At 43.6% G+C, this 50,952-nt stretch overlaps 1 protein-coding gene across 1 annotated transcript; it reads left to right on the top strand.

Annotated features, from left to right (window-relative positions):
- Positions 1 to 18,454: 18,454 nt before the first annotated feature.
- SDR16C5 (short chain dehydrogenase/reductase family 16C member 5) lies at positions 18,455 to 37,272 on the top strand. The gene is made up of 7 exons (XM_039464943.2): positions 18,455 to 18,722; positions 22,419 to 22,765; positions 25,638 to 25,769; positions 27,824 to 27,923; positions 30,627 to 30,771; positions 31,747 to 31,872; positions 35,689 to 37,272. Exons 2-7 carry the CDS (start codon positions 22,433 to 22,435, stop codon positions 35,780 to 35,782), a joined length of 930 nt encoding a protein of 309 aa, XP_039320877.1. The 5' UTR covers positions 18,455 to 18,722; positions 22,419 to 22,432; the 3' UTR covers positions 35,783 to 37,272.
- The last annotated feature ends 13,680 nt before the right edge of the window (positions 37,273 to 50,952 follow it).

Raw genomic sequence — 50,952 nt, 5'->3', positions numbered from 1 at the left:
GGCAAAGCAAAGGAAATGATGAGGACAGTAAATCATGGACTATACATAATTTCTTCTCAAAATGAAGAAAAAAATGGCTCTAGCAAGCACCCCAGGGTCAGAAGCAGGAGATGTGTTTCTGGGCAAGGAGGGGGGCCCTCTGGTCACAGTCAGCTTCAAGGCATCCAGTGACAGAGGATCTAAGAGTTGAGAGAACAGCCGTGCAAAGCTGGAACAGGAAGAACAGGGCCATTGCAAAGTTAAAATGTGAAGCACTCAATTCAAAAAGTCAGAAAAGAGTGCCATAAAAGGTCCTAAAATATAAAACCTTTTTCTTTAAAAATATTAGATTACTAATACTAGTCATAATTCTCATATGTGGGTACCAACAGAAACTTACATATTACCCAAAAAAATTTTTTGCTTTTATAATTTTATATAATATAATCAATAATTTACCAATGTGATAACTTGATTAGTCATAAGATTTTTCTCACTTACTTTTTTGCAAATTCATTTCTTAGATCATCAAAATCTATATCTTTAGTAACTTCATTTTCTAACTTCATAGAAAGAAACGTTTGTCACTGTTAGATACAAATTTTCAATGCTGCAAAAGAAACAGCACTCAAACATAAATTTTCTCAGCAAGGCAAATGTACTTCAATAGAAGGGTGAATCTTGCAGATGGAGCAATGGGAAGAGAACCATGAACAAAGGAAAGCAAGGGTTTTTCATTCCTAAAACAGTTGGTTTTAGCTGCTGTGTTGTTCCCCTATTGGTTGGGGTCTGACTGCACCATCTAAGCTAAACACAATTAGCTAATTTGAAGAGCACAGGGAAGAACAGTTTCAGTGGGGAAAGCTGTTGACAGCTGGGAGAGACTGCTGTTACAGCAGAGGGGAGTGATTTCTTGGCAGGCATGCCTGAGCACAGCAGGGCAAGAGGGGCTGATAGATTGATGGGCAACATTACTTTAGACAAAGAACAAGGAAATAAGACTTCGAGACAGACAGTACAAGGAAGTACTTGGAAAAGAACACCTTGTTTGTCACAAAGTGAACTCTTTGAAGAGGAACTGTTAAACTGCTTGTTTTTTAACAATCACTCTAGGCAAGTAAAAGATTGCAGATAATTTTTAACAATTTTTAATCTTAAGAAAGAGCTTTCTGCCTATGCAACTGTCAAGAGTGTGTTATAGACTCTAATAACATTGAAATGCATTTCTGACAAATTATTTCAAAACATAAATTTTAGTCTGTCTACAGTTGATGAATCTTATGGAGTAATTTTTCTAAGATATAGCCCTTCATACATGCCAGTTACATGTAAGTATGATTTTAAACACAAATTCAAGCTGGGCACAGTGGCTCATGCCTGTAATCCCAGCATTTACATGCCTGTAATCCCTCATCCCAGGATGAGGTGGGCAGAACACTTGAGGTCAGGAGTTCAAGACCAGCCTGGCTGACATGGTGAAACTCCATCTCTACTAAAAATAAAAAAATTAGTCAGGTATGGTGGCAGGCACCTGTAATTCCAGCTACTCAGGAGGCTGAGGCAGGAGAATTGCTTGAACCCAGGAGGCAGAGGTTGCAGTGAGCCAAGTTCACGCCACTGCACTCCAGGCTGGGCAACAAAGTGAGACTCAGCTCAAAATAAATAAATAAATAAATAAATAAATAAATAAATAAACACAAATTCATATAATAATATCTTAATGCTTTCTTTGACTCATGAATGCCATACAAGAAACTCAAAATGGCTTTATGATTTGTACATAATTAAAAATACCTGTTTATGGATTCTATCACTGTACCTTCAATGACAAGGAAAAACCTATTTGTATAATTGTCTTCCTCACTATTGGTTCATGTGAAGCTTCAAATGAAAAATGTGTTTTTCCATCCAACACCATGATCTTTAGATATAATTTCTATTTCTAAGCCTATGAATGTTTGCTTTGTAATGTGGCAGTTCTCAAGAACAGAAATTCTAAATCTCCTAATAAGTCTTTGATATGCTGTACTGAAATGTCCATGCTTACAATCCTCTTTTGTAATGACTTACCACGAAGCTTACTGCCTAAACACTGGCTGTTTTTATTCTGGTACTTAGATGGGAGAGTTAATGCTTATGTAGATACCTCAGGGACAGACTGTGGAGATGACAGGCAAGCCAGCCTTTCACTGAGGGTCTTGCTGCTGCCCCTGTGTGGAACTGTTCTCTCCTCTGTGAGCACAGCCACTGCCAACTGCAGTTTAACACCATAGCAGCACCAATGTGGGCCCACTTCCAGGTTTAACCCTCTTCTTGGGGCCCTGAAGCAGTCCAGACCCTGCTAAGGCATACATCTGAATACAGAGCCAACTGCTATGTGTGCACTGCCTGCTCAGTGTGGAGCCTGAGCCCACTCATGCATGGGCTGCTTCTGGACCACCCCTGTGTCCACACTGCCACCAGGCACACCCTCTGTGTTCATGCCCAGGCTCTACTGTCCCATCAAACTTCACTTAAAAAACACAAGTTCGGCCGGGCGCGGTGGCTCAAGCCTGTAATCCCAGCACTTTGGGAGGCCGAGGCGGGTGGATCACGAGGTCGAGAGATCGAGACCAACCATGGTCAACATGGTGAAACCCCGTCTCTACTAAAAATACAAAAAATTAGCTGGGCATGGTGGTGCGTGCCTATAATCCCAGCTACTCAGGAGGCTGAGGCAGGAGAATTGCCTGAACCCAGGAGGCGGAGGTTGCGGTGAGCCGAGATCGCGCCATTGCACTCCAGCCTGGGTAACAAGAGCGAAACTCCGTCTCAAAAAAAAAAAAAAAAAAAAAAAAAAACCACAAGTTCAAAGATAAATTATGAGGAATGTTAATACAGTAAAGGCAAAACATTCAACTAAACACAGGGTCCTTCTGAGCATGACTGAGTGTGACCTCACAGGTCCTTGAAGTCAGCCCTATTCCCATGTGTCACACACTGTGCTGGAACTTCCATGAGAAAGGCCACATGCTGGAGTCAAACTCCCTGATTCAAATTCAGCCTCCCAACTTATCAACTAGGTGACCGTTACTGAGGTTGTAAGTAAGCCCCAGCTTTCTAACCTGTAAAAGGAGAATAATAACATGCCACAACTCAGTCATTATAGAAACAACTTTACAACAATCCATGTAAATCTCTTAGCACAGTGCCTAGAGCATAGTAAGTGCTCAATAAATTGTAGGGCTCAATGTGTTATTACCCACGACAAGAGGCAGGAGAGCCTCCTGGTTGAAATTGTGGCCTTGTTTAGAATACAAGTAAGTCTGGGCAAGTTAACCTCTCTGGGCTTCAGGTGCTTCATATGCAATAAAACTAAATGATTAATACGTGTAGAACTTAGAAATTTTCCTGATGCCTTACAAGTACTGAGTAAGTGTTAGCTAAGAATATTTTTCATTATCACAATTTATTCCTCCAACAACCAGGCAAATAAAAGATTGCAGAAAATTTTTTTGTAATTCTTAATTTTGAGAAGAAAATTTCAAAGTTTCTGGAACAACTGGAACATATATGTGTTGTCATGCCTACTCTACAGATGAGAAAACCGAAGCCCCAAGAGGTCAAGCCACAGCAGAGTTGAACTAGATTTCAAACGTAAGTCTTTGTGGTCTTTTCCATAGTAATTGGTTTGAGTGATATAATCTAAGGTCACGCTGCCAAAGAGGGGTAGAACTGGGTGTCAAACACAAGGCTACATGACTGCCATCCAGCTCGGGCAGATGCCGAAGGCCAAGCTCATAGTTCTGGGTACTCCCTGATACAGAGAACATTTCACCCAGGGCTCATCCACTTAACTTGGCAGCAAGAGTCCCACATCTCCCAAATTACTTCTGTAAAACCATACAGCTTCTAGATGTCCAAAATCCTTCCTAGCTCTAACATCAAGATTGTGTTGCATTACTTCCCTGTGACTTTCACTCACATGGAGTTTCGCCAGCACACAGAGGCAAAGCTTGTAATAACCGAGCAAGTTAGAAGGAAATGCACCACACTCTGAGTTCCAAATTAAGAATCCTTTATTAATTAGCCAGCGACCAAGAGTCAGCTCATGCTCAAAATCTCTTAGCCCCAAGAAAGGGGCCTGATTATCTTTTATACCTTGATTTAGGTAGGGGAGAGGAGTGCCTAGTTGAAGCAGAATTTTACAGAAGCAGAAAAGCAGGTTAGAGGAAGGGGCTGTGGCACAGGTGGCTTCCATGCGATTACCCAGAAGCGAGGCAGTCAGGCTCCTTCTACTCAATGATCAAAGATAAACTTTTTTCTTACAATAGCAGGCGTGAGGTGTGCCAAGCAGGACGTGGTTACACTGGTTACAAGTATTAAGAACAGTAGCTTCAATGCTTCTAAGTGCAGCAAGACCCAGCTATGCACCCAAAGGGGCTGTGATAAGGAAGGGGAAGCCAGGTTGGAGTTTACAGCTAAAATGGAGTCAGTGATGCTAGCCCACAGTAGGTTATTACAAATGGACTATCTGGACAGATTCACTGTATCTGTAGACAAAGGAGATCACATGATGGTGTTGCCTACCAGCCTTTGACCACAGCCAGCAGTTCAGCTTCCTCTTCAGTTCCCACTGAGCCATGGCTCAATGTAATTGATATCTTGTGGTCCTCTCCTCTTCTTCCTCATCCATCCTTGAAACCCCACTCCTATGGAACAGGCGTGTTTCAGAAGAAGCCAGGCTGGGCATCAAACTGACACAAGAATAGCTCCCAGGAAGGGGCAGACAGAGGGGAAAGGAAAGCCCCTAGCAGAGAAAGAGAGGTCAGGTACACTAGCTGCTGGTCCTGGTAGTGACCAGATGTGGTTGGCCTCACTCTGGAGAGGACAGCCTTTCCCACTGGCAAATCTAAAGATTCTCCAGAAGTTATGACTACTGTCATTTTTCAAGTAGTAAAGATAAGGTTGTGGCATGATATGTGGGAAAGCCATCATTATACACGTGATAGCATGGAGATTCTGTGAATGACTGTCTTGAGAACATGAGCCACCTGTTCAACTTTTGAGAAATCAACTCAGTTTAAAAGCGAAGTTTGCCTGTCTTGGTACCAGAGGCTCCCACTACATGTGGGGCACTCCCCTGGGGGTACAGCAGAGGTGAGTGGTGTGAGACAAAGTAACAGATGTCTGCCTTTGGCCAGCCACATAGCCAGTCCTTGTCATGAAGAGGCCGTGTTCGCTCATTCTGCTTGTCAGCATAGCCTCACAAACCCCTGGCTCTGGCTGAGCACAGCCCACAAAGAATGCCTCAAAGACAATAAGCTGGATGGAGCACAGGTTCCCACATCTTCCCTAAATCAATGCATTTTTTAAAAAAGATAAGTTTGGTAGATTTCGAGGATCATGGTGGATGGGGGGCAGAACTAGATTGCAGCTCAGGACACAGCAGCATGCAGAGGTTTGCATTGTGAATTTTAGCTCCTGATCAACTGCAAGAACAAACCAGCAATCCCAAGAGGACCCACAGACCCTCTGAAGGAAATGCTCTGCTCCTGCAGGACCCAGGAGACACCCCAAATACTGTGAGTGCCCCAACTGTGAAGGTGGGAAATGGAGACCCTCCTCTCCCAAACACACACCCCCACTGGAGAAGCTGAAAGTCTGTTTGTGGGAAAAGTTTCTGACTTTACCTGGAGCTGAGTCAAGTTAGACAGCCAAGCGAAATACAGGGGTAGAAAAAGCAGCAAAAAGGCCCTGGGAACTCACTGGGTCCCCAACCAGCCCATTTGTGCCTGGCACCACAGGATCCATTGGGAGGGTGGCCAGAGGAGTTGGAGGTAAAACTCCACAGGAAGAAGGACTTCTCTAGCTGAACTTTGTAATGATTTGAACAGGGTGGGAAGCCTCCTGGCCAGAGCTTGGGGGAACTCGGGGAAGGGCACAAATCCTGAGTGCAGACTTCACAGGAGGGAGGAAGAACTAAAGCTCTTTTCTTTTGCAGCTGGGAGGAGGATAGCCTGAGGCACGTTTTCAAGCTGGTCTCCCCCTCTGTCTGGAAACAGACTCAGGGATGTTGGGGTGGGGGTGGATGGGAAGGGCGGGGGCAAGGTGGGAGTAAGGCTGGTCCTTTGGCTTACGGTTTGCATGGGAACTGGGTGAGGTCTGTGACTGCCACCTTTCCCCCATGTCCCCGACAACCTGCTAACCCCAGGGGCAGCCATAATCTTCCTAGGTACACAAGTCCAATGACTTGGGAATCTCACCCCCATCTTCCACAGCAGACACAGCAAGACCAGCCCAAAGAGGGTCTGAGCTCAGACAGGCCTAGCCCTGCCCCCACCTGATGGTCCTTCCCCATCCACCCTGATTTCAGAAGACAAAGGGCATATATCTCTGTCCCTCGCCATACTACTGCAGCAGATGCTTTCTGGAAAATGCCGCCTCCTGGCAACAGGCCAACTAGCACAAAAATAGAACATTAAACCACCAAAGCTAAGGACCCTCACAGAGTCCACTGCACCTTCCACCACCGCCACCCGGAACAGTCACTGGTATCCACAGCTGAAAGACCCATAGATGGTTCACATTATAGGACTCTGGCAGACAAGCTCCAGTAAGAGCCCAGAGCTGGGTAGACTCACTGGGTGGCTAGACCCAGAAAAGAGTCAACAATGGCTGCAGTTCAGCTCCCAGGAAACCACATCCATAAAAAAGGGGAGAGTACTACATCAAGGGAACACCACATGGGACTAAAGAATTTGGGCAACGGCCTTCAGCCCTAGACCTTCCTTCTGACAGAGCCTACCCAAAAAAGAAGGAACCAGAAAACCGGCCCTATCCATATGACACAACGAGGCTGTTCAACACCCCCCAAAAAATCGCACTAGTTCACTGGCAGTGGATCCAAACCAAGAAGAAATCCCTGATTTATCTGAAAAAGAATTCAGGAGGTTAGTTATAAAGCTTGCCAAGAAGGACCCAGAGAAAGGCAAAGCCTAATGCAAGGAAATCCAAAAAATAATACAAGAAGTGAAGGGAGAAATAGTCAAGGAAAAGATAGCTTAAAGAAAAAACAGTCAGAAATTCAGGAAATTTTGGACACAGATTTAGAAGTGCAAAATGCTCTGGAAAGTCTCAGCAACAGAATTGAGCAAGTAGAAGAAATAAATTCAGAGCTCAAAGCCAAGGTCTTCAAATTAACCCAGTCCAACAAAGACAAAGAAAAAAGAACAAGAAAATGTGAACAAAGCCTCCAAGAAGGCTGCAATTCTGTTAAACGACCAAACCTAATCGGCGTTCTTGAGGAAGAAGAGAATTCTAAAAGCTTGGAAAACATATTTGGGGGAATAATCAAGGAAAACTTCCCCAGCCTTACTAGAGACCTAGACATGCAAATACAAGAAGCACAAAGAACACGTGGGAAATTTATGGCAAAAAGATCTTTACCTGGGCATATTATCATCAAGTTATCCAAAGTTAAGACAAAGGAAAGAATCTTAAGAGCTGTGAGACAGAAGCACCAGGTAGTTATAAAGAAAATCTATCAGATTAACAGCAGACTTCTTAGCAGAAATTCTACAAGCTAGATGGGATTAGAGACCTACCTTCAGCCTCTTCAGACAAAACAATTATCACCCAAGAATTTTGTAACCAGTGAAACTAAGCATCAAATACGAAGGAAAGATAAAGTTGTTTTCAGACAAGCCACTACTACAAGAACTATTAAAAGGAGCTCTAAATCTTGAAACAAATCTTGGAAACACATCAAAATAGAACCTCTTTAAAGCATAGATCACACAAGATCTATAAAACAAAAATACAAGTTAAAAAGCAAAAGCAAAAGAAAGTCAAAGTACGCAGGCAACAATAGCAAGAAGCAACAGTATCTCATGTTTCATTAGTATCATTGAATGTAAATGGTCTAAACGCTCCAGTTAAAAGATACAGAACCACAGAATGGATAAGAACTCACCAACCAACAATCTGTTGCCTTCAGGAGACTCACCTAACACATAAGGACTCACAGAAACTTAAAGTAAAGGGGTAGAAAAAGGCATTTCATGCAAATGGACACCAAAAGCAAGCAGGGGTAGCTATTCTTATATCAGACAAAACAAACTTCAATGCAACAGCAGTTTAAAAAGACAAACAGGCACATTATACAATGGTAAAAGGCTTTGTCCAACAGGAAAATATCACAGTCCTAAACATATATGCACTTAACTCTGGAGGTCCCAAATGTATAAAACAATTATGAATAGAGCTAAGAAATGAAATAGACAATAACACAGTAATAGTGGGGGACTCCAATACTCCACTGATAGCACTAGACAGGACATCAAGACAGAAAGTCAACAAAGAAACAAAGAATTTAAACTATATCCTGAAACAAATAAACTTAACAGATATATACAGAACATTTCATCCAACAATCACAGAATACACATTCTATTCAACAGCACATGGAACTTTCTCCAAAATAGACCATATGACAGGCCATTAAATGAGCTTCAATAAATTTAAGAAAACTGAAATTATATCAAGCACTCTCTCAGACCACAGTGGAATAAAACTGGAAATCAACTCTAAAAGGAACGTTCAAAGCTATGCAAATACATGGAAATTAAATAACCTTCTCCTGAATGAGCATTGGGTCAAAAACAAAATCAAGATGGAAATTTAAAAATTATTTGAACCGAATGATCATAATGACACAACTTATCAAAACCTCTGGGATACAGCAAAGGTGGTGCTAAGAAAAAAGTTCATCGCCTTAAACACCTATATCGAACAGTTTAAAAGGCCACAAACAAGCAATTTAAGGTCACACCTCAAGGAACTAGAGAAACAAGAACCAAACCTAAGCCCAGCAGAAGAAAGAAAATAACCAAGATCAGAGCAGAACTAAAGGAAATTGAAACAAACAAACAAACAAAAATACAAAAGATAAATGAAACAAAAATCTGATTCTTTGAAAAGATAAATAAAATTGATAGACCATTAGCAAGATTAACCAAGAAAAGAAGAGAGAAAAGCCAAATAACCTCACAAAAAAAAAAGGAGATAATACAACTGCCACAACTGAAATATGAAAGATCATTCAAGGCTACTATGAACACCTTTATGTACATAAATTAGAAAACCTAGTAGAGATTGATAAATTCTTGGAAAAATACAGCCCTCCTATCTTAAATCAGGAAGAACTGGAGACCTTGAACAGATCAATAACAAGCACTAAGATTGAAATGGTAATTAAGAAATCACCAACCAAAAAAAGTCCTGGACCAGATGGATTAACAGCAGAATTCTACCAGATACTCAAAGAAAAATTGATACCAACCCTTTTGACACAATTCCACAAGATAGAGAAAGAAGGAACCCTCCCTAATTCATTCTATGAAGCCAACATCACCCTAATGCCAAAATCAAGAAAGAACACACCAGAAAATAAAACTACAGACCAATATCCTTGAAGAACATAGATGCTAAAATCCTTAACAAAATGCTAGCTAACTGAATCCAACAACATATTGAAAAGATAATCCACCACGATCAAGTGGTTTCATACCAGGGATGCAGGGATGGTTTACCATAAGTAAGTCAATAAATGTGATAAACCACATAAACAGAACTGTTTACAACTTGATTGTTTACTTTGCAAACCCTAAGGACCCCTCCAGAAAGCTCCTAGAACTGATAAAATAATTCAGCAAAGTTTCTGGATACAAGATTAATATACACAAATCAGTAGCTCTTCTATACACCAATAGCAACAAAGTGGAGAATCAAATCAAGAACTCAACTCCTTCTACAATAACTGAAAAAAAAAAAAAAAAAAAAACTTAGGAATATACCTAACCAATGAGGCAAAAGACCTCTACAAGGAAAACTACAAAACACTGCTGAAAGAAATCATAGATGACACAAACAAATGGAAACACACCCCATGCTCATAAATGTGTAGAATCAATATTATGAAAATGACCATACTGCCAAAAGCAATCTACAAATTGAGTGCAATCCCCATCAAAATACCACCATCATTCTTTGCAGAATTAGAAAAAAACAAATCTAAAATTCATATGAAACCAAAAAAGAGCCTGCATAGCCAAAGCAAGACTAAGTGAAAAAAACAAATCTGGAGGCATCACATTACCTGATTTCAAACTATATTATAAAGCCATAGTCACCAAAACGGCATGGTACTGGTATAAAAATAGGTTCGTATACCAATAGAACAGAATAGAGAGCCCAGAAATAAACCCAAATACTTATAAGCAACTAGTCTTCAACAAGGCAAACAAAAACATAATGTGGGGAAAGGACACCCTTTTCAACAAATGGTGCTGAGATAATAGGCTAGCCACAGGTAGGAGAATGAAACTGGATCCTCATCTCTCAGCTTATACAAAAATCAACTCAAGACAGACTAAGGACTTAAATCTAAGACCTGAAACCATAAAAATTCGAGAAGATAACAGTGGAAAAACCCTCTAGACATTGGCTTAGGCAAGGATTTCATGACTAAGAACCCAAAAGCAAATGTGGTAAAAACAAAGATAAATTAAACTAAAGAGCTTTTGCATGGCAAAAGGAACAGTCAGCAGAGTAAACAGAAAACTCACAAAGTGGGAGAAAATCTTCACAATCTATACATGTGACAAACGACTAATATCCAGAATCTACAACAAACTCAAACAAATCAGTAAGAAAAAAACCCAATTCCATCAAAAAGTAGGCTAATGACATGAATAGACAATTCTCAAAAGAAGATATACAAATGGCCAACAAACATGAAAAAAAAACTCGACGTCACTAAAGATAAGGGAAGTGCAAATCAAAACAATGCCATACCACCTTACTCCTGCAAGAATCGCCATAATCAAAAAGTCAAAAAATGGTAAATGTTGGCACGGATGCAGTGAACACAGAACACTTCTACACTGCTGGTGGGAACGTAAACTAGTCCAGCCACTGTGAAAAAGAGTGTGAACATTCCTTGAAGAACTAAAAGTAGAACTAACATTTGATCCAGCAATCCCACTACTAAGTATCTACCCAAAGGAAAAGAAGTCATTATTCAAAAAAAGATACTTGCCCACACATGTTTATAGCAGCACAATTCACAGTTGCAAAATCATGGGACCAATCAACAAGTGAATAAAGAAACTGTAGCATACATAGATAGACAGATAGATAGATAGATAGATAGATAGATAGATAGATAGATAGATAGATAGATACATAATGGAATTCTACTCAGCCATAAAAAGGAATGAATTAACAGCATTTGCAGTGACCTCAGTGAGACTGGAGACTATTATTCTAAGTGAAGTAACTCAAGAATGGAAAACCAAGTATCGTATGTTCTCACTGATTTGTGGGAGCTAAACCATGAGAACGCAAAAGCACTAGAATGATACAATGAACTTTGGCGACTTGGGGGAAGAGTTGGTGGGGAGAAGGATAAAAGACTACAAATAGGGTGCAGGGTACACTGCTCAGGTGATGGATGCATCAGAATCTCACAAATCACCACTAAAGAACTTACTCATGCAACCAAATACCACCTGTACCCCGAGAATTTATGGGGAAAAAAGAAAGTGATGTAGAAACTCAAGGAAAAAAAAAAAAGATAACGCCAATGATCCTAAGCCCTTAACTCTTTGTGTGTGTAGTATCTGACAGGATTGATGATGACGCCTCTGTAATCTATAATCGGATGTATTCTTGCACCCAAACTTTGATAAAATTTTGCTATAATGTAACTTTGTAGCACATGCAGAATCTCCACCACCTGATATACAAGCTGTGAACTAAAACACTGCTTTGGAGCTGTGTAGAAACCCTCTGTAAAACACTGCTGGGTTGCAATCCTCAGTAAGACTGAACAAAATGAACTTTATTTGAAAGCCTGATTTTTTTCTTTGGTTCACAGTAGGGAGGGTGGAAGGACTTGGGATATGGGCATGGAGAAAAGAGGGTGAGGAGCAGTGCCCTTCCTCACCCACAGTGCCAGTGGGCATGGGGGAGAGGGTGCCACATCCACCAGGAGTCCCCTGCACCTCCGCATGGGAGTGCAGTCTGCTGTGGCTGGGGACATCTCGGGAAGCCAGCAGCTGGTGCCCAGAGGCTCAGTCCCCAAATCCACTAAGAAGGTTCACAGGGTCCTGGCCAAGCACAGCCCTTTGCAATTGGACACAAAAATCTTCCCATGGACCTAACGTGTCAGATCCTGCCTCCATCCTGCCAGAAATAAAAGACACTGTAAGACACAGGGCTCAAGTAAACGCTTGTTAGATAATGGTCCCACGCACAAGGACACCCACTCCAGTGGTTGCATCAGCCAGAGGAGCTGCCGAAAAACACGAATCCATAAGCAGGTAGAACCTGGCAGAGAAAGCTCAGCGGCCCAAAGACGCTGCATTGCCTGCACAGGCTAAGGCAAAATAATACTCTAAGCAACAAAGTGTTCACCTGAAGATCATCAGCATTATCAGTAACAATAAATAGATAAAAACAAGAATATTTAAAATCAAATAGTGGCCACACTTTGTTTTGGTAACAAGAAGCACAAAGTCTTTTCTTAAGTAAACTTTTTATTGAAATAGAACATACATTCAAAAGAAGAACACAGAAGGGAATACAGCCAGATATATTTTTAGACAGTGAATGTTAACTGTGTAACCACTGCCCAGATCAAGATGTAGAACATGGATGGCACCTCAGGAACTTCCCATTTACCCTCTCTTGCTCACGACTCCTCAAACGTAACCACTGTTCTGACTTTATCACATGGATTAGTATTATTGTTTTTGAACTTTATGTAAGTGCAATCACACAGTATGTACTTAGGTGTGTCTTTTTTCTTTTCTTTTTTTTTTTTTTTTTTTTTTTTTTTGCTCAGTATTATGTTTGTGAAAGTCATCTACAAATTGTATGTAGCCATAGTCCATTCCTTTTCATTGCTGTATGGTATTCCATTGTGGAAATATACCACAAGTTATCTGGGTATTCAGTCCAGTTTTGGGCCATTACAATTAATGCCAAAATCAGTACTTTGTATAAGTCATTCAAATGAGGTGGACGTTAAATTACTAAAGCCTCTTTCAACTCAGAACTAATTTCTAACCATAGCTTTATTGTATTTGGTAACTGGATAGGCCCTCTGCTTATTTTTTTTTTTTTTTCATAGTTTCCAGCTAGGTGAAAAAGTTTTTCAGAATAAGAACTATAAATTGAAAAATCTAGTAATAAAATTACCAAAATGATAAAATACTGAAATGGTCATTGTAAAAGCAACCAAAAAGAAGACAAGCTAAAACATGAAAAATAGTACTGTATATGTCAATGGCCTCAAACTTGTTTGCATAACCCCTACAGCAACTTTTAAAACTATGTCTCCTCGCATGCCTTTACTCCGACACCTATATTTTTTAAATCATACATGTAAGTCATTGAAATGATGCAATGTCCAGTGTATTGTGTATTGCATATACTGGAAGTATTTTTTTATCATTAATATAATATCTCATTCAACCAGCGGAGAGTATCTGCTATGTAACTGAAAGGACAAAGCCAGTCTTCACTGTCTAACTAATAAGCCAAAACAAACTTACAGTTAGTGTCCAAAAAAAGTCTGACTTTGACTTGAAAATGGGAGTGTGAATATGAATTCCCGTGAGAATAATCTCACTCCTAAATTCCGGCTCTAAGACAGAGAGTTGTTTTGAGTCTCCGACCTGGATGAAAAAGGCGCCGCCCTCTAGCATTTGTGCCACAGCTGGCTCTGCTCTTGTCCTTGTGGACATCTTTCTCAGCAGGTGTCCATTGCTTGAATTAGCCAAATGTCAGCCAGAAGACTTTTTGCAGCCTAGAGCAAAACAGGAGTAAGATTCAGAAAGGGGTCGGGTGCGGTGGCTCAAGCCTGTAATCCCAGCACTTTGGGAGGCCGAGGCGGGTGGATCACGAGGTCAAGAGATCGAGACCATCCCGGTCAACATAGTGAAACCCCGTCTCTACTAAAAATACAAAAAATTAGCTGGGCATGGTGGTGCGTGCCTGTAATCCCAGCTACTCAGGAGGCTGAGGCAGGAGAATTGCCTGAACCCGGGAGGCGGAGGTTGCGGTGAGCCGAGATCGCGCCATTGCACTCCAGCCTGGGTAACAAGAGCGAAACTCTGTCTCAAAAAAAAAAAAAAAAAAAAAAAAAAAAGATTCAGAAAGGGTGAGAAGTACTCCCACATTTTGTACACCAGGACAAAGTTAAACATAAGGAGAGGTGAGAAAGGAGAACCAGCAGACCACAGGCTGTTTTCAGGCAGTTTCATTTTAGGAAGGAGTACATATGGAATTTAAAGACCTGGAAATCAGTTCCCTTAGAATTATCCCAGTCCGCACACCTCCTTGAAAGCCTTCATGCACGCTTAGGTTGTGTATTCACGGTATGATGGTGCACGCAGCTACCTTTTATGTACACCCAGTGTTGAGACTCCTGGAATAGTCTAAGTATTATTTTAAACTTCGATGTGGCATGGTGGCTCATGCCTGTAATCCCAGAGCTTCAGGAGGCCAAGATAGGAGGACTGCTTGAGGTCAGGAGTTTGAGACCAGTGTGGGCTATATAGCGAGATCCTTATCTCTACAAATAAAAAAATAAAGTTAAATTTGCTGAGCATGGTGATGCACACCTGTGGTTGCAGCTGCCAGAGGGGCTGAGGCAGGAGGGTTACTTGATGCCCAGGAATTCAAGGCTGCAGTGAACTATGATTGCACCACTGGATGACAGAATGAGACCCTGTTTCTATAAAAAATAAAACAAAAACTCAAAGAAAATGTTTACAAAGATGACTATGATGACAGCCTTTTCTAGCTATAGGAATTACTAGATGTTCAAAGAATGTGTTTCAGTATGGGTCTAAAACTGTGCGTAAAAATTTTTGTTTAATCTCCCAAAGTAAATGAATGAACTGTTGGGAAGAGGAGTAGAGCTATGCCCTAGATAATAAAATAGGAAAAATCCTGAGCATTAATCCTGAAAGTTGAGGCATGATAGCTAATGCCAGATTGCCATCAATAAAGGACACACCTTCTCATTGTCAGGAGGCGGTGACAGGGGGTGTATTTGTTATCCCAGATGCTCATATGATGGAGAGAACCGAAAACCTGAAGCCAAGAGGATGGACTGGAAAACCACACAACGCCAGAATCCCAGAAAGGTTGCACTGTCAGAGGCTCGAACTGGGAAGTAGTAGGGAGAAGGCGGCAGGAAGGAGGGTTCTAGAGAAACAATGAAGAAACTTATTTACCGTCTTTAGATCTAAAAAAAAAAAAAAAAAAAAAACTAAAAATTGGGGGTGGGAATTTTTGGAGAATATCTAACCACAAGTTTGTTACCGCATGGGCTGGGGCCAAGGGGGGCCATGAGTGGGGTTATTTATTCTCCAATAAATCTAAGGTAAATATTTTGTTAAAAATATGCCCAGGTGTGATAGAAGCATTCTGAAACTGGAATGAAGTAATACACAACTGTGTACAACTCTGTAAATTTACTACAACACAGACTGTACACTTAAAATGGGAACATTATAGCATATAAATTACACTTCAGTAAAACAGAGAGTAAGGGAGCATGCCTGTTGGATTCCTCATCTTAATCACATATCCACCAAAAGTTTTTTTCTGTAACTGTATAAGCAAAAAATGCCCTTCACAAATAGTATTTCCACTGATCACAGAGAATGAAAAAGAGAAACCCCAGAAAAGAAAAGCAGAATGAAAAGAGGAGAAAATTTATCTGGGCCCATAAGTCTCCGGCTATATTTGAATTGTCTTTCAACGTGATCTAAATAACCTTGACACAACAAGCCAGGTCAAATCGACATAACTCCATTACCATCCCGCTCATGCTATGATTCTTCAGGGGGAAAAAAGTTTGTTAGAGGTGATAATGGCCTTGGGATAAATAGAAGAGCAAGAACAAACATAAAACAACACATCCTTTTGTCTTTTCAGCGAGAGATGGAATGAGTGTGTGCGGTACCTTCCATGTGTCGTAACTTAAGGTATGTTTTGCTCTGGTTTCTGGAAATAGGATCCATCTGCTTAACAAAGTCACCCCTCACTGGTAGCTCCTTTCTTTTTTATAGCACTAACATGTGTTTATTTGCACTTTTATATTTTCTCTTTCAATGGAATTTTGGAAGAAAATACGACATGAATGCATATGCTCAGTCTGCCATCTGGAATGGAGGCATCTGTGTGTGTATGGATTCAGAAACATTTTTATTATGAGATAAAGATACACACATAACGAGCCAGCCTCAGTGGCTCATGCCTCTTATCCTAGCACTTTCGGAGACAGAGGTTGGCAGATCACTTGAGGCCAAGAGTTCGAGACCAGCCTGGCCAACATGGCAAAACCTTGTCTCTACTAAAAATACAAAAATACAAAAAAAAAAAAAAAAAAAAAAAAAAATTAACCAGGCATGTTGGTGGGCACCTATAATCTCAGCTACTAGGGAGGCTAAGGCTGGAGAATCGCTTGAACCCAGGAAACGAAGTTTTCAATGAGCCTAGACCATGCAACTGTACTCCAGCCTGGGCGACAGTATGAAACTCTGTCTCAAAAAAAATAAAATAAAATAAAACAAACAAACAAAAAATATATATACACATAATGGCAAATACAAAGACATACAAAGAAATAAGTTCAACCCAAAATTCACTACTATATTATAAAAAATGTTAAGATGTTGGTGAACTCACTTCCAGTGCTTCTAATGCATGTACGTAAAATTTTCACAGAAAATTAGAATCATAGCATATATTTAGTCTTGTACTATGTTTTTAAAACTCATATTCTGTGAGGTGTACTTCATACCCTTGAAAAACATGATTTTATAAAGATGGCTACAGAGTACTCCATCTGCACATACTTCTTAGGAATTAATGATCAGTTTATTTTTATTAATGTATTTATTTCCTAAAAAGGTACTACACTCACATGATTCAGTGCAGTGAAAATTCTCTTTCCCATCTCTCACTCCCAGTGACCTAGTTTCTCTTCCTGAAAGTCCACAGACAATACCTGGGTATTTGGTAAAGATAAAGATGGAATTGGGTCAGAGGTTATATCCCTTTCTAACTCCTGATACATATTTCTTCTCCGGAAATGCATAATTTACACCCCCACCCTCATGTGAAGGCATTCCTTTAAAAAAAAAAAAAAAAAAAAAAGACTCAATTTGCAAGGCAAGAAGTGTTTTAATATGCATCTCTTTGGCCCTAAGATCAAAGAAATTGTCCACCCGTGGGCAGGCTGCACCATCAGGGGCCCATTACCTGACGTTTCTCCGCCTCAGTCCACTCTCAAGTGCCTCTCCTGCAGGCTGGCTATGGACCCTGGAGGCACCCGCACTGTCAGGAATGTGCCTGCCTTCTCCCTCAAAAGCCCTGCAGCTCCTTAGAGCCCCACAGATCGGTGTCGCTGGGTGGCGACAGCTGACCTGAAACCAATGCACACACACTTACCCACTTACCTTCCCACACGCCTCGCTTAGCTTGCCACTGCTCCCTCACTGCCTAAAGCACACAGGTAACTGCTGTCACTGAAAACACAGTCGAGGGTCTCCCCTGCACCTGCTTTTCCAAGCTTAAACGGCCTGTCTGTTTCTTCTGTCACCCAAATAAAGAATAAACGTGCAGTTCCTCTACCCAGGCCTGTCCCAGATACAGGCTGGCTAAAGCTGCTCTTCGCCCCTCACCACTTTCCCTGTCCCACCCAGCCCGGGGATGAATTCCAAAACTAATCGCATCCTGACTCCCTGTTTTTCTTTCAACATCCCATAATTTATTGACATTTCTGCTTCTCATTCCTCCCAGAAAAGTTCACCCTGTTATTACAAGCATCTCAGTGGTGACTTGTGCTTATGTGAAATCTTTTACTGATTTATTAATAAATGTTTATCCTTTTTGCTCTTGACAGATATGCCATCGCTGTATCTTCTGGATCTCTGTACACCCAGAGCTTAATATATCTTGATTAGGTCAGAGTGCCTGGTGACTATCTTCATGTCTCATCTCGTTAGAGCAAACTTCCTCGCCCTCTTCTCATAGGTCGCCTGACAGCGCCGCACCCTCTCCCGCCCTGCCTGCACCCCACACACTTCCCGGAGACTCCGGATCCCACGCCCACGTTCCTTACCTCCAAGGGGCAAGGAAGCTGCTGACTTCGGATCCCAAGTGGAGCAATCAGGTGTTGCTGGAAAACCCCGGGCTGCAGGCCCCAGACGCACGACCTGGCCCCTCCCCCATGGACGCGTGCAGTGCTCTTTGTTCTCTACCTCTAGGGTTCCCAACCTCGGGGTTGTGCCTTTCAAATACCTGGGAAACTTTTCTAGCTGATGCCTAGGCCCCTCCCAACCCAGAAATTCCCATCTAATAATCTGGGGTGCAGCCTGCGCATTGAAACGTTAAGCCTAAGAGAAATCCCGGCGCATGTATCCAGTCTCCGCCATCGAATTTCCAGCTTCTTAAATCTGAAGGTTCAGAAAAAGAAGATAAGAATGCCGCCCACGTGGCGCGCTGGGGCCACAGCCGGTCCCACCCCCGGCGCTGCCGCGGCTGTCCTGCCCTTGGACTCGGGCTAGGGCGGCGCCTGGATAAACACCTGAATCTCTCCTGAGCTCCGAGCCCAGGACGCGGGTGCCAGGGACGGACGACGCCGGCTTCTCCGCGGGCAGCCAGGGAGAGTGTCCTGGGTGAGTTGCGGAGGTCGTTGGTCTCGGGTGCTGGCTCCCCCCCGGAGGAGGTCGCGCTGGCCGGGGTCGGGCGAGGTGGCCCTTTGGGCTGGTTTCACGCTGGGGCGCGCGCGAGGGGGAGCGGGTCGCCCAGCCGCAGCCGGACCCACAGGCGAGTTAGTGAGAACGCAGCGCCTCCGGGGAGCGCATGGCTGCAGCGTCCCTGAAGCCCTGGCTCGGGTGGCTACAGCGAACGCAGACCCCGAGCGTCCCTCCCCACCCGGAGCAGAGGGCAGGATGCCTCCCTGGACCCTCTTCTTCGGCCCGTTCTGCCCAGGTTCCCTGCTCTCTGCTGCTCAGCGCCCGGGCCCTACCGGCCCCCTGTCGCCCCTTTCAGCCCAAGCTGTGATTGTCGGTCTGCCCACTCGTTTCCACCTGGTGCCCTCACCAGAGCAGATTTGCTGCCATGGCCTGGGAAGCCGAGGGCACCTGTTGACTGTTAGCCGAGTTGGCGCAGCTTTGGATTGGGTAGGCCGTGAGATTAGAGACACCGAAAAGCCTTCTGCCACGTTAAATTGTATACTCTTCGCAACATTCTGGGAAAGTCTTTACAGTAGAATGAAACTTTACATACACTCTTGTTTGTAAGTATACTACTAGAACCATATTTCATTGGTATAGACAGGGATTATTAATTCATATGCTTAGCAGGAAGTTCTAGCCATTAATTATTTTACTGTCATTATGTGCCTGGCACTGTTCTAGAAAGGCCTCCATGTTATGTCTGTGCCACATTATTATGGGAACTGAGGAGCAGAGGCGGAGACATGTAAGCTGGCAGGTGCTGAAATCCAAACAGCTCCTCTTGCACCCCCTCCCCAACCCCATGCACCCGGAAGAGGACTTTGTGCAGGGCAATGCCTACTTTTTTTTTTTTTAATTTGTTCAGAGGTTTCATACAAGCTAGTAGTGACCACATAATGCTCCTTAATACTTTACCTGTATTAACTAGTTTAACTCTCACAGCTCCTCTGTGTGGTAAGTGTTCCTGTGTACTATTGGAAACGCCCTTTTTAGAGGAGGAAACTGAGGCACAAGAGATTAAATCATTTCTACCAAAGTTGCAGGGAAAATCAGTGATATATCTGAAATTCCAACTCAAACTCTAATCTCTAGACCTCATTGCCTGTGTGGGTACCCAGCAGGCACCCTAAAGTGCAAATGGGGAGAGGGGTAACTCAGACTGACAAGCTCTTAGGAACCTAGAGAGCATCTGCCAAGACAGGGTTAAAAGATGGACATATTTTAGGTCTTGCATCAAGCCAGCATTGAGACAGTGGAATACTGAACCCTAGAATGTCTGGCATTAAGAGCTTTCATGTCACCCAGGTCAGTGTTGAGACATCTGGCCACTGCTGAGGTGCTGGAGCCCTGTGATGGGAAGTAGACCTCTGTCCCTCTGCATGAGTTCACATAGTGACATAAAAAGGAGTGTGGTGGTCTGAAAAAGTCCCCCTGGTGTGGATTGTCCAATGTTGGCAATGCCCAGGCTGCTGTCTGAGAAGGGTATCTAGGGTGTCCCATGACTATGTGCACAGTCTGACCCTCATCCTTGCAGATCCACAGGTACGGGCCCCACGACTGTGTATTTAAAATGAGAGTCCTCTTTCGGGACACCTTCTTTTCAAGTTCTGCAGTGATCATCCAAAAGTTACTCTGTGAACGTAAATCAGAGAGCCAAGATGGCAGAGAGTTGAGGTCCACATCATCCGCACAAGGATGTAAATTTCTTCATTTGACCAAAATGTCCACGTTCCTTAGAGCCAGCGTTCTTATTCTCTGGACAGCTCTGGACACACAGGCCAAACCCGCCTTAAAACAAACGATTTTGCGCCTCTGCCAGGAAAGCTACTGCTCAGTATCCCTACCTCCCACCGTCGTCATTTGGACATCCACTCAAAGGTCACTTTCCAGCAGACCTCTATTGCTTCCTCCCCCGAGCCCAGTCTGAACCAGCTCTCCTCTCATCCTCTCTATAGCACACTGCACTTTTCTTTACAGCAGTACAGCCTATAACGATGTATTTATTTGTTGAATACGTCTCTTCAACTAGATTACTTGGCTCACCTGCACAGAGATTTTGAGAGAGAATGGGGCTGTCCCCTCAGCCCCACTGCCTAGATAGAACCAGCACAGGGTGGATACTCAATAAACGTAACACATGAACCAACCTGGCCCGCAGCAGCTAACCGGCACCGGGACAAGCCACATACATCTTCTGTCAGATCCTCAGTCTCATCTGTACAACAAGCCAGGTGGGAACAACAGGCTGGGTCACATCAACTCTTGACATTTCCTAAGGGCATGACCATGTGCCAAGCCCTCCGATAGATGAATCTATCCATTTTTACTCATTAACAGTAACTAGGCTGACTTCAGCCAAACTCTAAAGTGAAGACCTGCTGTTTTTCCTTTACTCCCCTCCCCTCTCTTCACACCTGGGCCTTCGTCTGAGCCTCTCAATTGAACACCCCATTCAGAGAAGCCTCCCACCCCCAGCACCGTATGCCCTCTGCTAAATACGTCTTCTCTTCTCATCCTGGAGGAAATAAGACCTTCCCTTCTCTCTCAGCTAATCGTTAGTAAAGCATCTTATATACTCATTCACACTGAAGTGAGAGTAACCGGTAGCAGCGGTAAGCACTAAGCTCCGTGTGACTTTGTCTAGGGAAGGCCTTTTATTCATTCAGCAGACCTAGTGGATGCCTTCTTGGTGGGCAGCACTACAAATCTGAGAAATGTGATGACATCTATAAAGCACTGACTATACTCCAGGCATTGTAGTCACACGTGGAACATTCTCATTTCATGTGCAAAAACACCCTATGCCACAGGAACAGCATAGATGAGAAGATCAAGGCCCAAAAAGCCCAAGCGCCTCACCCACCCCCGACCCCCAACCCACCCCCGGCGGCCGGGAGTTCACAGGTAGGCAGAGGCAGTGCAGGCCAGGAGTCCAGGTCTGCCTTTCCTCTGACCTTCAGTCACACAAAGTGGTAAGTGGTGTGGAGCTGGCGGGGCGGGGACCTCAGAACCTGGGGACTGGCTATCTGGTGCTGATCACAAATCTGTCGGAAAAGGTCTAGCAGCTCTGGTTACTTCCTGTCAAATGCTTTCTACAAATAGGATTTTACATTTTCCTCTCAAATCTCAGATTTTAAATAGTAATGCAAAATTAAAGAAAAAGAATGCAAATGAGAAAGCACAGACATCAAAGGAGGGAAAAATAAAACCAGAGAGATAGTAATTATGTCATAAACATTGTAATGTGGTCAAGACTTTGAACATAAAATCAGCCAACACGACTCGTGATTATTATGAAGAAACACTACCTATGAGGAATAATGAACTTATTCTTTGTGTTAAGTTTGGGTGTGATGGTTGCAGTTCCTGGTTAACACACAGTTCTGTTGTGTACTGCACATAGCAGGCATGCAGATAACGTGCTGAGCTTGGGGCCAACTAAGAAAGTTGAACAAGTATTGTCTCTGTGGCTTTCTCCTCCCCCTTTCTGAATTCAGAGTCTGCTACCAGGAGAGCTGTTTAAATCACATATCTCAGTTACTTTCATTATTTCAGAAATGGGAGCTCTGTGAAGCAAGCGACTCGGAGGAAATGGACAGGTAAGTCTTCATGTGAACCTGTCTTTCTTCGCAGGTGCCAGCCAGAGCATGTCTTTCAACCTGCAGTCATCAAAGAAACTGTTCATTTTCTTAGGAAAATCACTGTTTAGTCTTCTGGAGGCTTTGATTTTGGCCTTACTCCCAAAGCCACGGAAGAACGTTGCTGGTGAAATAGTCCTCATCACAGGTGCCGGCAGTGGAGTTGGAAGGCTCTTAGCCTTGCGATTTGCCCGGCTGGGATCTGTGCTTGTTCTCTGGGATATCAATAAGAATGGGAACGAGGAAACACGTAAGATGGCTCAGGAAGCTGGGGCTACAAGAGTGCACGCCTATACCTGCGATTGCAGCCAAAAGGAAGAAGTGTATAGAGTAGCCGATCAGGTAACTCTTGCGTGTTTACTATTATGATTTGACATACATCACGTTCTTTTTCATTTGCCTTTCGCAGTGTCTATAAGCCTGTCCCTTTAATTTAAAAAAGATAATGGGAGAGTGGAAATCGGGATTTTTGAATTCTTCCTGTATGCAAGACACTGTACTACCTACCATATATATATCATAACCTTATAAAGTAAAACCCATTATTATCCCCATTTCACAAGTAAGGAGAGTGAAGCTTAGGGCAGGCATGTAGCTTACCTAAAAAGTACAGCTAGTAAGCAGAAAGACTACCCTTCCCCTTGCATCTATTGACACCCGAGTACCCGCTTCTAACATTACACTGCACTGACTGTGCTGGCCCCTATTACAGTGTAAGTTAATGGGGAGATAGAGGCATTCTTCTTTGAGGATAAAGAAATCGAGATACAGAGACATGAAATAACCTGTCCAGGGGTCACAGAGCTGGCACGTGACAGAGCCAGGATTTGAATCCATAGTCAGTCTGATTTTGCACTTAGACAGTGCCCACCCTACCACAGCACCCTATGTTTGAATGTGCATTACTCTTAAATAGTCATAAGAAAATCGGAATCTTTTATTCATCCTGAAGACTCAGCTACATTTGCTTGTGTGGTATTTCTACAGAGACACACGTAAAACTTTCAGGAAACCAAAGCTCCGACATGCGGAAGGTAAGGATTTTCTTACCATCGCAGAGGCATGTGGTGACCCTGCAAGGATTGTTATGTCCTCACATTGCCTTGGGTACTTCCCTCATCACTCTCCCGGGACGCTGTGTCTGTGCCTCCCAGAATTGCCCAATTTATGGAGAAGGGAGGAAGCAATCAAGCCTGCCGTGAGCAGCCTGACTGCATTGTAAAGTTCCTCCATAGTTTCTATGCCCAACCAGGATTCCCTTGCTAAGGTTTGCAGGTCCCTGGCAGGTGAGTTTTTGACTTTCAAGTTTGTCTTTACATTTTACATCTCCGCTACCACCGTCTCCAACCACAGGCTGCCCAGTATTTTGGGAGATCCACACCCAACAAGTTTGCTCAGGTCTATGCTGAGATTACTGTTCCAAGCACAGCTGATCTCACAAATCCAGCTACTTAGAAATTAAGCACTGATCACCTGGCACGTTGACTTACACTGACTACAATTTATCTGGCCAATCTTAAGCAATAACCGGTTGATATGCAAACAATGAAGACTGTCAGCTATGGAATAAACTAGTATAAAGCACTCTATAAATAAATACCTCCCTTTCCATTTCCCCTGTATCTGTGATTTAGTTCTGCCCCAGGTGTTTGGCTTCAGAAACAGCCAAACATGTCATATTACTCGCTCATTATTCGGTTTCTATCACGGTAGGATCTTGAAGGGAATTACTTATGTGCTCCTCTAAACTCAGGAGAAGGAAATTACTCCCCATCCTTATAAACCCACCATGTCCACTTTTTATTCAGGATAGAAGGAAGGTACCAGAGAATTTTTTAAGTAGGAGCCTGTAGATGAGCAATCAAAGAGAAAACTTTGAGAGTGATGTGACAGCGTTTTGTCTCTGCTGACTCTCCGATAACCTTGAGAGCTTGTGTCCCCAGGTCATAACTTAGCCTTGAGTTCAGAAAGTCCATCCTTGGAGAGAAGAAAACCAGCCAGTTGATGAAAACAGGACAGGCAGATTCTAGTCTGTGCTGTGTGTTTAAAACATATACAGTCATGCACCATATAATGACATTGTGGTCAGTGATGGCCCACACGTAAAACAGTGTTCCCACATTATGGGACAGACTGTTAGAGTATTTTTGCTGTCCCAGTGTTCTATGTTTAGACATGTTTAGATATGCAAATACTTCCCAGTGCGTTACAGTGGCCTTCAGTATTCAGTGTAGTAACGCACCGTACGGGTGGGTACCCTAGGAGCAACAGGCCCTACCAGATGGCCTAAGATGTGTAGTAGGCGCACCTCTAGGTGTGTTAAGTGCACTCTGTGATCTTCACACAGCGACCAAGTCACCTAACAAGGCACTTCTCAGAATGTATCTTTATTGTTAAGTGATTTATGGCTGCATTTTCTTTTTTCCTCCATTTATTCCCTAATCCAGCCCCTTCTCCATGTGTGTGAGGTCTTGATCTCTATCACACTTGGCTATAATGAAAGCATTCTTATGTCCCATCACATTGATCAAAATGAAATGTCACATACAAAGCACATAACAAAGTGAATAACCATTGAGTAGAAGAACAGCTCTAACTGTAAATGGAAAGTAGCATTTCGATGATAGAATTGTTTTAAGAAGAGAAAAATGGGAAAAGTCCATCGAAATTTGATCCCGGGCACACTGTAGACTCAGCAATGGAAATCAACCAAACTACTGATTGATTGATCGATTGACTGAGATGCGGTCTTGCTCTGTCACCCAGGCTGGAGTACAGTGGCGTGATCTCGGCTCACTGCAACCTCCACCTCCCGGGTTTAAGCGATTCTCCTGCCTCAGCCTCCCGAGTAACTGGGACTAGAGGCACGTGCCACCATGCCTGGCTAAGTTTTTGCAATTTCCGTAGAGACAGGATTTTGCCGTGTCGTCCAGGCTGGTCTCAAACTCCTCCCTGTCCTCAAATGATTCACCTGCCTCAGCCTTCCAGAGTGCTAGAATCACAGGTGTGAGCCACTGCACCCAGCCCCAAACTGTATTTTTAGAGTGCATAAACTCAGGATGAATTAACCGGGATAAAAACAAAACTCAGGATGAATTAACCAGGATAAAAACAAAAACAAAAACAGAAACAAAAAACATAAAACCATGGGAAAATAAAACCTTGATCATATAAGGAATCACTACCTTGGTGGTGTTGCTCTTCTTCAATTCAGGTGAAAAAAGAAGTTGGTGATGTTTCCATCCTAATCAACAATGCCGGCATCGTAACAGGCAAAAAGTTCCTTGACTGTCCAGATGCGCTTATGGAAAAGACATTGGATGTGAATTTCAAAGCACATTTATGGGTAATGATTATTTCTTCTCATTATAAATGTAAAGTTACGCTGGCATTTAGATCTTTCCTCTGGCTCTTTCACAATATTATTAGCGTCTAAGTAAAGCACAGACTTCTCAGTTTTGGACCTGTCCTGGTCTATGCAATTGTCCTCTCCTGATCCCACTTAATCTGCAGCCCCCAGAACCTCTGCTCAGGGAATCATCCTCCTGGTCCTACTACTATGTATTGATTAGCTGCAAATGTTAGAGACCACTCCAGGCGGCTCACATATTTTCAGTGAGATAAGGGATCATAAAACTTAAAAAGTTTTGCTCCAGGCTACATGGTGGGTAACTGCACTTAGACACGACAGGGTAGCTTTGTGATTTGCCTAAGCCAGGACACTTTTGAAACTGAAATGCAGCATTATTAATGAGCAAGTGTTAATCAGCGCTGCTACGGGCAAACCAAAACCTACAGTCACGTCCCTTAGTACCCAACCAGAGAAACAGGAGGTTCCACCAGTAGCTCTGGTTACCACCTGATGCCAGCACTAAAAGCACAGCCCTGACTTCCAAAGTTACCCACTCAATGCCAGAAGTCACCTTTTTCTGGCCTTTGCTGAGACCAGCCATCTTAGGCCTCTCCACACCACGCATGCACCTTGCTGCCTCTCCCGGATATATTTTTTTAAGTTTTATTTTTGTTTTATTATTTTATTTTAATTTTTTGAGACAGAGTCTCACTCTCTCTTCCAGGCTGGAGTGCAGTGGTATGATCTCAGCTCACTGCAACCTCTGCCTCCCAGATTCAAGCGATCCTCGTACCTCAGTCACCTGAGTAGCTGGGATTACAGGTGCACTCCACCACACCCAACTAATTTTTTTAACAGCGACAAGGTTTCGCCATGTTGGCCAGGCTTTGACAATTGAGACAACTGTCTTGAACCCTGGCCTCAAGTGATCCTCTTGCCTCGGCCTCCCACAGTGCTGGGATTGCAGGTGTGAGCCACCACACCCGACCTGGCTCTGTGTTCTTCTCCTTCTCTCTCTCTTCTAGATCTTCCTTAAATGCTGGTGTTTCCCTGGCTCCCACCAGCCCTCATGTCCTCTCCCTCCCTTTACTTTTTCTGGGCAAGTTTGTGTACACTCTTTGAGTGTCTGCACATCGCCAGGCACAAAGACAGTGACTTAATTGCTAGAGCACCCGAGAGCTACCTGAAGGCAGGGCCCTCAAAGACGGTGTCCCTGCTGAGAAGTGCCTCCCAGATTGTTCTGCTGCACGGCTTCCTTTTGCTTTGTTTTGATTTCCCACCTGTCTCTACCTGTTAATTCCTCTCTGAGACTTATTGCAATGCAGGCAAACCAGTGAGGTTTGGCCTTTGTGAGAGATCCCTGTCTCACCCCCTTGTCTTTGGATGTGATTAGTTACTCCCTTGTTGCGGAAGATGTCTTCTTTAAAAAGCTTGTCTCTATCCCCTTTACCTCCTGTCTCCAGGCCCCCAATCAAGGGCGAAGGTGTTGGACAGTACACAGATGTGCCCTCTTTCTAATAGATATTCTGTTCTATGAAATGGAACAAAAATAAGAAACTTATTTTAAAAAGTAGTGGTGAGTTTAAAATAAAGCCTTCTTTTTAAAATGGAAGCCAACAGCTGGATGTCCTGTGAACAATATTCAGGGAAAATTTGAAACTCAGAATCAAGCTAAGGAGAGAGAAGGCAATCTAAATCTAAAGCATCATGTTTGTGAGGTTTGGGGCGGTGGCTGCTACAACAGACGTTTTCCCCTACTCCTTCCATTCTTGTCTTAGTATTGCGTTGTTAAAAGACAAATGTGAGCAAAAACATAAGTCTGAATAAATTATTTTAATAATACTGAAATTGCCATAGGGAAAAAAGCTGATTTAACAGGCTAAATAGGTTAAAATGATTACTTTCCAGATGTTTACGTGTTCATATCCCCATACCATCAGATACTTTTTGAGCTGAAAAAAAGATTTTTAAATCACATAATTACAGAAACATCTGAGAAAATTTGCAACGTGGCATTAAACGTTAAAAGTTTTCCTTTGTCTCCTCAGACTTATAAAGCCTTTCTACCTGCTATGATTGCAAATGACCATGGACATTTGGTTTGCATTTCAAGTTCAGCTGGATTAGTTGGAGTAAGTGGGCTGGCAGGTAAGAAAAACGTAGCAATTTACAATTGCAAAATTTCCTGTAACTTTAGCTTGCATAATAGCTCTGAATAATTAGCATTGACTCAATACCCTAATGATAAGGGAATATAAACTAACAAGTATAGTCAGTAAGTGGTTGAGAACTTCATCGTGCTGCAAAACTGCCCATCAAATAGACCTACGTGAAATGGACCGTGCCCTTTGGAATCATTAGGTCTTGCAGTCCCCTATGTTTGAAGGAGAGGCCTCACTGATAAACTTTTTGCACAAGCGATCAACATAACTGTCCCCCAAACTTGACACGGGCACTGTCACAGGATGGTAAGGAGGATGACCCTGTCTTCTCCTGAAGTTTCCTTCAAGTGGTCGCCCCACTGCTATGAGTTTGGATAAAGTTTCTTCACCTCGAGAAACCTAAAGTTAACTGCTTTGCTTTTCCACTGGTGAAGACCTGCGGGAAGCGGGAGGCATTTTTATCTCCCTTGCAACAGCCAACTGACTTGACACTAGCAGGAGAGGGCAGAGAGGTCCTTCAAGACCCTCAACCAAGGAGGCCCAACTTGGGAGCTGGCTCTAGAAGGAACAGAAACCCTGACCTAACTGACCAGGGCATCCCCTAGAGCCAACGTCCCAGATCCTGGCTTACAAGGACTGCCAAAACTCAGCCAACAGAGCTGTAGCAGCAACAGATAAGCCGGTTTGCCAGTTGGCTGCTTCCTAATGCTTTTGAGCAAAGTGGCATAGTTCAAGATTCCCAAAACCAGTCTTAGCTCCGCATGTCTATTACATGAATAGGTTTTTCAGAATCACCAGTCATCCCAAATATCACCAGTGTATCCTCCCTATGACCCAGGACTTCCCTTCTCTCTCCTTCCTAGAAGTTATCAGATATCATTCTTACCTCTGTCTTTTATGTATGTTAAGTCACAGGCCTTTAAAATCATTCAGGTGTATTTACAGCTCCTGTCAATCCTTTTCAGACAGAATATTCCAGTCCTCAGTTACAAGACTTTCCCACCTGCAGCGCATCTTAGAAACAAGTGTATTTCCCACCATGTGAGTCTTGACTCCCCTGCATCAGAGCCACCAGGGCTGCTAGTTTAGCATGCAGATTCCTTGGGTTGTGGGCCGTATCTGCTCATCAGAATCTCAGGAGTCAAGGGACTCAGTGAGCTGCAGTCATACCTGATGACTCCAGTGACTCTAGAAGCTGCTCTGGACTCCTCCTCCCACTCCCCTGTCTCTAGCCTCTGACCCACTGTCTAGACAGCACTGCGACTGGACAACCCCATGCCTGGCACCTATAAACTGGCTCTTGCCAATTGCAGTAGCTGCACCATAACATAGCAAATTAAATATGCCTCTTCTGACTGTGAGGGACAAGGAAAGTGTTAATACTCCTCAATGCCACTTCTTCTCCAAACTTTTTTTTTTTTTTTTTTTTGAGGCAGAGTTTTGCTTTTGTTGCCCAGGCTGGAGTGCGATGGCCTGATCTCGGCTCGCCGCAACCTCTGCCTCGTGGGTTCAAGTGATTCTCCTGCCTCAGCCTCCCAAGTAGCTGGGATTACAGGCATGCGCCGCCACACCCAGCTAATTTTGTATTTTTAGTAGAGACGGAGTTTCTCCATGTTGGTTAGTCTGGTCTCGAACTCCCAACCTCAGGTGATCCACCCGCCTTGGCCTCCCAAAGTGCTGGGATTACAGGTGGGAGCCACAGTGCCCTGCCTCTTCTCCAAACTTTTTCAGTCAACTGCATAGTCAGATGTTCTGTTAAAACAAGTATGATTAAAGACTGAAAGCTAGGAGGCCGGGTGCGGTGGCTCAATCCTGTAATCCCAGCACTTTGGGAAGCCAAGGCAGGCAGAAGATGAAGTCAAGAGTTCAAGACCAGCCTGAGCAACATGCTGAAACCCCATCTCTACTAAAAATACAAAAATTAGCCAAGCGTGGTGACACGTGCCTGTAATCATAGCTACTCAGGAGGCTGAGGAAAGAGAATTGCTTGAACCTGGGAGGCGGAGGTTGCAGTGAGCTTCCATCATGCCACTGCACTCCAGCCTGGGTGACAGAGTGATACTCGTCTAAAAAAAAAAAAAAAAAAAAAAAAGACAGAAAGCTCAAAATGGACACAAATGCCACTTTCCACTGCTCTCTCCTCCCCCACCCTACATTTTCAAGGTATTTAAGAGGTGGAAGTTGAAGCTACCAAATCCTTTGTTTTTTTTCTGGAAGTGAAGGAAAGGGTTATAGTTGGAAGAAAACTTGAGCTGAGAACCACAACCCATGCTGGCTTCTCTTACCTAGATTCCTACATCAGTCAGTGTTTCAGTTATTTTTTTGAATGTCTTCATGCCCCAATGGGATTGCAATGTTTTGAGATGGGGCCCCATGTAAGAGCTAGCACAGGGGCTAGCAATGCATTGACTTGTAAGTAAGTCAGGCAAGGTGACCTGAGGCAGGCTCTCTGCACCCTTCTTGTGCTGGAGTCCACTTGGTCATTGTCAACTGACCCTGACCTTCAGTTAACCGTGTCCTTTCCCACTCCCTGCTCATTTCTTCCAGTGGGAGTAGACCCACATTACACAAAAGGAGAACTCTGAAATAGCTGTCTCATTTTCTGTTGCTGTTAGTGTTACGGGTAAACCTTAATGTAATGCCATTTTAAAATGTTGGAATATACATTATCATGCTTTGTCTTTTTCAGATTATTGTGCAAGTAAATTTGCAGCCTTTGGGTTTGCTGAATCTATGTTTGTAGAAACATTTGTCCAAAAACAGAAGGGGATCAAAACCACGATTGTGTGCCCGTTTTTTATAAACACTGGAATGTTTGAAGGTTGTACTACAGGGTAAGTACGCCCTTTGATCGCAAAGAATCTACACTCTTAAAAATGATTTACTATCTCTTTTATTTTGTTCTGTTTTTTAAAGTCATTTAAAAGATATTTGTCTGCAATTCAGTATGATGTATAAATGGTTTTAGAATTCTGCCTTTCTTCATATGTGTTTGTGTGAAGGATACCAAGTTGAATGGGAATGGCTTATCAAGGCAGTATCTCTCTGGTCACCCCCAGGCCCTGGATCTGCTCCTCCATCTCCCAGGCTGTCCTCTCCACATCCTCTTCCTGCCATCCAATCTCATTCTGTCCCCTCTCTGATTCCAGAAGGACTAGAAATCATTGAAGAGACACTGTCTTGGTCATATAAAAGGCGCTGCCATAATGGAATATCATACACTAGGTGGCTTAAACCACAAAAATGCCTTTCTCACAGTTCTAGAGGCTAGAAGTCCAAGATCAAGGTGCTGACAGGCTCTTCTCAGACAGGCACTAATCCCATTCATGAGGGCTCCACCCTGGTGACCTAGTTACACCTCCACAAAGACCCCACCTCCAAATGCCATCACATTGGGAGTTTAAGCTTTAACATGTGAGTTTCGTGGGGACCACAAATACCTGGTCCATAGCGGTCACAGATGCCCAATTCTGTATCTCATGGAGACTACAGGCAATGCGTTTTCAACAACTTACCTCACAAATGTTTGGAACATTTGTCTAATATGATTTCACATATATGTATATTGCATTATCAGGGTATTAATGAGAAGCATCCTCTTTCATCTCATTTTAGTTATGTTACTACTTACTGCATTGACACATTGACAATAAGGAAGTAAATATAAAAACAGATGAAATTTGAAAAGGAAATAAATAAGTGATAACGTCTTACAACCTTTTATCCTTAATTTGAAAAGTTATCTTCATTAATTTGTGAATTTGGCCTTTGAGGTTGTAGTTTTAAATTGTCATTGTTTTATATCCTAGCTGTCCTACTCTGTTGCCAATTCTGGAACCAGAATATGCAGTTGGAAAAATCGTAGAAGCTATTCTACAAGAAAAAATGTACTTGTACATGCCAAAGTTGGTATACTTCATGATGTTTTTTAAAAGGTAATTACTTCAGTTTCTATTACTTCCCTAACACGCCGGTCTACCATTTACTCCAAATCCTACCAGGAGAAGCCACTTTAAAAATTCCTGATAAAGCTGGGCATGGTGGCTCACACCTGTAATCCCAGCACTCTGGGAGGCTGAGGTGGGCAGATCACCTAGGTCAGGAGTTCGAGATCAGCCTGGCCAACATGGTGAAACCCCATCTCTACTAAAAATACAAAAATTAGCCAGATGTGGTGACGCACACCTGTAATCCCAGCTACCCGGGGAGCTGAGGCACAAAAATCACTTGAAACCTGGAGGCAGAGGTTACAGTGAGCTGAGATTGCACCACTGCATTTCAGTCTGGGTGGCAGGGTGAGACTCCCTAAAAAAAAAAAAAGAAAAAAAAAATTAAAATTGATTAATTTACGTCTACCAAGTCCTGTTGATACATCATTGGACCCATTGTAGAAACAATCCCAAATTTACATAGTTGTTGTGCCCCCCATGAGTCAAGAAAATGGGGTCCAACCCTTCCTGTTACCTTAGTATCGAATTATTCTGAAAAAGAAATGAATGTACTGACAGATGGAGAGATTGCAATGACTTTTTAGGAGAGATTTTCTTGTGCTCGTGATAAAATGATCCTATGGGAATAGATAGTATGTCCATGCCTCTTCAAGTACAGGGCTCCAAAGGCAAGGCCAGACAGTAAGCCAAGTGCTACAGGAATTTGTGGTTTGGGCACAATTGGCAATACATAATAAATGTTAGCTCTAGGTTGGTGAAAGAATTTGAGGGAAAAACCTTAAAAGCAAACCACCTCTTAAAAGCACAAGAAATCTCACGTTTGTAATCCCAACACTGGGAGTCCAAGGTGGGAGGATTGCTTGAGGCCAGGAATTCGATACTAGCTGGGTAACACAGAAAACCTCATCTCTACAAAAATAATCAATAAATAAGCCAGGCATGGTGGTGCCTGCCTGTAGTCCCAGCTACTTGAGAGGCTGAGGCAGGAGAACTGCCTGAGCCCAGGAATTTAAGGGCTGGTGCACACTTGTAGTCCCAGCTTGTCAGGAGGCTGAGGCAGGAGGATTGCTTGAACCCAGGAGTTTAAGGCTGTGATGAGCTATGAGCAGACCACTGCACTCCATCTTGAGCAACAGAGTGAGACCCTGTCTCTTAAAAAACAAAAAAGTACAAAAAGCATTCTTATGCATCCTTCCCTGCTCTCCATAAAGTTTCAGTGCTGAAATTCATAGGCACTAAATGAACATTTGACCCAGTTAGAAGGATAGTCATGCTGAACTACGGATTCCTGCTGTCTGAATCCATTTTCTAAACTGCAATGGGTCATTTACTTACATATTTCCTCACCGGGCTTTCTGCTATGTGAGGAAGCACCTTGAGTTGAAATCTGTCTAGTTTGAACTTTCTGTCGTTGGTTGGTGCCGCTCCTCTAGCTCCCCTTGCAATTCCATCAGTCTTGCCAATAACAATTCCTCAGTTTTTGGAAAATAGATACTATACCTCACATCCACCACATGGCCAGCAGCCATTGCACCACCTGCGGACAGAAATTTCTTATCTCATTAACTAATTATATCTACGTTGTGCAATGAACCAAATGTCCTTCTTGCATCCTATCATTTTTCCAGGCTTCACCTGGCATGGGAGGAATCTGAATGCCTGACTGAGGCTGTGTGGGACAGAGCAAAGGGTCTTTGACAAGCAGTTTGAAATCCAGGCTTATGATGCCACTATTTACTAAGTCTGTGACTCTGAGCATGCCCTTTATTCTCCAGGCCTTGGCTTCCTCATTGACAATGTAGAGACAATGTTTGTCATAGCTTATAGATTTGTGTAAGGCACCGTTTATTGAAGGGGGGCATGCATTCACAACACGCTAAGTTCTTCTTGCCTAAAGCAGATTGTAGTGTAATCACACCAATGGTAAGAAAATGGAACTAAATTTTTCTACTTCAAATAACTCTGGAGATTATGTTTCATTTTATGACATACTAGTTATGGGACACGTTTTGAGAGAGGGCTAGATAGCTGCTGAGTAAGCTAAAAGCAATGTGAAGAAGGTCAGTTAAGGCAATCACATCAAGCACTCCACCAAACATTCATTCAGCAAACGTTCAGAGAGTGCTGTGTGTGTCATGAATCACCACCATCCAAGGATCTGGGATCAGGGTTACAGCAAAGAACAAGACAGACAGTAGTCCCTCCTCATGTAGAAATCACTTCCCGTGGGGTGAGGGGACAGAAAAGAAACAAACAAGTAAAGTCGGCCGGGCGCGGTGGCTCAGCCTGTAATCCCAACACTTCGGGAGGCCGAGGTGGGCGGATCACGAGGTCAAGAGATCAGGACCATCCTGGCCAACATGGTGAAACCCTGTCTCTACTAAAAATACAAAAATTAGCTGGGTGTGGTGGCGCGTGCCTGTAGTCCCAGCTACGCGGGAGGCTGAGACAGGAGAATCGCTTGAACCCGGGAGGTGGAGGTTGCAGTGAGCCGAGATCGTGCCACTGCATTCCATCCAGCCTGGCAACAGAGTGAGACTCCATCTCAAAAAATAATAATAATAATAAGGTAAAAGAAAAGATCATAAGTGCTCTGAAGAAATACAAAGCAGAAAAAAGGGAAAAAGGAGATTCCACAGTGGGAGGTAGACTGGTACAAGTCGAGATTCACTTTTTTTAAAATTTTGCTTATTTAATATTTTTTGGAGACAGGGTCTTGCTCTGTCACCCAGGCTAGAGTGCAGTGGTGTGATCAGAGGCCACAGCAGCCTCAAACTCCCAGGCTCAAGCCATCCTCCCATCTCAGCCTCCCAAATAGCTGGGACTACAGTTGTGCACCATTATGTGAAGCCTATTTATTTTTATTTTTTTAGAAATGGGGTCTGGCTATGTTGTCCAGGCTGGTCTCAAATTTCTGGCCTCAAACAATCCTCCTACTTCAGCATCCCAAAGCGCTGGTATTAAAAGCATGAGCCACCACACCTAGGCGAGATTTAATTTTAAGAATGGTGTTTGGTGGGTGGAGAGGGATCTCATAAAGAAGGTAGTACTTGACCAGAGACTTGAAGCTGTGGAGGGGATGAGCCACCTGGAGACCTTGGGGTGCCCAAACAGGGGGACAGGGATCATGGGGTCCTTTCCTTTACCCCCACCTTAGGATGAGTCTCGGGTTTCCTGTGCCTGCTTTGTTCCTTGCTCTGCAGTACTGAATGCTAAGGTCGGTGGAGCAGAGTGCTCTGTTGAAATGATGGTCATGCGCATATATGGCCTTGCAAGGGGGGATGGAGAAGATGAACAGTATTAGTTCCGTCTTGCCCAAGGTTTGAGGAGCTATTGCATCTCATCCTCACAGTAGTCCCCGAAAGGCAAATTGATGACCTCATTTTACAGTTGAGGAAACTGAGGCCTGCGAGCTGAGTCGGTTGCCTAAGCTGGCATAGCAAAGGACAGAGCTAGGATTCCAGCCAGGCTCCTCTGCCCACAAAGCCCATGCCTACACCCCAAGACTTCACTGCTTCCTCTGAGTCATTGTACAGTGGAGTGAGGCTTTGGAAATCGAAATGAGAAGTGAATTGAATAACTGAAGCAAAGCCACAGGACCTGTCAAGGCCCTGGGCAAGCATCCTCCGATATAGCGAGCAAGGCCCAGTGACCCTGAGGCCGGTAGCACTCAGGCAGAATAGTGTCTGCGTGAGTGAATGATTTCATCTGCAGCAAGAAGTGACACTGCTTTTCGGCAGAGCTGGTAAAGATGCTGCCATGAATGATAACCGAGAACGTTTATTCTCGTGTTCTCTTTAGCTTTTTGCCCCTCAAGACAGGACTGCTTATAGCTGACTATTTGGGCATCCTTCATGCAATGGACGGCTTCATTGACCAAAAGAAGAAGCTCTAAAGACCAACTCTATGGCTGATGTCATCTGACACACAATGTTACATTATACGCACTTCAGTGAAGAAACATATTTTTGTCTGACGGTGGAATGTATCTGGAGACCACAGGTCCCATTCCTATTCTGTTACCTGGACTAGAATTTTCAACCAATGCGTTTGAAAACCATGTTACTATCACCTTTTTGGTTGAGTTTTGGTTTTTTTCTTTTTCTATTTTTTTTTTTTTTTCCAAAAATGAAGACAGCCCATTTTTGTCATTTCCATTTATACAGATGTAAGAAGTAATATGTCTTGTCCATGAGCTGCCCTGAGCTTTGGTAGTTGGGAGGTGGTTCGAATGGAGCCCGTGGCTGTGGTTGACCTGCCTTAGGGAGCAGGGCTGAGGGGCAAAGAAGACACCTGGGTATCTAGCTGGAACAGCCTCCCTGCCTAGGACACACAGCTCTGAATTCCCACCCCTTTGCTCTCCGCTCTGGCCTTTTTGAACCTGTAGCCACCTAATGTAGAAAAGGCCTGCCCCCCAACCCCTTCTTTCCAAAACAGCTACACAAATGCTTACTTCTGAATGCACTGGATACTCAGACCAAGTGCCAGTCTGGCTAAAGTCCCATCAAGCACCATTGTGGCCGAGAGCCTTATTGGGCATTGCCTGAACGCCCCTCACAGGCCGCGATCCTAGACCAAGCTCTTAAATAGAATCACTTTTGTTTCCTAGAAGAGATCCAAGAATGGTTGCTTCTTACTTTGAAGATGAAATTCTAGTATGTTAGGCTTTTTGCTCCCTGTTGATCCAAAAAATATATTCATGCAATTAATTTTAAGTGTTTAACTTTGTACTTCAAGTTGGGATTTAGGTGGAGGCATTTTTCTGCAGAATGGGCAATTTTATGCATTTATATTCATCAGTGCTGCCCTCACTTCGGATCTATTGTATTCTTACAGTTTAATCAACTGGCAAAGTGCTTTCATGCTTTGGAGATTAACTATAAAAGCAAGATTAAGAAAAATATGTTAATTACCATATCCCTGGAACTCCTTCCCAGGCTGGCAGGGGCAGCCTTGCAAGAGAAACAGCAGCCTTTGTCTCTTCCCTCTTGTGGGGGGCAAGGAAGGGCTGAGCAGTACCTTGGGAGACCTGTTAAGAGTCTTTAACGAACTGAGAGTTTGACTATCTTGGGGGTAAATGCTGTCATTGGGGCAGCAGTCCCAGGGATTATGAAGTCTAGATTTGTCTTGAGTCACCTGCACGAACCTGACAGTCCTGTCCTATATTTTCTTTCCATCCAGAAAGCCTTTTAAAGAAAACAAACTTGTTTTATGATAATAGTGTAACAATCATAGCTAACATTTCCTGTGCCTGGCAGCATTGCACAAATACCAAATTAAGTATTTGACAAATATTGTTTCATTAAACAAGACTGTTGTTGATCGTTACTCAAAGAATGATGAAGGTGTTTGGTGTATGCCAAAGAATAAAGGCGTTTTATTTCACAGAGTGGCATCTTACTCAACTGTAGATGTGTACTGAGAGGATCAAAAGCCATCTTCGACTAACCCACTGATGTTCCAAATCCTTGGTTAACAAGGTTAATTAAGAAAGCACAATATTGCTCAATATTACAATTCCAGAAGCATATCTTCTAGGTTCCTGTCTATTTAGTTGAAGAATAAAGCTCAGACTCTTTGGGGATTCAGTCCAGGAGCACTGTAGGATCCCCCGTATCATAGCAGCATTAATAGCAACTATTTCTAATTGGAATGCATCTTGGCTGGACTGCGACAAAGGCCTGAAATTCAACTTCGGTTTTACAATACCCATAAAATTGTCTAAACAAATTCAGATTTACCTGAGACGCTTCTATGAGAAGAGACCACATGTAAATTAGAGGATTGTAGAGGACACCGAATAACAAGGTGATTTGATGCCCTGGGGAGTGAGGAGTGCTCTCGGCATGTGTGTCACACCTGTTTCCATCCGATATTTAGTCCTAATGAAGCCATGACCAAGAGCCCAACACCTAAGCAAGCCTGAGGAAATGGAGGACTACAGGGTCAGGGCAGTGCCCCATGCCCGGGCATTCTGTGCTGCAGGAGGATCTTCCAGCATCTTGAACTCACCGAGCTGCTCCAAAGCAAAGAAAAATTCTTGCTGCAAGGAGGAGTTTAGTTGGGTTAAAATGCATGCCACGCACTGCGTGCGTGTGTGTGTGTGTGTGTGTGTGTGTGTGTGTGTGTGTGTGGTTTTACATTGTGATGCTGTCTTAGTCCATTGGGACCACCATAACAAAATGCCACAGATTGGGTACTTTAAACAACAGAAATTTATCTCTCAGAATTCTGGAGGCTGGGAGTCCAAGATCAGGTTGCCAGCTGATTTATTTTCTGGTGAGGGCTCTCTTGCTGGCTTGTGGACAGACAACTTCCTGACGTGTCCTCACAGAGCCTTTCCTTGGTGTGTGTGGAGAGAGAAAGATGGACCTATTTCTTCTTCTTTTAAGGACACTGGCTCCATCCTAAGGGTTCTGCTCTCTTGACCTCATCTAACCCTAACTACCTCCCAAAGTCCCATATCATTGAAGTCCCAGGTGCATTTTGGGGGAACACAGGCATGCAGTCCATGACAGATGCGAAGATAGAAAAAGAAAGCAGACCACAAATGACATGTACGCTCCTCCGAGTCCTCACGCTGAGATGATCACAGCTCATCAGATGAAATCGCTTAGAATCTTGGAGGCAGAGTGAATTGAGAATGCCTAAAAGAAACCCATTCCAACCTCCAAGAGTCAGCACTGGAGAATGACAGGACTGAGAGTCTGGGCCGCCAAACAAAAACTTGTGAAGCCAGACGCACCACGCAGAGCCGCTCTGGGAAGAGTATGTCTGGTACTAGGCACCCTCAACATTCCAGGCTCGTGAACCACGCTGGGCTCATCCACGTTTCCTCAGCTCACGTCCCTGCCAGCCTGCTGAGTGATTTCTCTTTGTTGTCAGTGACCAAGCTTCCACTGGGACATGGAGGAGGGCCTCTGGTCTGGATTGTTTTTTTTTTTTTTTTCCTAATAACATTGCTACCATATTGGAAACCAAACCAACAGCAAATGCATCAGCCATGGGAGCTCATCCCCCGCGGAGGCTGCCTGTGGGGTGCTGACGGAGAAGGCACTGCTGTCCATGCCCATACAGTGTTTGTGCACTGAATATCCCTCCTGGGCATCAGCACAACTGAGCGGCAGGATGCAGCTGGCATCACCTCAGTGCCGTCATGACTGCTTCAGTGCCTAGGACTTCGTTGGCACACCTCCTGTTTGTCTCTACCACTGGATTCTCCAGGGGCTAGCACTGGAATCGCAGCAGCACTCCATACAACGCCAGATTTTGTGTGTCTGCCTAGTTCCCTCCCCCCTTGCTCCATCCTACATTTCCTTTCCACTTAGAAACGATTTTTTAAAAAAAAAAATACTTGTTTTATGATAATATTATAACAATCACAGCTAATATGTACCGTGCCATTGTGGTCATTCAGACCCTTCTCAAGCCCTCCAGAACACCGGCAGCTGCCCTTCTAAGGGATCAGTCTCTTCTACCTCACCAATAAAACTGAAGCTTAAAAAAAAAAAAACCCTCAGATCCCCAAACCAGTACCTTCAAAGGTGTTGATTTCTACCTGCTCCTTCTTTTTCCCAGCCTCAGAGGAAGCAGGGAGCCTGTGCAAGGCCGACGGTGTGGCCAGCGCCCTCCCCTCGGTGCCTTCCAGGGCTTCAACGGAGGTTTCCTCTCTCACATTTCAACCTCTACACGAAGAGCTGCTCCCTGTGTCCTATAAACACATAGAGACTAAGTGATACTTAAAAATAAAAATAAATAGCCTTTACAAAAACCTTTATCCCACTACGACAGCAACTCTTTCTCCTCTTTATTACTGATAACATTTAACATGCAGCCCAGGGCCAGGAGCAGGGCTCACGCATGTAATCCCAGCTCTTTGGGAGGCCAAAGCAGGAGGATCTCTTGAGCCCAGGCATTCGAGACCAGCCTGGGCAACATAGCAAGACCCTGTGTCTACAAAAACATTTAAAGATTAGCCAGATGTGATGGTGCACACTTGTAGTCCCGGTTACTCAGGAGGCTAAGGTAGGAGGACTGCAGGAGCCCAAAAGTTCAAGGCTGCAGTGAGCTATGATGACATCACTGCACCCCAAGCTGGGTAACAGAGTGAGACCTTGCCTCTAAAAAAATAAATAAAAAATAAATAAAATGCAGCCCCAGGTAATTTGTCCATCTCTTTGATTCACATTGGCTCCTGAACCATCCAGCTTTCACGTCCACCATGTCGTGGTGATTTTTATGAAAAGATCCCCAGGGATTTCATTCCTCATCAGATTTTATTTCTCATAACGAACATTATTAATCGCTCAACCAGGTGGTCCTGGTGACACCTCTCTTCTGCTGCTCACGTCTTAAATTGTTTGCGTTCTTCAAGATTCTAACCTTGGATTTCTCTCACTTTGTAGATTCTGTCTGAGGAGTCTTAACCATGCCCATTGCTCCTACATACCATCCAAGCCAGAAACTCAGTTGTAATGCTCTACTTTGACTTTATCTGTCACCTCCTCATCCATTTAGTAACTAAATCCAATCTGCGCTACCTCTTGACCTCATTAGCATGGTTTCCTCACCGTCTCCACTGCTTTTGCCTTAGCTCAGGCTCTCACAGTCAGCTCCCTGCTGGGGCGATAGTTTCCTGGCCACTCTTTCTGCATCAGGCTTGCTTACGCTGTCAGCAATGATTTTGTTCAGCAAGGGTAACTGAAAACCCCAGTGCAATAAGGGATTGAAGAACGCAGAAGTGTATTTCTTCTTGATGTTTAAAAGCCTTCGTGTAGCCACTGAAGGCTGGTAGGGTGCTGCGCAGAGTCAGAGACCCAGCTCCTTCTGTGCATTTGCTCAGCTATGCAGGCTCACGTCCTGAACATCACTGACAAGTATGGTCTACAGTGACCACTAAAACCTCAGCCATTACTCTCACATTCTAGCCCACAAGAATCCAGAGGGCAGAAGGCACCCCTGCACCCTTTCAGGACCATCCGTGGGCATTGCATGCCCCAAAACACCACATCCTATTGGTCAGAATTCATCATATGACTAAAGCAGCCTACAAAGGATGCTGAGAAATAAGGTCTTTATTTTGCATCACCCTGAGCCACCCAAACACCAGGGGTCCTATTACTGTGAGAAAAGATAAGATCCAGGTGTTGGATGTTAACTTACAGTTCCTGCCACAGTCTTCCCCATACATTTATGTGTTCTATTCTAATCAGATAGTACCCACAGACCCTTTCCACCTTAAACATATGCTCAGTCACTGCGGGTCACCAGAAGTCCAGAACCCATGGCGCTAAGCCGCACCCCCCCGTCAGATCCTAATAGGGCTCCCCGTGGCTCAATAATCAAGAAGAGACAAGGTGAGTGATTCACCCCCATCTTACTCTAGCCGGTGGTGCATGAAAAGCAGGACAGCCATGATTAGAGTCAGAAATGAGAAGGAAAGGAGAGGGGAGGAGAAGGAAAAAGGGAAAGAGGAGGAGCGGGTGAAAAAAAAGAAAAGAGAATAGGAGGGGAAGGAAAAGGGGAGGGGAGGAGAGGGGAGGGGAGGGGAGGGGAGGGGAGGGGAGGGGAGGGGAGGGGGAGGGGAGGGGGAGGGAAAGGCAAAGGAAGGGAGGGGGGCGGGAGTGGAGCTGGGGGAAGCCAAGAGACTTTCCATTCCAAACCAGAAAGGGGGCAGAAGAAACACAGTGATGGTCCACAGTGACAGGATTTTGCTGGGCAGGAATCACAAGTGCTTCCTTTCTCAGGCAACCCTGCCTGCTTCTACTCTGTGAAATGCCATCTCGTTCACTGCCCTCCATGAACCTACAGGGTTCTTTGTGGTTTAACATAGTCCCCACAGCTGAGGCGAGCTTCTCGGACCATATTCTTTCTCAAGGCTGCACGGATTGCCTAGAGGGAGGAGGAATTGCAGCCTGTGTCGAGGTTGTCTTCATGTTGCAATACAATTGCCTCCAGTAACTCGATAGGCTTCTTGTGTGTTTATTTCATCGCCCTCATTGGCCACTGAAACCACTGCCACGCATCTTGCCTGGATGAAGCTTTAAGCCTGAAAGCTGCTGTGTAAGTGGCACCAGCGCTCTGCCCGTGCCTGCCTCTGTCTCCGTTTGGTGGATACGGTGGGAAGGATTTCGGGGAAAGGCCACACCCATGGTGTGATGTTTGTTGCTGGCTGGATCTCAGGTCTGGCAGTCAATCCTTAATGGAAGGTGCTGCAGAAAGGCTTAGGGCCACAGTATTTCTTCCCCTAAGGCCACTGTCTGGGATCTAAGCTTCTGAGGACTTTCCATGAGGCACAGAGATTGCTGACGTTTCAACCCTCCAAGGCTCCAAATTGTCACCCTCTCAGGCAACTCAGCTTGCAGGTAGAGAGTGCGGGGTCTCCTCCCTCCTCTGCTCGCACACTATGCTCTCCAGCCTGAGCTCCCCTCGGTGAAGTCAAAGCTGCAGAGCACCTAAACCCCAGAAAAATTCTGAATTTGTCTTACCTTTCCCCGGCATGCTGCAGTCATACTCAGCAGGTAATACATTTTCCAAGGTAGCGTAGGATCCATTTGAACCAAATGTTTCCGCTGCCAAAAAAGGATTCCCAGATTTCTACAGCATCTGGAAGAATACAAACACTTACCACCTCGCACCTAACAACACGAGCTTCGTTATAACGCGTATTTCCATCTCCATCATGTGCAGCACCTCCTGAAAGGTACCGAGCTCTATATTCACTACCACAGCTGCAGGCACGCTGCTAGCTCTCCAGAGCAAGATTCTGCTATCCACAGTAGAAAATCAGCTCCTAACATCTCACTGGGCCCCGGAGCATCTGACTATCGGACTTCAGGTAACTGCACAACCAGAACTTCCCGTACGAGTTGAGGACTCTCAGATTCACCAAGTCATAAGATCCGGCAAATCCAGTATTAACAGAGCACATACACTTAGATCTCGTCGCAGGCCCTGCTGCTGGGGAATCTGATCTAACACAGTTGTTGACACTAGGAGTGGGCTTACAAAGCAGGTTCCAAGGAAAGAAACTGGAATGGAATCAACTGCTAACAAGGAGGACCCTGCCAGTGAAAAGGTTTGGCATGTTGTATCAATGCAGCCGCTCAAACATCGCCCTGTGATGAGCTGGGATGGGATGCACTGATTGGTACAACATGTCTGCATTTGACACATACAGGAGACACGATAATTGTAAAAACTGTGGAATCGGGTAGCTGTTTCTGGATTACCCTTGATGCATTAGAGGAAGAAAATGACTGGCTCGGTTTGGTGAATCCCCATGTAAAGCAAACTGTGAAGGTCAGAGGGCAGCCTTGGTGCTATTTAAAAAGATCCTTATCACCTGTAGATGTAGGACTGTCAGAATAAGGAGGTCTGGGGATGGAGCCTATCAATGAACGAATGGGAGTGGCCCTAAAGTGGGAAGATGCTTTCATCACATTTTAATGCCTGCTAGAGAACATCCCTTTAGAAGACGCATTAAGTAACTAAACAGACAGAATGACTTAGCCGATAGAAGTCAGCCAGCCTCTGACCTCAGCTGGCTCATAAACAGTACAACCAGGAGACAGAGAAGGGAGCCGTACATGGGCCCAACACAGTTCCCTCACATCATGGATTCCCTTTCACTGGGACTGATCTAGCTGCTGTTGCAGCTGAATGTCCTACCTGTCAGCTAAGAAGACTGATGCCAAGCCCTCCAATATGGCACTGTCCCTTGAGGAGACCGACCAGGCCCATGGGGGCAACTTGATGACCTTGGCTGTCTTCCACCCTGGCAGGAACAGTGGTACATACTGACAGCCTAGATAGTTAGAAGACAATATCATGTAATGTGAAATATGTAAGCTGAAAAATGATTTTATGGTATTGTGACAGAGGTCACTATTCTCACAATACCTGCATTACACTGTAAAGTGTGTGTCAGTAAAATTTTAGTGAATTAAATTACATCTATAGTTATCCGGGTTTTTTTTTCTTTCAGCAATTCACTTGTTCTATTAAGAAAAATATATATATAAATATATATATTCTTATATAGAAAATATAAAATATGTTTACTTTTTTTATTTTATTTTAAGTTCTGGGATACATGTGCAGAACGTGCAGGTTTGTCACACAGGTATACATGTGATGTGGTGGTTTGCTGCACCTATCAACCTGTCATCTAGGTTTGAAGCTCCACATGCACTGGTTTTTTTTCTAATGCTCTCCCTCCCCTTTCCCACCACCTCCCAACAGGCAGGATGTGTGTGATGTTCCCCTCCCTGTGTTCCATGTGTTCTCATTGTTCAACTCCCATTTATGAGTGAGAACATACAGTGTTTGGTTTTCTGTTCCTGTGTTAGTTTGTGTTAGTTTGCTGAGGATGGTTGTTTCTAGCTTTATCCATGTCCCTCCAAAGGACATGAACTCGTTCTTTTTTGTGGCTGCATAGTATTCTATAGTGTATATACCACATTTTATTTATTCAGTCTATCATTCATGAGCATTTGGGTTGATTCCAAGTCTTTGCTATTGTAAATAGTGCTGCAATAAACATAGGTGTGCATGTGTCTATATAGTAGAATGATTTATAATCCTTTGGGTATATACCCAGTAATGAGATTGCTGGGTCAAATGGCATTTCTGGTTCTAGATCCTTGAGGAATCACCGCACCGTCTTTCACAATGGTTGCACTAATTTATACTCCCACCAACAGTGTACAAGCATTCCTACTTCTCCACATGCTCTCCAGCATATCTGTTGTCTCCTAACTTTTTAATGATTGCCATTCTAACTCAGTGTGGTTTTCATTTGCATTTCTCTAATGACCAGTGATGATAAGCTTTTTTCATGTTTTTTGGCCACATAAATGTCTTCTTTTGAGAAGTGCATGTTTATATCCTTCACCCACTTTTTGCTGGAGTTGTTTTTTTTCTTGTAGATTTGTTTAAGTTCCTTGTTAATCCTGGATATTAGACCTTCGTCAGATGGATACATTGCTCAATTTTTCTCCCATTCCATAGGTTGCTTTTTCACTCTGATGTAGTTTCTTTTATTGTGCGGAAGCTCTGGAGTTTAATTAGGTCTCATTTGTCAATTTGAGCTTTTGTTGCCATTGCTTTTGGTGTTTTAGTCATGAAGTTTTGCCCATGCTATGTCCTGAATGGTTTTGCCTCGGTTTTCTTCTCAGGTTTTTATGGTGTTAGGTCTTACATTTAAGTCTTTAATCCATCTCGAGTTAATTTTTGTATAAGGTGTAAGGAAGGGGTCCAGTTTCTGTTTTCTGCATATGGCTAGCCAGTTTTCCCAACATAATTTATTAAATAGGAGAAATCCTTTCCCTATTGCTTGTTTTTGTCAGGTTTGTCAAAGATCAGATGGTTGGAGATGTGTGGCATTATTTCTGAGGCCTCTGTTCTGTTCCATTGGTCTATATCTCTGTTTTGGTGCCAGTACCATGCTGTTTTGGTCACATAGCCTTGTAGTATAGTTTGAAGTCAGGTAACGTGATGCCTCCAGCTTTGTTCTTTTTGCTTAGAATTGTCTTGGCTACACGGGCTCTTTTTTGGTTCCATATGAAATCTAAAGTAGTTTTTTTTAGTTCTGTGAAGAAAGTCAATGGTATCTTGATGGGAATATCATTGAATCTATCGATTACTTTGGGCATTATGGCCATTTTCACAATATTGATTCTTCCTATCCATGAGCATGAAATTTTTCTCTGTTTGTTTGTGTCCTCTCTTATTTCCTTGAGCAGTGGTTTGTAGTTCTCCTTGAAGAGGTCCTTCACATTCCTTGTAAGTTGTATTCCTAAGTGTTTTATTTTCTTTTAGCAGTTGTGAATGGGAGTTCACTCATGATTTGGCTCTCTGCTTGTCTATTATTGGTGTACAGGAATGCTCGTGATTTTTGTACATTGATTTTGTGTCCTGAGACTTTGCTAAAGTTGTTCATCAGCTTAAGGAATTTTGTAAGACAGGTGCAATGGTATGAGACTGTAATCCCAGCTACTTGGGAGGCTGAGGTGGGAGGATCACTTAAGCCGAGGAATTTGAGTCCAGCCTCACAACATAGCAAGACCCTGTCTCAAAAAAAAATAAATAAAATCATGTCATATATTAAATGTGAAACACAAGGAATACTATATTCACTTTTTTAAAGGTAACAATTTGGGATTTCTCAGGGATCTTCACTACAGTTAGAACAAGTTTCCAATTAAAAGACAACTCTTCTGAATTGTGCTATTGAAAATGTTCTCCACTCTGAGCTTCATCACTGTTAAGGATTAAATTACTACTCAACAAATATTCATTCCCTCCCTCTTCTAGGTTCAGGCAGAGTATAATTCTGTGCTCCATTAACCTTGGGCTTGGTCAGGTAAGGGGTATTGTTTTTGCTTTGGACAGAGGAGTTTCAGTGAAAACGATGTAAGCAGATGCCTTAAGAGACATGGCATTAGGCTGACTCACAGCCTAAAGCAAAGCCTCCTCTTGATAAGCAAGAAAAAAAATGAATATATAAACAAATCCTTATCTTTACAATCCCTAGAGCTTTGGGGTGGTTCTTTATTGTGCAACATTATTGGGTATTTACAGTGTCTAAGTGTGATTCTAGATCTGAAAGTAGCTGACCTATCAAACCAGAAGAGGTGAAACTCCACCTTGAAAAGATTTGGATGAGATTAGTCACCTAGAGAATGACCTGTTTTGTAAGCCTAGAATTATATAGATTACACTGAATCTTATGAAACTGAAGGCTCCATAGATTACCATTGGCTTAGCTTAGTCAAGGTACCATGTATATCACACCCGGGAACCCTAACGAACGCCTTTGCCCTTGCTCTGTATCTAACAGAGAACCTACTTTCTAGCCCAAACCACACAAATCCTATCTTCAAGTGTCCCGCAGCCATATTCTCCCCTTACCCCAAATAACGTGTCCAAGGTTTATCTGCAACTGACACTAGCTGTGAAAGAATTAGGAAAGGAAGTTTGGACCCAAATAAGACAAATTCAAAATAAGTAAAATCAGCCACAGGGAGTTGCAGGGAGCTTCCAATCAATTATTTCCCAAATGGGAAAGATTACCTTGAGCAAATGTTTCTGCTGTCTATAGCAAGCACGTGACACCTGAGAGCAGAGAAGGCTTGGGTAATTGGACAGCATTTTATGTGTGTGTGTATATATACATATACACACACACACACACAAACACACATGCACATGCACACATGCACACACACACACAGACACACACATACACACAGACACACACATCAATGCCCAGAATTACTCATAGCAACTGTGGTATAATAAATAATATTTGATCTTTGTTCCAAGTTCCAGGCCAATAGCTCCTATAACCCTTGGAATCTCTGGAGTAATGAGTGTCTTTTGAATGTTAATGAGATGACTGATGGCTGGATTCCTAGACAGCTTCAGGATGGGGCTGATTGCCCAGGGAACCAACCATGTGATTAGAGGGTTGGGACTTTCAGCCCCACCTCCCAACCTTCTGGGAGAAAGGGGAGAGTGACTGGAGACTAAGTCAGTCATCAATAGTCAATGATTTAATCAATCATGCCGACATACTAAAACCTCCATAAAAATCCCTAAGCAACAGGGTCCCGAGAGCATCTGAGTTGACATACACATTGAGGTGCAGGGAGAGTGGCATAACCCAGTTTCACGGGGACAGAAGCTCCTGTGCTAGAGACCCTTCTGGACCTTGCCCCATGTACCTCGTTATCTGGCTGTTCATTTGTAACCTTTGTAACAAGCCAGTAAACCTAAGGCAAGTGCCTTCCTGAGTTCTATGAGCCATTCCAGCAAATTATCAAACCTGAGGAGTGGGACATGGGAATTTTCAACTTATAGCTGATCAATCACACGTACATATGGCCCAAAACTGGCACCTGAAGTGGGAGCAATCTTCTGGGACCAAGCCCTTTACTTTGTGTGACCTGATGCTAATTCCAGGCAGATAATGTCAGGATTGAATTCAATTGTAGGACACCTCGTTGGTGTCGGAATTTGAAGAAGTGGACTTTGAAAAGACACCACACATTTGATGTCAGAAGGAGAAAAACATTTCATCTGGTGTCAGAAGCGGTGAGAGAAAGAAATCACTTAGCAACCATCCCAAATACATTCAGAGAGGGATGTAGTCAAGGGGTCCAGAAGTCTGAAGTGCACATAGAGTGTCCCTGAAAATGGCAGGCTGATGGGTTATGTACAAACATAGTCAAGGAAGCTTTCGTTTATGAGTCTAAAGCATTTTGTGAGGGTGGTGGTTGTCTTGTGATGGTTATTGTCTCCTTTTTTAACCTAGGCTTTTCCTCTGCTGGGTGTGAAATATTTCCTCTGTAGCCTGTGTAAGCGCCAAATACTTGACTGCTCACCACTCAGCAGTCTCTTGATAGCCCCTTAGTACATCACTCTCCTGACTCAGTTCCCTCCTTTCTGGCAGCTCCTCCTGTCTTCTATGCTGGTTCCTTCTTCCACTGTCGGTTGCCATTTCCTGTGTTCCATCTTCAACCCCCTCACTAAACACTTTATTCCTGGGTGGTCTCAGCCACAATCATGATTTAATTAGTGGCAAGCCCAAAATATTTGTATTTTATTTAACTCCACATCCACATATTTAATCGTCTTCTTAAACATACCCACCTATTTCTGAGATACTTCAATCTCAACAAGTCCAAAACTGAACTCATTATTCTCTGATGTTGACTGCTTCCATCCTCCCAACTCCTAGCACGTTGCTGTAATGCATACACGAAAAGGGATGGAGCCATTAAGTTGCAGGTCATCACTGACTCCCCGTCTCCTGCAACATCCCCATACCCAAAATAAGAAGTTTCTTTTTGGAGATAGGGTTTACTATATTGCCCAGGCTGGATTCAAACTCCTAGGCTTAAGCGATACTCTCACCTCAGACTCCCACGTAGCTGGTATTACAGGCACACACCACCGCACCCATCATTCAATCTAAAAGAAATCTAAAAAGTCTTGACTTGAGTTTTCTTTTTTTGACAGAGTCTTCCTCTTTTGCCCAGGCTGGAGTGCAGTGGTGTGATCTCAGCTCACTGCAACTTCTGCCTCCCAGGTTTAAATGATTCTCCCGCCTCAGCTTTCTGAGTAGCTGGGATTACAAGCATGTATTTTTAGTAGAGACCAGGTTTCATCATGTTGGCCAGGCTGGTCTCAAACTCCTGACCTAAGCTTTTAACTAGGAATGGAAAACAAGGTATTCTGTGACTCAAAGAGAGATGGAGCCATTAATGAAAACAGAAGAATCAGAAAGGGGAACTGCTTATATTAGAAGTAGATTTTTTTAAAAATATAAAGCTGAGGTGTTTGTTATTACTATTACAATATCCATGCAGGGCTACTTTAACAATCAGTGGGAAATTTGAAATTAAATATATAAACTTGAGGATTTTCCGGGTGGATGCAATGGTTGAAATGTTAGAAATTTTAAAACACAGGAGGGAGGATCCAAGATGGCCAAATAGGAACAGCTCCGGAGTATAGTTCCCAGCAAGAACAACACAGAGGGTGAGTGCTCACGGAATTTCCAAACAACTTTTCACTGCCCACAAACCAGGAGATTCCCAGGCCAAAAGGCAACATGAGTTTTCAGCATGGCTGGTGCGGCGGGTTGGTGCACAGAAACTCACACAAATCTAGGCAGCTGCTTCAACTGGCTCCTGGAATGCCTGGGAGACAGAGCCACCCATTCAACTGAAAGGCAGGGGGCTGAGACAGGGAGCCAGGTGATCTGGCTGGATGGGTACCACCCCTATAAAACAAGCAATCTGAAACACTCTGGATTGACAGTTTCACAGCAAGTGCAGCTGGACCCGGGACGGTCCAGTTCCATGGGGGGAAGCGTGTCTGCCACTACCTAGGCAGTTCACACAGCAGCTGGGCAGAGCCTGCAGCTGCTCAGCAATGCCTCTGCTGGCAGATTGTGACTGGACTACTCCGTGTGGGGCAGGACATCTCTGAAAAAAGGCAGCAGCACATCAGGAACTTATAAATAAAACTGATAAAACTGACCTTCCTAGGTCAGAACACCTGGGAAAAGAAGCAGTTATGAGTTCCACTGCAGTAGACTTAAAGGTACCTGCCCAGCAGCTCTGCACAGAACAATGGGAGCTCCATATTTGTTACTTCCACAGATTACACCCTATGTGCTTCTTCTCTTGGCTGACTTTAATCCATATTCTTTCCCTATAATAAGTGATAATTGCAAGTATAATAGCTTTAGTAAGTTCTATGGGCCTTTATACCAAATTATTGAACATGATTGTGGTTTGGGAAACTCTTCCACACTTGCAGTTGGTGTCAGAAATGAGGGAGGTCTTGTGTGAACCATGTGCCCTCTAACAACTGTAGTTGGCCAAGCCCTTGCAGACAACAACATATGGATTTGTCGGGCCTGGCATGGTAGCTCATGCATGTAATCCTAGCACTTTGGGAGGCCAAGGCGGGAGAATCATTCAAGGCTAGGAGTTCAAGACCAGCCTGACCAACATGGTGAGACTCTGTCTCTACTAAAAATACAAAAATTACCCAGGCAGGCATGGTGATGCATGACTGTGGCCCAGCTACTCGGGACACTGAGATATAAGATGGTGCCACTACAGTCCAGCCTGGACAACAGAGCAAGACTTCGTGTCCAAAAAAAAAAAAAATTGGTAGTAAGCATTACAAATATAATTACTAGTAGAAGTAAGATTAAGTGGGAGTTAAAAGGGGAAAAGTCTGGTTTGTAATGTCTGTTTGTTTAATTTAGACATTGTATAATTATAAAAAATAAGGGGAAATGGGAAGGGCATGTACCAAAAATGTTCACTCTTGTCCATAGATATGTTGAGGTTGGTAGTATTAGTATTATTATTCTACAACTTGCACGTGTGATGTGTGCTTTAAAAAGAATGACTAATTATCTTTCCAATTCTATAATCTTCTGTGTCCCTTAGAACCAGGATTCTGAGTGTGAAGAAAGGACATGCAGATAGAACAAAAAAAATTTTCTAGAAATATTTTCTAGTCCTATTTGAATGTGTG

This window comes from Saimiri boliviensis, chromosome 15 (genome assembly GCF_048565385.1).
Source record: "Saimiri boliviensis isolate mSaiBol1 chromosome 15, mSaiBol1.pri, whole genome shotgun sequence".
In the NCBI taxonomy this organism is placed as follows: Eukaryota; Metazoa; Chordata; class Mammalia; order Primates; family Cebidae; genus Saimiri; species Saimiri boliviensis.
The sequence above is the reverse complement of the archived record's forward strand: the minus strand, read 5'-3'. Positions and strand labels throughout refer to the sequence as shown.

Coding starts and splice junctions, on each gene's coding strand:
- SDR16C5 (XM_039464943.2), top strand. CDS start 22,433: ATGTCTTTCAACCTGCAGTCATCAAAGAAACTGTTCATTTTCTTAGGA. Junction 22,766..25,637: donor TGTATAGAGTAGCCGATCAG/GTAACTCTTGCG, acceptor TCTTCAATTCAG/GTGAAAAAAGAAGTTGGTGA. Junction 27,924..30,626: donor TGGAGTAAGTGGGCTGGCAG/GTAAGAAAAACG, acceptor TGTCTTTTTCAG/ATTATTGTGCAAGTAAATTT.